The 72,089-nt window shown below is 41.0% G+C and overlaps 2 protein-coding genes across 3 annotated transcripts; both read left to right on the forward strand.

Annotated features, from left to right (window-relative positions):
- The first annotated feature begins 3,560 nt into the window (after positions 1–3,560).
- Positions 3,561–46,914, forward strand: sft2d1 (SFT2 domain containing 1). Of its 2 annotated transcripts, XM_060925456.1 has the most exons (8): positions 3,562–3,725; positions 8,227–8,313; positions 21,058–21,140; positions 31,176–31,257; positions 35,642–35,677; positions 35,803–35,861; positions 42,062–42,091; positions 46,444–46,572. In XM_060925456.1, the coding sequence occupies exons 1-8, from the start codon at positions 3,660–3,662 to the stop codon at positions 46,481–46,483; spliced, it is 483 nt and encodes a 160-aa protein (XP_060781439.1). In that variant the 5' UTR covers positions 3,562–3,659; the 3' UTR covers positions 46,484–46,572. The 2 variants fall into 2 exon arrangements, with proteins under 2 accessions (XP_060781438.1, XP_060781439.1); XM_060925455.1 differs by lacking the exons at positions 35,642–35,677; positions 35,803–35,861 and having other exon boundaries at positions 3,561–3,725; positions 46,444–46,914.
- A 5,589-nt stretch (positions 46,915–52,503) lies between these two features.
- On the forward strand, positions 52,504–53,910 carry prr18 (proline rich 18). The gene has a single exon (XM_060924629.1). The coding sequence runs from the start codon at positions 52,612–52,614 to the stop codon at positions 53,401–53,403; it is 792 nt and encodes a 263-aa protein (XP_060780612.1). The 5' UTR covers positions 52,504–52,611; the 3' UTR covers positions 53,404–53,910.
- The last annotated feature ends 18,179 nt before the right edge of the window (positions 53,911–72,089 follow it).

The raw sequence follows: 72,089 nt of genomic DNA on the forward strand, positions 1-72,089 counted from the left end.
CCTAAACTTGAGCAACTTGTCTCCTCAGTCCCCAGACGTTTACAGACTGTTGTAAAGAGAAAAGGGGATGTCTCACAGTGGTAAACATGGCCTTGTCCCAACTTTTTTGAGATGTGTTGTTGTCATGAAATTTAAAATCACCTAATTTTTCTCTTTAAATGGTACATTTTCTCAGTTTAAACATTTGATATGTCATCTATGTTCTATTCTGAATAAAGTATGGAATTTTGAAACTTCCACATCATTGCATTCCTTTTTTATTTACAATTTGTACTTTGTCCCAACTTTTTTGGAATCAGGGTTGTAAATATGACCTAAAACATCATCAGATTTTCACACAAATCCTAAAAGTAGATAAAGAGAACCCAGTTAAACAAATGAGACAAAAATATTATACTTGGTCATTTATTTACTGAGGAAAATTATATTTGTGAGTGGCAAAAGTATGTGAACCTTTGCTTTCAGTATCTGGTGTGACCCCCTTGTGCAGCAATAACTGCAACTAAACGTTTCCAGTAACTGTTGATCAGTCCTGCACACCGGCTTGGAGGAATTTTAGCCCGTTCCTCCATACAGAACAGCTTCACCTCGGGGATGTTGGTGGGTTTCCTCACATGAACTGCTCGCTTCAGGTCCTTCCACAACATTTCGATTGGATTAAGGTCAGGACTTTGACTTGGCCATTCCAAAACATTAACTTTATTCTTCTTTAACCATTCTTTGGTAGAATGACTTGTGTACTTAGGGTCATTGTCTTGCTGCATGACCCACCTTCTCTTGAGATTCAGCTCATAGACAGATGTCCTGACATTTTCCTTTAGAATTTGCTGGTATAATTCAGAATTCATTGTTCCATCAGTGATGGCAAGCCGTCCTGGCCCAGATGTAGCAAAACAGGCCCAAACCATGATACTACCACCATCACCATATTTCACAGATGGGATAAGGTTCTTATGCTGGAATGCAGTGTTTTCCTTTTTCCAAACATAACGCTTCTCATTTAAACCAAAAAGTTCTATTCTGGTCTCATCTGTCCACAAAACATTTTTCTGGCTTGTCCACGTGAGCTTTAGCAAACTGCAGACGAGCAGCAATGTTCTTTTTGGAGAGGAGTGGTTTTCTCCTTGCAACCCTGCCATGCAGACCGTTGTTGTTCAGTGTTCTCCTGATGGTGGACTCATGAACATTAGCCAATGTGAGAGAGGCCTTCAGTTGCTTAGAAGTTACCCTGGGGTCCTTTGTGACCTCGCCGACTATTACACGCCTTGCTCTTGGAGTGATCTTTGTTGGTCGACCACTCCTGGGGAGGGTAACAATGGTCTTGAATTTCCTCCATTTGTACACAATCTGTCTGACTGTGGATTGGTGGAGTCCAAACTCTTTAGAGATGGTTTTGTAACCTTTTCCAGCCTGATGAGCATCAACAACACTTTTTCTGAGGTCTTCAGAAATCTCCTTTGTTCGTGCCATGATACACTTCCACAAACGTGTTGTGAAGATCAGACTTTGATAGATCCCTGTTCTTTAAATAAAACAGGGTGCCCACTCACACCTGATTGTCATCCCATTGATTGAAAACACCTGACTCTAATTTCACCTTCAAATTAACTGCTAATCCTAGAGGTTCACATACTTTTGCCACTCACAGATATGTAATATTGGATCATTTTCCTCAATAAATAAATGACCAAGTATAATATTTTGTCTCATTTGTTTAACTGGGTTCTCTTTATCTACTTTTAGGACTTGTGTGAAAATCTGATGATATTTTAGGTCATATTTATGCAGAAATATAGAAAATTCTAAAGGGTTCACAAACTTTCAAGCACCACTGTATCTTCACAGCCACACTCCAAAATCTAGTAGAAAGCCTTCTTAGAAGAGATTATTCTAATATCAAAGGGACAGGGACAAAATCTGGAATGAGTGCGGTGATCTGGTTTCCACAAACTTTTGGATATATAGCGTTTAGCTAACCCAGGACTGGCAGTAAATATCAATGGGGAGTTCAGCTGTTTGTGGTACAGTACAGTCACTCTCAAGTGAAGCTTTTCTTTCCTGTTTTCACTCTCAAGATTACACTCCTTTTTTCACAACTGCCACCACAACTTCCTTCAACAAAACTGTCGTCAATATCAAAACACACATTAGGTTTTGGTTTTTAAGTCGAGTCCCTATTCCTTTCTTCATGCTCAAGATTCATGAAATGAAAATACTTTTTCATTAAAAGCCAAATACTAGGGGGTAAATCATATGGCACTTTAATGCAAGCTCTTAAACATCAACATTATATGAGAAGTTTTATATCCATAAATGCAAATGGTCTGAAAGGAAACCCAATATTCACCAGTTTAAGAATGGAAACTTTACTTTTTTGAAACACTCTTTTTAATTTAAATATGTATTATATAGGGGCGGCACGGTGTTGTAGTGGTTAGCGCTGTCACCTCACAGCAAGAAGGTCCAGGTTCGAACCCCGTGGCCGGTGAGGGCCTTTCTGTGCAGAGTTTGTATGTTCTCCCCGTGTCCGCGTGGGTTTCCTCCGGGTGCTCCGGTTTCCCCCACAGTCCAAAGACATGCAGGTTAGGTTAACTGGTGACTCTAAATTGACCGTAGGTGTGAATGTGAGTGTGAATGGTTGTCTGTGTCTATGTGTCAGCCCTGTGATGACCTGGCGACTTGTCCGGGGTGTACCCCGCCTTTCGCCCGTAGTCAGCTGGGATAGGCTCCAGCTTGCCTGCGACCCTGTAGAACAGGATAAAGCGCCTACAGATGATGAGATGAGATGAGATTATATAGGGGCAGCACAGTGGTGTAGTGGTTAGCGCTGTCGCCTCACAGCAAGAAGGTCCGGGTTCGAGCCCCGTGGCCGGCGAGGGCCTTTCTGTGCGGAGTTTGCATGTTCTCCCCGTGTCCGCGTGGGTTTCCTCCGGGTGCTCCGGTTTCCCCCACAGTCCAAAGACATGCAGGTTAGGTTAACTGGTGACTCTAAATTGACCGTAGGTGTGAATGTGAGTGTGAATGGTTGTCTGTGTCTACGGTATGTGTCAGCCCTGTGATGACCTGGCGACTTGTCCAGGGTGTACCCCGCCTTTCACCCGTAGTCAGCTGGGATAGGCTCCAGCTTGCCTGCGACCCTGTAGAAGGATAAAGCGGCTATAGATGATGATGAGATAATGAGATGAGATGTATTATATACACTATTTTTCCCCCAGGGGGCGCTCTTGAACATGACGCTGCTCAAGAGGTCATGTGATAGTGCAAAGCGTCTTACGTCATTGGTCACATGTTTACAACCAACAAAACGCGGCGTAAAAATGATACTTCGAAAAGAAAATATATATTTTTGACACATTAAAAATGATAGTATTAATATATTTTTCCCCCTCAGACATGTGGATTGTTCTTTTACAGATATGTGGAATCAGAAGTACACATTTTGGTCAGCATTGAGGCTGCATTCCAAACGCCTCCCTAATCGATACATATAGTGCACTATAAAGGGTGTAGACGCAGTGTTTTCAACCCAACCTAGGGGGCCTATATAGGGCTTGGTGTGTGATTTGTACTTCGGTTATTGACACACCACAGTTTTGTTATCTCAATGTGTGAAGTTTGAGGAACTGTCAAAACAATAACTCAAACAAAAAGCGTCAGCCATGGACAAGCTTCGGCGAGTTTTAAATGGCCGAGAAGACAACGAGGAGCTTGGACTGACGACGCAGGTAAACTGTCTGCTTGTTTCTGGTAAATGTCTTCCTTAATGGAGGTTTTGTTCGTGGCGTATCGTTTTAAAGAGGCAGTTAATGGTGGCTAAGCTAGTTAGCATTCATCCTGCCAACTATTAATAGTTTTATTTAACTCTGTTCGGATGTTTGAGTTAGTTTAGTTTATTTCGTTGGTTAAATACGAATTAGTGTTTTTATAATACGGATTAGTGTTTTTATAAAACGAATAATTAGTATATTCAGTGGTTATTTTATCGCCGTGTCTCAAATGGCTCCATTTTGAACATATTGTTCACTTGGTAGTGTATAAAATGTTATTACTCCATACCCTATGAGGGACACTTGTGTAGGGAGTGAGGAGTTGTTTAGGATACAGCTCTAAACCTGTACTGTGTAGCCATCATAAAATGCCAGCTGTAACCTTCCTAGCTGTTTTGTGACTCGAGTAAAAGTAAAATAAAAAAAATAATGCATGACAACAGTTTTTGTCTCTTTTAATACTCTCTAAAGTGACTTTGAGTGTTCAGGCACTAAATAAACTGAAAACAATTACAAACATTCTTTTGGGTCACCTTTCAGATTGTGTGTTTTTTTTAATACATTTGTGTTGTAGTTATACTATTAACTTCATAGCTTCTTTTGATATATCTAATTATTAACTATATATTTGTTCCACCAAATGTTACATGCTCTCAGAGGATGTATATTGGAAGGTAAGATATTTGGATTAAGTTTGAAAAATAATCTCCAAAGAACGTGGTGTAAAATATTGACTAACACAACAGGATGTCATTCATTCATTCATTCTCTAAGCTGCTTATCCATTGTGGGATGAAGGGAGAGCTGGAGCCAATCCCAGCTGACTGAGTGAGACGTGGTACATCCTGGATAGGTGGAAAGAAAGAACAACTTTTATTCATCACACGCTTGTGAAATTCCTCTCTGCATTTCACCCATCTGAAGCAGTGAACACACGCGCACACACATACACCCAGAGTAGTAGGCAGCCATGCTAACAGCGCCCACTCAAGGGCAAGACCGTCCCATATTAACCTAACCGCATGTCTTTGGACTGTGGAGGAAACCCATGCAGACACGGGGAGAACATGCAAACTCCACACAGAAAGGCTCCCGCCGGCCGCTGGGCTCGAACCCAGAACCTTCTTGCTGTGAGGCGACCGTGCTAACCACTACACCACCGTGCCACCCCAGGGTTAACACCGAGAGACAGCCATTCACACCCATGAGCAATTTCGAGTGGTCACTTGATCTCCTGTGCATGTGTTTGGACTGTGGGAGGAAACCCATTCGGGCCCAAAGAGAACATGGAAACTCTACGCGGAAAGGCCCTGGGCTGGGGCGGCACGGTGGTGTAGTGGTTAGCACGGTCGCCTCACAGCAAGAAGGTTCTGGGTTCAAACCCGGCGAGGGCCTTTCTGTGTGGAGTTTGCATATGTTCTCCCCGTGTCTGCGTGGGTTTCCTCCACAATTCAAAGGCATGCAGGTTAGGCTAATATGGGACGGCCTTGAGCGAGGTATCTAACTCCCAACTGCTCCCTGGGTGCTGTTAGCATGGCTGCCCACTGCTCTGGGTATGTATGTATGTGTGTGTTCACTGCTTCAGATGGGTTAAATGCAGAGAGGAAATTTCACAAGTGTGTGATGAATAAAGTTGTGCTTTCTTTTTTCTTTCTTTTCGACTGACAGATTCACACCCAGAATCTGCTTCCTGTGTAGAGAGGGTGATGACCACTGCACCACTGTGCTGCTCTACTTTGATGATGTATTTAAAAGAGGGGCGAAAAAGGGGGTTATAAGCACTGCCTGAAAAATACCCGAACTTGCTGATCAGCCTAATGAATGTGGATGATTTGACGTTCATCTGTTCAGAAGCCGAAAGCCATCTTTGCAGCTCGATATCCATTCACTCTAAATGTATGAGCTGAAATTATTATAAAACTCCCCAAGTAAGCGTTCGCTCACTAGGCTTCTTCGAGCAGATGTATAGTTTTGAACAGAATACACAACACCAGTTTTATTGAGGCTCAAGTTTATGTAAGCCAAGAGTGTGCAACATAAACCAAGATATCTGCTACTGATGCCTCATGCATGTTGTCTGTCCATGAGATCAGCACTAATCTAATGAGAACGCAATCAAGGATTTTGGTTTTCTTGAGGTTTTAAACGCACATCCATGAAGCGTGTAGAGATTCTTTCCTCAGGGCGTCTCTAGTTTTTTATGTGACATTTATTTAAAAAAAAAAATCACAAGTTTGTAGAACATTTGGCATGGCGCTTTTTCCACTGGCCATCAGTTCAGTAGCGAAGGTTCCTACTCAAAGCTTGAACCGAGTCCAAACACAGCCACAGGAATATAATTTTTTGTGTGTGTCTTGTCAATATCGTTGCTAATAATAAGCCTTATTAATGCTTTTTTGTAATTAGTATTGCATTTCACTGATCTTGTACCTTTAATTGTTTGCTATGACCCTTCCTTCTCAAGGGACAAGTGATCCTAAACCCTGCAACAAAACACCCTCACAATAACCACAGAGCCACGGTTTATCACTTTAATTTGCCGTCCATCTGTATGTAATGCATCAACAGCAATGCATTGTCATCGTTTCTGGATCCGCTGTGCGATAGTCACACACAAACCAACTACTCTTGCTGTGCATGTTCCTTTACTTATGATGTTCATCGTGTTGGCTTTGCATGGTGTGTTTGTGTCTGCCATTTTAATTTGAATGTGGTGTTAATGCTGCACGATACAAGTTTTGTAGTCCTGTGTCATTGCTGTCGTGTTCCATCACTAACAACTAAGAGCAAAGTGCTGTTAATCTTAAAGTGCCATTCCACCATTGGACGTATTCTTTGGCATAAAATACAATATATTTTATGACAACATGACTAGACAGAGGAATCTTTTAGCTTCAAAATGATATATCAAACATAATTTTTTGACAACGACAAGTATATTAATTTTGCGACCAAAGTCACCTACCCTTTTAATTTCCGCGCGGTAGTGAAACGTGATGTCATCGGCAGGTTCCCCTTCTTGTGTACCACGTCACGTGTGACGTGGCACAGATTATCAGCAATGGCGGATAGAACACGATTGTCAGCTTCGGAAAAGAAGCGAAGGAAAATAGCAAGTGATGCCCAAAGGAGACGGTCGATGGTGAATATCGGCACCGCAATCGACAAGTGGAAATCGCGTTCTATCCGCCATTGCTGATAATCTGTGCCACGTGACGTGGTACACAAGAAGGGGAACCTGCCGATGACATCACGTTTCACTACTGCGCGGAAATTAAAAGGGTAGGTGACTTTGGTCGCAAAATTAATATACTTGTTGTCAAAATTATGTTTGATATCATTTTGAAGCTAAAAGATTTCTCTGTCTAGTCATGTTGTCATAGTATTTTATGCCAAAAAAATACATCCAATGGTGGAATGGCACTTTAAACTAAAAATATGGTTGTTTTTAAAAAAAAAAAAAAAAAAAAAGGCAAAATGCACATCATGGACGAATACTTCTGTTAAAAAAAGCATGTCCATTTTTTTTTTTTAACTACTGAGCAGTGAGAGATGAACATTTTCCTATGTAAAGCTATAAATGCTGATTTTTTTTTTTTTTTCTTGAGAGACTCGTGTTTTATTTGAGGTGACCGAATCAATTAGCTGTCACAGCTGTAGTCGGGTGACCTAATGCTTAAATCCACAGAAGTTAAGCTTATTTTTAATACTGTTTATCAGGGAAGCTTTGGCCAAATGGTTAGAGAAACAGCTTTGGGACCAGAAGGTTGCTGGTTCAGTTCCCTGAACCAGCAAGACTGGCTCAAGTGCCCTTGAGCAAGGCGCCGAACCCCCAACTGCTCCGGCAAGAGTGGTGGTGTACCTTGTCTGATTAGCCAGAGAAAAACTGCTGATGTGATTATCAGTTTGGGCAAGAACCCGGCCATAACTAAATTTTAACGTTGGCACTTTCAGTCTGTTTTGATATTAAGTAGTGTATATTGCAGATAAATTAAACACTGAGGCAAAAAAATATTTTGTAGTGTTCATCATGTCAGATGAAATGGATGGGAATTCAGCTTTCCTGCTGGTACAGTAAAATACCCAGCTGGTCAGGCAAAGCTGTCTGTATCTCGTGCTGTCCTGTGCCTGGTGCGTCTTGAACAACATAACCTTTATTTTTGTGCAAATTAGAAGGTCGTCCACATGGTGCACTAGGGAAAAAAGCTCAAGGTTGTCTGTTCAGTAATTGCAATGTTTATGAACCATCAAAGATCCATCATTGCTTGTGAAACTCTGGGCTTTCGGTTTCATGTTGAGTTGCTGTTGGGAATTGAGCCAAGTCTAAATCAAAAGAGCCTCTTACCAATTCTGTTTTGTTTGTGGTACAAGAACCATACATGCTCGTCTTGATTTAGTCTCAGTCAGCATGTCCTGTAATGAAAGGAACCGTGTGATATCCTGCCATTGTTCTCCTCAGGTCCTGGATGCCTCCACACTGAGTTACAGCACAAGGATCAAATGGTTCATCATATGCTTTGCCTGTGGGATCCTGTGCTCCATACTGGTGAGTAGTTTCCAATAATGAGGGGGGCATAAGGACTGCAGTGAGGGTGAGCACAGTAACAAGGTGGCATAATGACCAAAGATCAAGCCCATTTCTCAAAGCTAAACTGCAAATGAGGCTGAGCCAAACGTGAAACGGGACCGAATGTTTTCTCAAGGCCTGGATCCAGGAACGCAACCAGTTAGTGCTATTTCCTTCAGGAAGTAACTTGATACTGCTGCCTGGTGTGTTTCGTAATCCATATCTTGGCTGTCTGTTTGCGTTCTTCCATGCAACTTCAGACCTGCCAACCTTTTACTCATTCTGAGTAAAACTACACCAAAAGAGACTAATTATTTTTCCTTCAATAAAAAAGCAGACGAGTCAGTTGACCTAAATCTGGAATGACTGACGGTTGCATAGGTGGTTTGAATGCCCTGATATTAACCCCCACACCCTCTGGAAGCCCCGCCCTGTCTCTCTCTACCTCACGTATTGCGGCCAGGGTTCTCATCCCAACTTATCACTTGAAAGATGTGACCTCAATTTTTGTCAGAGGAAACAGAACGTTTTGGGTTCATTAATGTAAAAATAAAACTGATAAATATATATATTGGACTTGTAATTAACTGCATTCATTAGTGATACCACCAAAATATTCATCTCATCTCATTATCTCTAGCTGCTTTATCCTGTTCTACAGGGTCGCAGGCAAGCTGGAGCCTATCCCAGCTGACTACGGGCGAAAGGCGGGGTACACCCTGGACAAGTCGCCAGGTCATCACAGGGCTGCACATGGACACAGACAACCATTCACACTCACATTCACACCTACGCTCAATTTAGAGTCATCAGTTAACCTAACCTGCATGTCTTTGGACTGTGGGGAAAACCTAGTCTGGCTAACGTGACTTCAAAGCTCTGCGAGCATTTGGTCTGGCAAAGATATTAAGCCCAACCGTTTCCCAAAGTGCGTGGTTGACCCGCCTCCCTGAAATGCCTCAGTTTGCTACTGGTCGAAGCCAGAAAAGGCTGTGACGAAGCTTAAACCAATCACATCACTCTTTCCTCTGACGTATGTGACGCGACGGAAACTGCTTGAGTAACGGGAAGAAGATAAATATCTCCAGGGCTGCTCTTTGCTCCGTTTTCAATGAGAACTTCCCGTTGAATGCTTTCAATACAGCATCTACCGCTGTGTCAAAGGCTTGAGCTGCTCCATGTTCGTGATGTGAATGAAGCGCTTCCGGCATAGATTCTGTAAACAATCCATGGCTTCTGGTCGCAGTTCTGCTACGTCAGTGCCTTGAACACGCCTCTACCCAGGGCCGTTGGAGATGCTCAAAGTTGATTGGTTCCCGATTTTTCGGGAGCTTGGAAGAGCTGTAGATAGCTTGCCTGGCCAGACTAAGCTCGCAACAGGCCCTCGTGTTGCATCATGCTTAGGATGGGCGGGCCCAGGCTAGGGGAAACCGGAGCACCCGGAGGAAACCCACGCGGACACTGGGAGAAAATGCAAACTCCACATAGAAAGTCCCTCACCGGCCACGGGGCTCGAACCCGGACCTTCTTGCTGTGAGGCGACAGCGCTAACCACTACACCACCGTGCCGCCCACCACCAAAATATTTTGACCCAAAAATAAATTTTACTTGGGGGGGGGGGGGGAACCGTCGAGTTAGGTTTATAGACTAATCATTTTAATGGTGGTGATAAAATGCAGATGCATTCAAACAGCAAGTTCAAGCTTGTCACAGTAGTGTTCATATACACTGGGTTTTATAGTAACAGCTAGATGCTGGGGGGAATAGTGTTTGTTAAAATGTAGGCACACACATTTATAGAAAAGTTTGTGTGCACACTTCCTGTTCTAGAAAAAAGATGCATATAACAGTTCAGTGACGGCTTGCTCCTCAAAGCGCCTGGTAGTTACCGTAAAATAAATAACATGCACGCTCCAGTTTCTGCTTTGGACCAGTGATTTGTGAAGGTACAATACCGAAGAATGATTTTAACTTTCGAACGTCTGCGTCGACGCCACAGCCCAACGCCACAGCCCAACCCCCCACCCGGAAAAAAACACTTGGATTGTGAGCATGCTGATATGGTGGGGTTTACATTAGACCGTATCAGCGGATCATCAGATTAACGTTTTTAAAACGATTAGCGTGCACATAGCAACACCAATACACGATTCGCGTGCACACAGCAACACCAATACACGGATACGCTCGGCTCCGCAGGCATCCTGCGCTCCAAATCACTCCGCCCTGAACAGCGAGTGCCCTCTGGAGGGTGCGCACTCCGGCCCTGGGCAGCTCACAGAGCGCGCGAGTGTAGTGCACAAGCAGTGATTCGGGACTGAGCCGCTGTGTGTGTGATCCCAGCGCATATCACTTACTACTTGCAAGTGGAAGGATGGCAAGTCTAAAGACAATCATAACTACACAATGGGCAGTATTTGCATCAGTATTTGCAGTATTTTCATACTTTTATACTCTTTAATGAAAGGTGATACAAGGCGGAAGTCCGCGCCGTTTTTCAGCAGCCGCGTCACATGACCAACGCCAGCGAATCAGGAAGGTGGATGTCACAGTGACGTTGTCCAATGACGACGCCAGCTAGAGCTCAGCACAGCGTATCCGCGTATCTCAATGTTTACACAGCACCTGACCAGACACGATCTGGATTGAATACGTGGACCCTGGCGGATTCCCGTTTCCCGGCATTTCCAGGCGGTTTAATGTAAACGGACAGTGCATCCGCGAAGAAAACGAGACAGATACGGTCTAATGTAAATTTGGCCTAAGAGAGCTGGTAGTTCACACCATGTTAACCACCCTGCTGTGTGTACTCAAAGAACATGTAAGACTGTCCATCAGCTCCTGGTTTCCTGTAAGGAAAGTGTATTTACCCATAATTAGGCATGATTTTTTTTTTTCTTTTTTCCTTTATAAAATTCCAGCTACACTCCTGAAGTGTCAGATCTTACTGGTCAGATGGTACTGATGAATTTTATGTATCAGCAAAACTCAGTACAGTGAAACAATTGGTACGTCTGTCAATTGATTTAAATATTTAATCAGGATTAATCACATTATTGTCCATATTTAATTCACGATTAATCACTTTTTTTTTTTAATCTGTTCTAAATGTACCTTAAAGGGATATTTTTCAAGTTTTTACAGAGTGGCCGTGGACAAATATGCTTACTTTATGCAAATGTATGTGGCCAGGTCAGGAAGGATAAGGCTGGACACAGCAAAAATTATTTTCGTGAGCATTTTATTCACCCAGTGCATTTTAAAAAATAAAGCAGCGTTAAAGTGCATATCGCAGGTAAATTCAGGAGCAAGATCAATGTAATTCTCCTATTTTATTAGCCTAGTAAACTAGACCCACCCGCCTAGCGGCCAAAAATATTTTGCCTAGCGAGTGGGTCTAGCCTCGCACCATATAAACAAAAACACCCCGGGCATCAAATCGTGCCCGCCAATCACAACGCAAGGTTTTTGTTTGGATTCTTTGGGCGGGCTTTTGCAGGAGTGACGACAAAGCTGCGCGACGCTGGAGAAAGCACAACAGGAAAGATGGCTACGGCTAGTGAACAGCACGCGTTTGACTCCGCTTTGGAATCAGTTTTAGAAGAATTAGACTTGGAGTTTTCGTTGAAACATGAGCAGGAAGAGGCTCTCCGCTCATTCCTTTTCAAGAAGGACGTTTTCGCTGTTTTGCCGACCGGCTATGGCAAAAGTCTGATCTACCAGCTGGCTCCGCTCGTAGCCAAAAGGATGGGGCTAGTTTGTGCAGTACGAAGAATTAATAAACAGCTTTGAAACATTACTTTTTGATTGTTTCTTATTTTCCCGTTATTTTAAATTTAAGGGAAATTATTTCACCAAACACCACTAAATAAAAACTCTCAAAAACAGTTTAAGCAAACCCTTGAAAAACACTTGGAAAAAAAGAGTGTATGTGGTACAGACTCCAAACTTGTGGTCATTATCTCCAAACTTCTTAATATCTAGAACCTGTTTATTAATTAATACGCATTTTGAAAAATTATTTAATTTCAAGGCCTCCCCCACTGCTTTCTGTCGCTCTGACTACGTCACAGTCACTGTTGCGCTGATTGGTCAGAGCGTTGGCCTATACGCACAGAGACAGTTTGAAAGACCGCGGTTTGTTCCTCCCACCCCCTTTGGAAATGTCTACGGATCGAGGCCAGACTAAATATTCACATTTAGTCTGGCTTGCCAGGCTACTATTTTATATTAAACTTGGGTCAAATATCTAACATTCTGCATTCTCTGCAATTTTTTTACCTTGCGCATTACCAGAAAAATTCAGTTGAAATCAAGCCATTTGAGGCGAATTGGTCCGCCTCTGAAAAAACTTGGCATTTGGATTTCCTGGCAAACATTGATTTTCATGACGTCGCGTGTGGGACGCCTCCTTCTGAATCCTACTTCAGCGCTGGTTTGTTTGAGAAAACGACCTGGTGGTTTTCTGCAAATTTCTCCAACGTTATCACGTAATTATTAAAATGGTTAACAGATGTATCATAGGAGGGTGTAGCAACACCAATCTTGATGGGATTAGTACTCATCATTTCCCAAAAGACCAGACAATGAGAGAGAAATGGGAGCGCTTGGTCTACACAGGCTGTGCACTGAAACCGTGCAAAGCTCGCGCAGCCTGCTGGCGCTTCCGCAGGTAACGTCACGAATCTGGCTCCAGACTCCCTTGGGATTTTTCCAGACGTGTTTTGTTTTATTTTTTTCTGCTGTAGACAGATGGCCTTGTGCAAGATTACCCTTCTGGATGAGTGTGTAAAGGGACATACTTGTCTCGTCTTCTTCCGCTTATCTGGGGCTGGGTCGCGGAGGCAGCAGTCTAAGCATGGAAGCCCAAACTTCCCTTTCCCCAGACACCTCGGCCAGCTCCTCGGGAAGAACACCGAGGCGTTCCCAGGCCAGCCGAGAGACATAGTCCCTCCAGCGTGTCCTGGGTCTTCCCCGGGGCCTCTTCCCAGGGGGACATGCCTGGAACACCTCCCCAGGGAGGCGTCCAGGAGGCATCCGAAAAAGATGCCCGAGCCACCTCAGCTTATTCCTCTCGATGTGGAGGAGCAGTGGCTCTACTCCGAGCTCCTCCCGAGTGACTATGCTTCTCACCCTATCTCTAAGGGAGCGCCCAGCCACCCTGCAAAGGAAACTCATTTCGGCCGCTTGTATCCGCGATCTTGTTCTTTCGGTCATTACCCAAAGCTCATGACCATAGTTCATGGTTCACCACCCACAGAGGTAGCAGTAGGGGATTGGTGCAGTGTGGATTGGGTGGCAGTTGAAGGCAGGGGCCTCGACGACCTGATCCCCGGACACAGCGGCTGGCTGTTAGGACATAAAGGGACATATTTCATATAAAAAAAAAAAAAAATGAAATTGGTCCAGAATATGCACTTTTATAATGTTGAGGGTTTAGCACAATTCAGTGTGAACAAAAGTATTTTCATCTCTTTCTGGACTTGATGTCCAGCCTCAAACGATGCAATAAAATAAACTAAATAAACTTGATGTGGACTCTGGACAACAGTCGTGGTTATCTTTGAAATAAAAAAAACAAACAAACAAACAATAAATGCATTTAAGCCACACAGCTATTAAAGATGTTTTCCAGTAAAATATACAGTACATTCATGAGCAAAAACTGCATTTTATAAACACTTGGATCACTCACAAATTTCTCAGAATAAAACACTCTCGCTCCAGTATGCAGCCTGCACACTCTCTCACCTGGATGTTAACACATCTTTTCTCCCCTCTGGATCATCAAAAGTGTATAAAAATACACACATTTTATGTAAACAGTCAGAATGCAATAATACAAGTTGATTCTGTACATAAGTGCACTTTGTCATGGCTTATGCCGACCAGCTACTCGCTACATAGCTCACTCACGATACGGAACATCCTGATTTCCCAAACTGTGGAGGAGGGGTGCAGAACGTGCATGCGTTAATCGCCTGACAAAAAATTTGTGGCGTTAAAAGGAATTTGCATTAACTTATTATCGTAATTGCCGAGGAGATGCTCCACTTAACCTAAACCTGATAATTGACAAAAATGTATAATTGTTGATATGGTTTATGGAAGGAGTCTCCAGTTTCAGCCTGTTGTAAAGGTACAGTGCTCAGCGTAAATGAGTGCACCCCCTTTGAAAAGTAATATTTTAAACAATCTCAATGAACACAAACGATTTCCAAAATATTGACAAGACAAAGTTGAATATAACATCTGTTTAACTTATAACGTGAAAGTAAGGTTAATAATATAACTTTAGATTACACATTTTTCAGTTTTACTCAAATTAGCGTGGTGCAAAAATGAGTACATCCCACTGAAAGTCTCTGGAGCAAAGCTAAATTGTCAACTACAAATGTCTAATTTAACAAGAAGACAATCACAGATGAGTCTAATTAGTCATTACACAGGTGTCCAGCAGACAGTTGACTATGGAGCACTTGCATGTGACGTCACAGCCGATCCAGATTGTGACCGACGCCATCTTGTTGGTCAAACGCCATATTTCCGCCTTCTACTTCTAGTTCTACTTCTGCTTCTACCTTTTCTTCTGGAAAACCCTACTATATGCAATACTACTACAACGGCTGTGGCTACAAGCTCTCCCTACCTGTGCACGTTTTTGATGTTTTTTGTGTGTATTTTTGCGTGTTGTTCGTCTGTACCGGACTTCAATATCCACTACAACCGTATGGATTTACTGGACATTGGTTTCCAGCAGAAAATGACGGTTTGTAGTGATTTCCATCGCATGCACAACATTCCGGACGAGATAGCGAGACCAGCGGGGTCTCCGTGGATTGTTATCGGAAGCAAAGCGAAGGAGGCGGCGCCGGGAGCGGAAGCAAAAGCGAGGCTGCAGAGCCGGCCTGTTGACTAAGCTCAGAAAACAGCCACTCAAATCTCCACTGCTAAGCCTCTATCTCTCCAACACCAGATCCATGGTAAACAAGACGGACGATTTGGAATTACAGCTGGAATTACCTTATTCTATTCTATAATCGGCTGGTCAGTGCTATACTCAATACTTAAGTGACTTACCCATCCAATGAGGATTATTTTCTTGTTTACAAGATGCCACATCTGAGTCGCTGACAAATCCTGAATTTCTGTAAAGATAACTGTCCAGAGATTTATAAGCACGCAGTGCTTCACCACTGAACAGCGAGGGAAAGTTAATGAGGTAATTATACCCGTCTGGGTATTCCGCTGGCAGTTCAACATCCACTGACACGGTCGTGAAAACTACATCCGGTAAGCCATAAGGGTCACTAATCTGTAGATCGTTTATTTTAGACATGTATCATCTGGTTATCTGTTATTAGAAAAATGAGCCGTGTAGTCCGTCGGTTGAAATTGATCCATTCTTAATTCAGCTGTGTTTTTTACCGACAAGATGGCGGCTGTGTACTTTCCGGTCACATGACTGCAAGATCTCTATAAAAGGGTGTTAAAGAAAACCCCTCCCCATTTCATGCTGTTAGCAATGGCACCACATGGAAGAGACATAACACAAGACCTGAGAAAGAAAATAATTTCTTTCCACCACAAAGGTGAAGGCTACAAGAAGATCAGCAAAGCTTTACTTATCAGTCAGAATACTGTAGCAAAAGTGGCATAAAAATTTAAGAAAGATGGAACTGCAACCATCTCACAGAGGCGTCCAGGTCGTCCACGGAAGTTCACACCTCGACAGGAGCGTCTTCTGATGAGAAGGGTTGAAGAAAATCGGCATGCAAGTTCACTGCAGTTATCTAAAGAAGTAGAAAGCCAAACTGGGGTGACTATTTACCGTGACACGATACGGCGTACACTGCAGAGGAATGGCATGCATGGATGCCGTCCACGAAAGAAGCCTCTCCTAAAGCCCAGGCACAAAAAGCCCGCCTAGAGTTTGCCAGGGCCCACGCTGACAAAGATGAAGACTACTGGGACTCTATACTCTGGAGTGAGGAGACCAAGATAAATGTTTTTGGAACTGATTGCTTCAAAACTGTATGGCGTCGCAAAGGTGAGGAATACAAAGAAAAATGCCTGGTGCCTACAGTGAAACATGGTGGTGGCAGTGTCCTTATGTGGGGCTGCATGAGTGCTGCTGGTGTCGCGGAGCTGCATTTCATTGATGGCATCATGAATTCACAGACGTATTGCTCTATACTGAAAGAGAAGATGCTACCATCACTCCGTGCCCTTGGTCGTCGTGCACTTTTCCAACATGATAATGATCCTAAACACACATCTAAGGCCACTGTTGGATTTCTGAAGAACAGGGTGAAAGTGATTCAGTGGCTAAGTACGTCTCCTGATCTGAACCCAATCGAACACCTATGGGGAATTCTGAAGAGGCAAGTTGAGCATCACTCTCCATCCAGTCACTAAAAGAGGTCATTGTTGAAGAATGGAAAAAGATTGTTGCAAAATGTCACCAACTTGTTCATTCCATGTAGTGCCTCCGATTTTCCGCGATCACGGAAAACAGACGGAAATCGCGGAAATTGGGGTCAGAAATGGAATCTAACAACTCTTCAATGAATAAAAAAACGCTAAATCACACAATACTTCACTGAATCTTTGTTTTATTTGCAGAATGATTAAAAGTTGTAACAGCAAATGCCACCAAAGGTCACCAAACATAATAGACCTGCATGAAAATTGAGCACCTTTGCATTGGGCTGAAGAGAACAGATTTTTATCAAGTAGCTTATTACATAAAAGAAAAATGCCATTTCCAGATTTTGTGTTGTGCAGTTTTTAGCACTGACAATCGCGGTGGCATTCAGGGGCTTCAAAGTTTGGGAGAATAGCAGGGTACAAATAATTTACAGCAGGGTGCAAAATGGTAAAATGTCTGCCAGCGGCAGACATAATGCACGCAAAGCGTTCAGGGATAGCTGGATGGATGGATGCAAGTAAAAATTTTTCATGGGGCAAGATGGTTTGGAACAGACCATCTAAAATTGGGATAACATTTACCCGGGACGGGTATTTGAGGCGGGTCGTCTAGCTTAAGCTTGATTAGCGTTGTTATGCACGCCAGTGTTTCCCACAGAAATTTTGGAGACTATGGGGGCAAGCCATGGGGGAGGCGCGGGGGTTGTTTAAAATTGAGTGATATGTTAAATATTAAGTTATTACTGAAAAGCTATTGATTTAAAAAAAACAGACACTGAGAAATGGTCCTATAAACAACTTTTACCAATATAAAAGATTAGCAGGACTACAAAAATGCAGAAAAATAGGCTTTACTTATCCAAATGCTCCTGTTGGTTCAAAAGTTAAAGTGCATAGAACCTCACAGCACAACATGAAGTTACCTTAAAATATAATATAAATGCCTCAGCTTTCATGTAAGAAAAAAAACTATTAATACTAGTACTGTGTGCAGGCAGTCTCTCCTGAAGACTAAATTAAACAATAATTATAAACTAATAAAATAAATGACTCAGGCTTCATAGAAGAAAAAAAACAATTTGAACAGAATCTCACAGTATGATGCTGAAGCTGCCTAAACAATGGAAAATAAAATACCATTTTGGCAAAAACGTTGGCATCCATTAATTTCTTGTATTAAGTAAAAAAAAAAAAATGTTGCCAGATACTGCTGACGTTTTACAGCCCAAAATATGTTCAAAACCCGCCAAAATGCACTTAAAACCGCCCAAATTGGGCGGGAAACCTCCCAATCTGGCAACACAGGCGGCAGTAATGGCTGCACTCATGTTGAGGATGTAAACACAGTTGACGCGGCAACGGACATACATGACATAGTGGATGTAATTTACGTTCACAACTTTTTTTTTTTGCTGTCAGAAATATTTAATATTAAATTTTGTGACTCGACTGACAATAGCCGGCAGCATAACAAGCCATAGCCGGCGATTTGCCGCCGGTGACCGGCTACTTTTGAGACCGCTGGGTATTGAAGCATTTATAACCATGGGTGTTCATTTAATGTAGGCTATTTGCTTTCACATTTGGACTCCCCTTTCTTGGGGAAAAAAGTTTGTGAGCAGTTGCTTTCCCTCACTTCTTTTCTTGTCTCTTTCCCCTCTCTTTTCGTTTCTGAAAACCGGATTTTGTTTTCTTGTGCGTCATCTTCCATAGCACAGAGAGCCTACAATGCGCAGTGCTGCTTCAGCAGAATGAACGCTACGTTAAATGCGCCTAGTTAAAAAGCCGGGTGAAAGCGGACTAAGCCATTTCGTGCAAAGGGTGGGGGGACCTGTCCCCAGACACTATATGTAAGCTCGGACACACAATTCAATCCATTAATCAAACGACTTATTTACCCGAAACTTTACATTTACGTTAGTTAGCAACATATATTGTGATCTTTAAATTGTATTGATATTTAAAGGAAAATAAAATTACAGACTCCTCAAGGGCCCTTCCCCCCACTTGGGGCCCTGGTAACTCAGTCCCCCTTTCCCCCCCCCACTACGACGCCCCTGCATGAAAGAGTGGTGTTTCAGGAACTGAGACGCGTTGGCATAGCTCCCTCAGTGGAAAAACACCTGTGCAAGGTTTTCTAAGGTGCATTAAGATATTAGACTGTGTACAGAAAGTTTAAAGCTTTTATATGAAGTTGTACTACAGCAGGCCAGTAAAGCAGGATTACAGGGATAGATGCACAAGGACAACAAACATGCAGATGCCTCGCAACACCAGTTACCTGAAACGTAAAATTTCATGCATTTATTACTTACGTAATTCAGAATCAGAATTCTTATTTTATCTGTTGAAAATCTAAAAATGCCAATTTAGTTGTCATTTGAGCATGTAACTGAAACAAATTGTCTGAAACGGAATTTAATGTTTTTTGAAACGGAAAATAGGAGGCTCTATCCATGCCTAGAAAACTGGGTGCTGCCATTAAAAATCATGGAGGCCATACAAAGTACTAGATGTAGTAGTTTTTGTTGTGGGGTGTACTCATTTTTGCACCACCCTAATTTGAGTAAAACTGAAAAATGTGTAATCGAAGTTATTATTAACCTTACTTTCACGTTCTAAGTTAAACAGATGTTATATTCAACTTTGTCTTGTCAACATTTTGGAAATTGTTTGTGTTCATTGAGATATTGTTTAAAATGTTACTTTTCAAAGGGGGTGCACTCATTTACGCTGAGCGAGGACGCGTTATCCTAATGGGCTTCATGGGCAGCTGCCCAGGGCCTCGGCCACTAGGGGGCCTCGGAGGTAGCGAGATCGGAAAATATGAAACGATATTTTCAGAAGTTTTGATCATATTGATAAAACTTTTGATGCATCTCGCCACCCGTAAGGTAGCCCACCTTGTCCCGTCGCATAAATCACCCATCATTGTCAATATGATCACTGTCCACCATGTCTTCACACGCTGCGCCAGCTTGAGTTCAATGATTTAATTAATGACTTCGCTTTCCAGAAAAGTAGGAAAGTGCCCTTGTAAGTTGACCCATGGCTGTCAAACTGAACGCGCAAAGCTGTGTGCCACTGCTGTTTGGGACATGCGTGTGTGAAAGGATGAAATGTTTCACATAGCCTAACATTTTGAGGTTTATTTCTGAGAAGCAAGATATTTTTCTTTCTTTTGTTTTCACAAGTTAAAAGTCGCCTGGATTCCCAAATGAAAACGAACGGTTATATACCAAATGAATGTTCTTGTTCTGAATACTAAAGAAACTGTTGTAGGCCTAGGTTATGTTCTTGACATGTTGTTCATTGACTCACTCATTCAAAGGCTTCTTGAGGCTAAACTTTAGTTAACCAGACTTGTTAACCATGATGTCTGATGGATTTTTTTCACCATGCAATTGCCTATTTCACCATTGCTTTTTCTCGATTAAATAGGCGTTGATGGATATAAAGTTTTATCGTTCAGTAGTATTTCTAATTGTGCCACTGTCATTATTTAAGTTTCTGTGTCTAGTTAGGTGGTGTTTACATTAGACCGTATCGTTTTCGTTGCGGATGCACTGTCCGTGCACATTAAAACGCCAGGAAACGACTCCACAGGCGGAACAATTTGAATCCGCCAGGGCCCACGTATTCAACCCAGTACGTATCTGATCCGGTGCTGTGTAAACATTGAGGAACGAGGATACGCAGTGCTGAGCTCTAGCTGACGTCATCATTGGACAACGTCACTGTGACATCCACCTTCCTGATTCACTGGTGTCATGTGACACGACAATGACATGTCATTGGTCATGTGACACGACTGCTGAAAAACGGCGCAGACTTCACTTCCTGCTATTTGTGTGTGTACGCGAATCGTTTTAAAAACGTTAATCTGATGATCCGCTGATTCGAAATAATGTAAACAGGTCCTCAGACAGGCACGTCCGAGGGAGTGAATTTGCTGAGCGCAGTTGACAACAGGCGGGGGTGGGACCTTGGGGGGGTGTCTGCCCAGGGCCTCGGCAAGGGTTAACGCGGCCCTGACGCTGAGCACTGTACATATGTTCAGAGCAGTGTAAACGCTGCCTTGTGCAGGATAGCAGTACGCCTCTGTGAAAAATAAAACTAAAACGCCACTAAGTGTCAGGATTTAACCAATATCCGGATCAATTCAGTACATTACTGCCTTTATTCCAGTGATGAATAACATCAGTGATTTTAATTGGTTGGTTTTATTTTTACACTGTTGTGCAGGTTCTCAGTGTTTTATTTTATAACACAATTTTTTTTTGGATTAACAGGGTACTGCACTACTCTTCCTGCCCAAAGGGATGCAGCTGTTTGCAGTATTTTACACATTAGGAAACCTTGCAGCTCTGGCTAGGTAAGATGCATCTTAAAAACATGATGGGCTCATGCTTAACTTCCCTCTTCTAATCACCACCACAAGATGGTGCTACATACTGTAGCATCAGCAGATTTCACCACACACACACTATTTGTAGACATGAGGCTTGCCCCAGAGTGGCCGTCTTGGCAGTTACTGATCGAGGCTTTAATCATTAATGCACAGCCTTTACGTGACCAATCCCACGTGCTTTTGTCTGTCAGTTCAATGGCGGTCTGTTGATTATCCACTTGGTGTTTCACTGTTGTGCAAACGTCCCAAAATATGCCAAGTTTCTCTCCATGGAAACACTGTCCTGTAATGCAAGTGACGCCGTAGTATGTGATCTCTGCCCTCAAACACCTGCATTTCTTTATAAGGCCTGTAGTAGTCCATATTCAGACTTTTGTCACCCATGTGTCGAAATGTGTCCTAAATAAAACGGCCAGCACGATTCGCCCAAATCCATGTCTTTTCTTTGGTCGCGTGTTCTCGAGTAATTCTATGTAGACCGAATATACTCCTTAGTTTTAGCCTTGCACTACAGATTTACGCAATGTATTAAATTAATGCGGTGTTGGTGTCCTTTCACAAGAAATCAGCAAGAAGAATCACCCACCCACATGTACGCAGAGCGAGCCAGTGTCCCCTTGATTGCGTGACAATCGAGAGCTTGCATGCATGGAACACAATGTTTTTGTGTTGCCAGGAGATCTGGGTCATTAGTTCGGTTCAGCATGAATAGTCAGGTCTGTCTGGTTTTCTCAAGTCGCCACAGGATCATCGCTCAAACCCGGCGGGAATATCAGGGTTATCCTCTGTGAGGGAGCTTGTTTGGTTCCGGTATCTTTTGCCACCTTGCTCTTTACGAGCAGTCATAAAAAGAGACGTTAAACAAAGTCTGACTGCCCCCATTTAAAACAGATACGATCCCAATCGAGTTTTAGTCCTTCAGCTCCTCTGAATTCTTTTGAAGGCACGAGTGCTGAGAATTCAAACAGTGTGTCTTCTGTCGTATTCCCGTACACCACTGCTTATATATGTGGCCCGAGCAGCACCAGGCTGCTGTGACAGCACTTCATATCAGTCATCAGTTATGCAGGAACCAGGAAGAGGCCAAATCATTAACTGGAGTCGAGAATGTACAAAAATGGCCCAGAATTTCCCTGGCATCCATCTTCACTGCCCCGTGGTTGTTGTCAGAACTCTGTCTTGGGGGCGGGGGATTGTACTAAACTGTATTTATCCACAGTGTTGCGGTACGTTTTGCATCTCCAGTATTTTATTAATCTTGGCTGAATATAGTGTCAGCTTAAAGTGATTTTAAGCTACATAATTGGACCTTTTTAATTGTTTTTAGAGCTTTAAAGGAACACTATATGAAGCTTTCATTATAGACCTAAAAACTAAAATTACTTGTCTCTATTTTGATTTGAGTCATTTTGACTATGCTTGTAGTTTATGGTATAGTGGACTTATAAAAAGATCTCAATCCAGATTACAAGTGGCTCAGAATAGGGTTATTGGATTCATGTTGGGCGGCACGGTGGTGTAGTGGTTAGCGCTGTCGCCTCACAGCAAGAAGGTCCAGGTTCAAGCCCCGTGGCCGGCGAGGGCCTTTCTGTGCGGAGTTTGCATGTTCTCCCCGTGTCCACGTGGGTTTCCTCCGGGTGCTCCGGTTTCCCCCACAGTCCAAAGACATGCAGGTTAGGTTAACTGGTGGCTCTAAATTGAGCGTAGGTGTGAATGTGAGTGTGAATGGTTGTCTGTGTCTATGTGTCAGCCCTGTGATGACCTGGCGACTTGTCCAGGGTGTACCCCGCCTTTCGCCCGTAGTCAGCTGGGATAGGCTCCAGCTTGCCTGCGACCCTGTAGAACAGGATAAAGCGGCTAGAGATAATGAGATGAGATGAGATTAATGTTGAACCTCCTTCCATATAGTCATATTGATGTTGAAGAGTTTGGGGAAGTTAATGTTACCTGTTAATTATCGAGTCAGACAATTGAAGTTGAACCACGTGTATGATGTTTACGTCAATAACGCCCCCGAATATATGAAGGCTAATTTCCAGTTGTCTTCAGTTCAGTGTACCAGAAATAGTTTTGGCTGTTTTACTATCCATCATGTTGGTTCTTTTAGTAAAGACAGAGGTTTATTTATTTATTTATTTTTTATAATACTGGTGCTAAGTTTTATGGAATGAGATTTACCGGTTTCTCTCAGATTGTTGGGGACGAAAGATTCTTTTAAGAAAGTTGTTAAAGAATTCTTTGTCACAAATTTTAATCAATTTATGTATTAGCCTTATTTGTTAATTTTTTTTGTTAATCACTTGCTATGCCTACTTGTTTTTTTTGTTTTTGTTTTTTTTTAAGTGCATATCACGGGTAAATTCAGGAGCAAGATCAATGTAATTCTCTTATTTTATATTAAACTTTGGTCAAATATCTGTCACATTTTGTGCAATTTATTTTTTATTTATTTATTTTTAAACCTTGTGCAATACCAGAAAAATTTAGTTGAAATCAAGCCATTTGAGGTGAATTGGTCCGCCTCTGAAAAAACTTGGTGTTTGGATTTCCCGGCAAACATTGATTTTCGTGACATCATGCGCGGGACGCCTCCTTCTGAATCCTACGTCAGCGCTGGTTTGTTTGAGAAAACGACCTGGTAGTTTTCTGCAAATTTCTTCAACGTTATCACGTAATTATTAAAATGGTTAACAGATGTATCGTAGGAGGGTGTAGCAACACCAATCTTGATGGGATTAGTACTCATCGTTTCCCAAAAGACCGGACAATGAGAGAGAAATGGGAGCGCTTCGTGGGAGGCACCCGGAAAAAGCCGAGGACCAAAGCAGAGCCGAGAAAAAGACCAAAAAAATCGGCGATTCACAAGTCGACTGTTGCCAGGGTAAGAAATAAGAGAGACTATACTCTAAATTGGGTGTTCCTGTGTTTGTGTGGTACACGGATAATGTTATATGTTGACACACACAAAAGTAAACAACACGAAAGTGCTGGGCGATGATAAACTTACTTCACATGTATCAAGGGATCTGTGTGTCAGGGCTTGAGATCTTGGGAGCTGTCAGACACATTAAATGTACATACAACCCTGCTTAGCTGATTCCATGTGTGTAGCTTATGAAATCTTTCTCCTACAGTAGCCAGTACTCTTCTAAATGAATAAATATATAAATACATAATAGTAATTAGAAAAAATATGATTTATGTAACAGTAGATAGATGAGCATTGATACATGAAGCCATGGGTTTAGAAGCTCAGGCGCCAATTCCATACTTCAGTGCAAAATCGTCAGCTGCTAAACTTGGTCTACACAGGCTGTGCACTGAAACCGTGCAAACTCTCGCAGCCTGCTGGCGCTTCCGCAGGTGACGTCATGAATCTGGCTCCAGACTCACTTGGGATTTTTCCAGACGCGTTTTGTTGTTTTTTTTCTGCTGTAGACAGATGGCCTTGTGCAAAATTACCCTTCTGGATGAGCGTGTAAAGGGACATACTTTCATATATAAAAAAAAAAACAACAACATGAAATTGGTCCAGGATATGCACTTTAAATCCTGAGGACCACAATGGAAATAAGTTTTATGCTTTATTGTGCTATCCTCAGCAATGCCTATTTTATGTGTTTTATGTACATGTACTTTTATTGCCAAATAAAATCAATTTCCATGAAGAAAGATGCATATTACAGGTACCAAAGATTCCTTCAGGGTACTACCCTAGAATCACGGTATAGTTTATTACCTTTTTCACTGAAAGTGTAGGCATAAGATAAGCCATTTATATTTAGAGTTGGATTTACATTTTAGTCATTTGGTAAATGCCTTTATCCAACGTGATTAACAATCAAGGCAGTATATTGCTGGGTTCCACATGTCACATCCGCCTCATTCGTTATTCAGAACTTTAGCTGGTGGTCTACCAAAGCTCAGTTGACAAAGTGCTTGTACGGAGAAGGTGCATTGCTCGCATGAAAAAATGCCTTACACTTGCATTGTTTTAGGTTGCTCGAATCGATCAAACCATGAAACTGATAAGTTTCTTCAGGGTTCCCTGTGAACTAATAAAAAAAAAAAAAAGGGTGAACGAACACAGGAGTTCACAAAAAGACGTCCAGAAAGGTGGCTTTTGAACCTCTCGCTGAAATCGAAGTGAGTCGAGTCGAAGCATGCTCGAGTTTGCAGTGATTACTTGGTGAAAGGTTTGTATCTCTCTCAGCTACGTCCTTAGTGCTTTCCAAATACTGCGCTTTTCTTGCTATGTGTCGTTATTTGACGATGCTGCTTTTTTTTTTTTTTTTTTTTTTTTAAAGTTACGAAGCGCTAAAGTCCCCAGCTGTTTTTGTTTCCTCCTCACAAAGTCCATATGCATGAAGGTCACGACAAAATTCTTCCCCAGCCGTACGGTTACAATGCGCCGTGATCACTTCTCCGTCTTGTTTAACTAAGATCCAGGTCTTTAAAGGGGTTTCTGATGATCTTTGTGAATGATTTACCTGAGAGATAAGAGCCAACACAAGTGAGAATCAAGCCAACTGTCTGTTTACACTTTAACTTGCAGCATTTTGTTGTAAAGACGCGAACGAAAAGCTTTAAAATGCTTGTACGGGCAAAAACAATACAGGATTCATTGGGCAGCGACTTGATAGCGAGGTCCTTTACCCAGCCACGTACAAAACAGTCATAAGCCTCCATACTCTTCCACGCTTTCATCTGTTTGGCGGTGTAGAAGGACGTCTGCAACAGGGCAATTCCATGTAAATGTCAACCTCACCATGCAAAAATAAAGCAACATGTAATACATCAAAACCACTCCCAGAGATATCACCTAGGCCTGTATTTTACAGATGTGAATAAGTTGAACCAATTTGTAAACAACCTAATGTGTCACTGTCAGTCTTTCTTTCTTATAATGTAAAACCCAAGCTAAAATCAACTTTGATCATGTACAATTCTATATTATTGCCACAAGCCACAGAAATGTATGCTAAAATCCACAAAACAACAAAACAATAACCATCCTAAATATTATTTAAGAACTTTGATAGTTTTAGCTGATATTTAGAGAGTTTTTCAAAGGGTTATGGTGGTTAAATTGCTGATTTTCTAAACATATGCCATGTCTATTTCAGACGTGTCACATCCATAACGGAATTTCGTCACATCCATAACGCTGACTTTTCCTTCCGAAACTCTGCATGAAATACAAAATATTTTAAACAAAGATTTTTTAATATTCACCTTGGACCCCTCTATCAAATGGATCTCTCCATTTCGACATTAGGTTTACAATTTCACAGAGTTTGATAAAAATGTACAGTTACCCAAGAAAAGTGATACTTTTTCTGTCACATCCATAACGCATCTTTTATTGGCATTTTCTGGCATGCCCTAGATGTACTATGGGAATTGTTCTTGTTCTATCACTTCTCCAGTATGGTACAGCCTTAAAATATGCAACACCTGTTTAAATACTGGGAGACAATAAAACATGCACTGGGTCATTTGTTGCCATTTTGAGTTCAAGTGTCACGTCCATAACGCTGGAATTGCTCAACACCAGATAGTTCGAGATGTCGGGGAACTCGACTGAAGGGTAGTTTTCGAGATCGTATGACGCAACCTTCTTTCCCAGACTGTAGGGTGCATCAGTTGCCCCCTAAAGATGAAAAGTTCCTCCGATCATGATGCATTTTTGTTTTTATGTTCCTTCTGGTAAGAATACACACTGGGTGAAATATTTTGACAAAATTCAAAAGTTTAATGGTGGCACCAGGAGCTCAAAGTTATGGAAAAAGCTGCTATTTTATGACAAAATTTCAATCACTTTTCATGAAACATTATGGCACCTTATAGAGTATACCAAATATCTTAGATACACATTTTTAGTCCATATTCTAAATATATTATCAAGCACAGTTTGAGTTTTAGCTGTTCATTGAATCATTGTTCAACTACTTTTAAACAATACAAATGTATTATGAATCACATTAATGCTTCTCAATCCCTTGCAAAGGTTCTTAACATGATCTTTGGCTCACAAGAAATCAATATTTGAATTGAAAATTGACAACATAACCATAGAAAGAGTTTATGAAAAAATTTCTGGGTGTGATTTGATCATAAAATCTGTTGGAAACCACATATTAATCATGTTAAAGCAAAAATAGCAAAGATTACTGCAATTTTGGGGAAATCAAGACACATTCTGGACTAGAAATCACTGCATACTCTGTATAATGCACTCATACTTCCATATCTGAGCTACTGTGTGGAGATATGGGGTAATACCTACAAATCTAACCTGCAGCCGTTATGCACGTTACAAAAAGGAGCAATAAGAATCGTCAATAATACGGGATATCTTGAGCATACAAACGCATTATTCGTAAAAGCACGCACTCTGAAATTCACAGATCTGAATTCACAAGACTGCACAAATTCTGTATAAAGCAAGACATAACCTTCTTCCGGGTGAGGTACAAAATATGTTTATGGAATGGCAGGGTGGGTATAACCTGAGAGGGGAAATGAATTTTAAGAGAGTAAATGTTAGAACAGCTATGAAAAGTATGTGCATAACAGTCTGTGGGGTGCAATTGTGGAATGGTCTGGATAATGAACTCAAAAATAGCACCAACATAAAACCTGTTTAAAAAATTATATAAAAACATGTTACTAAAAATATGAGAATGAGGACAGGCAGACTATATAGGTGATGATGAAATTGAGAGTAAGTCTGTGACTGGTCTTGTATTTTGTATATAGTTATAGGTAGGTGTATATGTATGTACTGTATAGATGTATTATATGTGTGTATATATGCATAACAAGTATCTGTATATATGATTTTGATTTGGCCGATATTATACCATGTCGGTATGTCTTGGTATGGGTGTTTTTGTTTTTTTTTTTTGTTTTTTTTTTTTGTTGCTTTTGTTTTCTTTTGTGTGTATATATAGTTTATTATGGTGGAAAGTGACATTTTGATTAGTGGTGGTATAGAGGGTTAGGATTGGATAAGTTATTACTTCTTCCTATTCCTTTCTGAACATTGTTATTGTCTTGTGGCTACGCTATTCTGTTTGTTTATGACGATGTTTTGATTATTGCATTTTTTTTATTTAATTTTTTTTTTTATTTTTAGATCTTCTTTATTGTTCAGAATAATCAATCAATAAATGGAGTCCAACATTGTGATTCAAACCTTACACAAAAACATAAAGTAAGCGGTTTTTGGCAAAAAAATGAACCTCATGGTGCCACCATTAGACTTTTGAATATGGTCAAAAAATTTTACAGGATGTCTTTATTGGTGAAAAGGAACACCCAAACAAAAATGCATCAGATTTTATGAAAGTGAGGGCAACTGATGCACCCTACTGTAGGGGTCGATTCCATTGCGCATAGCAATCTTCTGAGTATATCTAAAGCCAGCAGTGGCTTCTAGATTAGGAGCGTACTCTGATAACTTATCGCTAGTTGTTTGCACTACAGCAGCTGTTTAGACCACCAGCTATTTCACTTCTTGTAAAACTGCTAAGAAAAGTCACGTGACTGAAACCCAGCAATAGTCTGTTTGGTGTCTCGGTGTGTTCACCATGTCAGATCTCCCAATCCTCAGCTTCCCTCCCCATTTTGTGTAGGAGTGCTGCATTTTAACATCACTGAAAAATACACCAAAATAATTTTTTCCTCCTCCAATAAAAGAGGGAGATGAGGCAGTTGACATGAATTTGGAATGATTTGTCAGTTGTATAGGTATTTTTCTGCATGGAGTGTTTTTGAACTTTCTCATATAACTGACACCATCTAAAAGCCCCGCCCCCTGCTTCCAGTCTTGCATTAGTAATCTTTCAACAATTTCTCTCACATCAACTCACTTTTCTCACTTGAAGTTACTATGGCGGGAGGAATGAGGGAAAATCCAGCCTTTTAACTGAAATTTTGTCATTGAAAAAAAACCAAACCCTTTTTACTAATCTTTACAAGGTGCCAATAATTGTTGGGCACTATATATAATGTACATATATCAATAAAATTTCTCACACGGCCAAGAAGATAAATGCATTATGTACACTGGGCATTTTCACTGAACAGTAATTGGCATTTTTTTTTTTTTTTTTTAAATGTCTTGCTGTGCACATTAGGGTGCATCAGTCGCCCTCACTTTCATAAAATCTGATGCATGTTTGTTTGGGTGTTCCTTTTCACCAATAAAGACATCCTGTAAATTTTTTGACCATATTCAAAAGTCTGATGGTGGCACCATGAGGTTCATTTTTTTGCCAAAAAACGCTTATTTTATGTTTTCGCATAAGGTTTGAATCACAATGTTGGACTCCATTTATTGATTTCTTGTGAGCCAGAGATCATGTTAAGAACCTTTGCAAGGGATTGAGAAGCATTAATGTGATTCATAATACATTTGTATTGTTTAAAAGTAGTTGAACAATGATTCAATGAACAGCTAAAACTCAAACTGTGCTTGATAATATATTTAGAATATGTACTAAAAATGTGTATCTAAGATATTTGGTATACTCTATAAGGTGCCATAATGTTTCATGAAAAGTGATCGAAATTTTGTCATAAAAGTCATAAAATAGCAGCTTTTTCCATAACTTTGAGCTCCTGGTGCCACTATTAAACTTTTGAATTTTGTCAAAATATTTCACTGTGTGTTTTCTTACCAAAAGGAACATAAAAACAAAAATGCATCATGATCGGAGGAACTTTTCATTTTTAGGGGGCAACTGATGCACCCTAGGCGGCACGGTGGTGTAGTGGTTAGCGTTGTCGCCTCACAGCAAGAAGGTCCGAGTTCGAGCCCCGTGGCCGGCGAGGGCCTTTCTGTGTGGAGTTTGCATGTTCTCCCCGTGTCCGCGTGGGTTTCCTCCGGGTGCTCCGGTTTCCCCCACAGTCTAAAGACATGCAGGTTAGGTTAACTGGTGACTCTAAATTGACTGTAGGTGTGAATGTGAGTGTGAATGGTTGTCTGTGTCTATGTGTCAGCCCTGTGATGACCTGGCGACTTGTCCAGGGTGTACCCCGCCTTTCGCCCGTAGTCAGCTGGGATAGGCTCCAGCTTGCCTGCGATCCTGTAGAACAGGATAAAGCGGCTACAGATAATGAGATGAGATGATGCACCCTAGTGCACATGTTTGTTTCACATGAGCAGTTTTTGTTCGTGAAGGAACAGTGCTCTTAATCTCGTCTTCTCGGAGGTCAACAATGACGTCTTCTGTCTGGTGGCATAGACATTTGCTCCTTAGTGCGACGCATGTGACATGACTCCTGCTCATGCATTAGGTCTTCACTAATCTAATATATGCTTCAGTTAGTCTGCTTGAGTAACACACTTTGGAGATCCTCAGGGGACTAGTCTCATACTGTTCCTGGTCACGTCAGGAAAGAGGAAGGGAGAAGAAGAAATCTCAGTGACGCTAATATTGATTTAAAATTCCCGGTGCGGTTTACCTTCGTCACCCATAAAAATCAAATGCATTGTGGGTTCAGGCCTTTTTTTTTTTTTTTTTTTTTAAATTCATGTCTGATATTTACAAAATGTAATAAATTTTGCAAGTTCTAAATGTTTAACTGACCTCATATCGATGGGTCTTAAAGGAAAACCCTGTGTAAATAAAGTGGAAAAACCTGAGTGCAGATGCATGACACAATTAAGCAGTAACATCCTGCTATACTCTGTCTTACGAATGAACAGTTTTTGGACTGGTGTGTTAGACGGCGCTCTCCATCATCGTCAGTACACCAGCTGAAGGAATATCTTTGGTAGAATAGTACTCCCCCCACCAGTACACAGACTTTTGAAGCTGTTCTGCTGGCTCGTGGTGGTCCAGCAGCTTACTTTGTTGGTATTTCCTTTTGTCACATGTCTGTTTCAATACATGATCTCATTTATATATTACCGTGCCATCAGCTCTCCTTTTTCTGTCTTGAGAAGCTTGTATTTAACACTAGACCTGTATAATCTGCTTCCTCCAGCACCTGTTTCCTGATGGGCCCAGTGAAACAGCTGAAGCGCATGTTTGAGCCGACCAGACTCATAGCCACCTGTGTCATGCTGGTAAGGTTCAAGCTGTTAACTGACAAGTGTGTGTCCTAACTGCACTGCTGACCTGTTTTTCTCGCTTACGTCTCTGGATTTGGCTTTAGTTTGCCTGGAAAGCATTAACATCTGTTGCACAGTGACCCAGAAAAGTTTCACAGCACTGTGTGTTTATATTTCTGTGCTCAAACTATCTTGTATACACATTTAAACAACCCTGCTTGTCGATGTGATCGTAAATACCTTATATACTGGTAATTGTTACTTTTAGAAGTTTCTTGAATATCTCTACACCTTCACTATTGATAAATGCCGACAGCTATGGAGTGGAGATTTGCGTCCAATACAGAATAACTGGTTAACTGCTAAAAATGTCATTTGCATTTGTCACAAGAAGATACACGTGAGATTTCTGATTCAGATACTTGATTTACACTACCGTTCAAAAGTTTGGGGTCACCCAGACAATTTTGTGTTTTCCATGAAAAGTCACACTTTTATTTACCACCATAAGTTGTAAAATGAATAGAAAATATAGTCAAGACACATTTTTCTGGCCATTTTGAGCATTTAATCGACCCCACAAATGTGATGCTCCAGAAACTCAGGCCCTGTCCACACGGCAACGGATTCAGGTGACTCCGATACAATTGCTTATCGTTTAGGCCTGGCGTCCACACGGCACCGGCGTTTTGGGTGCACAAAACGCAGTCTTTTTGAGAACGGGTTCCAGAGTGGAAAGATCTGGCAACGTTGCCGTTGCGAAGTCATCTGGATGAGTAGAACGGATTTGTTTACGATGACGTCACAACCACATGACTGTGAGTGCTTCACGCTGGGTAGAAGTGTAACGAATTTGATGCGAGTTGTCAACAAATCCTATAACTTGGTTCATGAAACGCGCTTACAAAATATTTTCACTGTGAATATTTATTGTGTAATGGTGCAAAGTGAGAGAGAGAGAGAGAGAGAGAGAGACTCTGCCCTTAGGGCAGAGTCAATCCCGCCAGCAAAAATAGGGGGAAAAAAAAGGAGCGATCTCACCTCTTCAGATGTTGGTTTAAGTCCTACAATACATTCCTCAAAAAGGGCGTAGAAGAGCAAATTAATCCATCAACGTGTATCATTCAATTTATTCCGGACCATTAAAGACGCTGCCTTCCGCGTAGAATCATACGTCATCCTCGTCGCCATATTGGATAGGTCAAAGCGGAGAATAAAGATTCATGTGCTGCGTTTAACTGTACCAACAGGTTACCGTCCAAATGAGATCATATGGGATTACCTTTCACAGGTGAGAAACAACAAATTAATCCATCAACGTGCATCATTCAATTTATTCCGGACCATTAAAGACGCCGCCTTCCGCGTAGAATCATGTCATCCTCGCCGCCATTTTGGAGAGGTCAAAGCGGAGAATAAAGATTAGCTGCGTTTAACTGTACCAACAGGTTTGCCGTCCAAACGAGATCACATGGGATTACCTTTCACAGGTGAGACTGGAAAAATACTTTTCATTGTATTTAGTCATTATAATGTAATTTTACAAACAGATTTTCCTGACTTTGTGGCTAATATGAAGTCTCGCGCATAATAGTTTATGCGCATGCGTCCTTACTACTTCTATTGTTCTGGTGTCTCCGAAGGGACCGTCTTACAGCGCCCCTAGAGGTGTGGCATGTGTATTGCATCGTTTTCAGCAAGCGTTGCGTTGCCATATGTACCTGATATTTTACTGATTGTTGCCCATTTGGACGCGATATATTTTTAAATAACATCTTGTTGCTGTTGTCGTGTGGATGTAGCCTCAATCTGCTCAAAGGAAGGTCAGTTTTATAGCTTCTCTAAAGAGCTAAACTGTTTTCAGCTGTACTAACATGATTGTACAAGGGTTTTCTAATCATCCATTAGCCTTCTGAGGCAATGAGCAAACACATTGTACCATTAGAACACTGGAGTGAGAGTTGCTGGAAATGGGCCTCTATACACCTATGGAGATATTGCACCAAAAACCAGACATTTGCAGCTAGAATAGTCATTTACCACATTAGCAATGTATAGAGTGGATTTCTGATTAGTTTAAAGTGATCTTCATTGAAAAGAACAGTGCTTTTCTTTCAAAAATAAGGACATTTCAAAGTGACCCCAAACTTTTGAACGGTAGGGTGCATGTTGTCATATTCTGAGGTGGTTTTTTTTTTTTTTTTTTTTGTGACGTTAAAAATGACTCGCTTGGTTCTAAAATCTGACTGGCTGAACCTTGTTCAGTGCTGTTGTGAAATTCTTGATGGATGTATATCTGTGACTGATTTTTAAAAATACTTGAATTTTTTACTAATGTGCCAAGTTCTGTCCAAAGCAGAAGAAATGTTTATTGTGGATGTTATTTACAGTGAATGTAGTTATGGATTTTTCTCTGGATTTTTTTTTTTTCCCTCCCCATATTGTATTGGTCACTGTTTTATAAAACCTTTAAGCCGTGAACCAAGTGATGATAAATCAACATGGCTGCTCTCAGCATCAACAGTAAACAAAGTAGCAGTTCTTGCCTTTTTAAATGGGTTTTGAGGTACAATGTACAATTATTTGCTTTAGATCATACACATTTTGTTAAATCTATATTACTGACTATACGTATAGGTCAGTTTTGCAGAGCGAAATGTATATTGGCTGTGATTTTTGTTGTTAATGAAAGATGAACATTGAGGCTTCCCTTTTTGTTTGAGGGTCCCCCCCCCCCAACCTCCTAGCCTAAATGCATGGAAAATGAAACACAATTGCCAGATACTGCTGAAGTTTTCCAGCCCAAAATATGTTCAAAACCCACCAAAATGCACTTGAAACCGCCCAACTGGGCGGGAAACCTCCCAATCTGGCAACACTGCCAGTATTCCGGAGGGGGTCTACTAGTAGCTATGCCGGATCCAAAGACAGTCCTCCTGTCAGAACATGTTATGAAATGACATAAGATAAAAGTACGTAGAGCTATAGATTCTACATGATGTTCATAAACGTAATCATAAAGTCGGCATATCATCAGTCATGTATTTGCTTGTGAAAGCTTGCGGCTTTCATGTAACTGTCGCCTAGCAACAAGAGGCAAAGGGTAAAGAGGGTAGGCTATCATAGATTCTATTCGGAAGAGATCAACACAATTCTAGACTCCCAGAAGAGGAAGAGCTAGCACTAGAGAGTTCACCGGCGTTTTCATGCGCCATTTCCATTGAGTAGAACCAGAGTAGAACAGCCAGTGAACCGCAGCGTGTTCTTCCGCTGACGTCACAACATGGCCGCGAGCCACGGACCCAGTTTTCTTGCGCTGTGCAATTAAAAGTTGGATATTTGCGTAACAACAGCTTCTTTTCACGTAATTATAACAGAAATCTAACGTTTGCCATGTTGTATAGTTTATTTAAGAAATTGCATAGTCATGTTCGTGTCATCAGCCCGTTAATGTGATTCATAATACATTTGTATTGTTTAAAACTAGTTGAACAGCTAAAACTCAAACTGTGCTTGATAATATATTTAGAATATGTACTAAAAATGTGTATCCAAGATATTTGGTATACTCTATAAGGTGCCATAATGTTTCATGAAAAGTGATCGAAATTTTGTCATAAAAGTCATAAAATAGCAGCTTTTTCCATAAGTTTGAGCTCCTGGTGCCACCATTAAACTTTTGAATTTTGTCAAAATATTTCACCCGGTGTGTTTTCTTACCAAAAGGAACATAAAAACAAAAATGCATCATGATCGGAGGAACTTTTCATTTTTAGGGGGCAACTGATGCACCCTATTACGTATGAGTCTTTTGAAACTGCACTCATTTTCAAATGTATGCTGATCAATATTCACTGAACATCTCCTGCCTCACAAACCCACAGTCACTCAGACCCTTGCCAACTTTTTAGCATTTTTCAAAATTATGCAGTGGGTTGAGTTGGGCTTAGAGTTGGGCATGAATTTGCACTTTTAATATGCCATATAAATCAAAGCTGTTTTCATGAAGTCAGTGTACTAATCTTAACTAACTTCACGAGCTAGTTTGTGGGTAAAATTCTTCCATGTACCAGGTCCTTGTGTATTCTGGGACATGACCAATCCAAGGCCATGGAGCTTATATAGTCACAAAACAAAGTGAGCTTAGACATTTTAATACCCCCTAAATTAAGTCTGATCAAAGAGAGACGACTTCTTTTTTTCCTCAGTTACTTAATTTGACCGAAACGCATATCCGCCCATTATTCAAGAAGTATTAACCTTTTTTCACATTTGAGTTCAAGGATAACTTATAGATGTTTGCTGTTACGCTGGGGGTTTTTTTTTTTTTTTGGTTCCATTAAGCATGACATGATTTTTATTTATTTTTGTTTTTTCCCCTTCCCCTCTTCCTCTCCAGCTTTGCCTTGTCCTGACCTTATGTGCAGTCTTTTGGGTAAGCAGCTTTGTATAATATGTTGGTTTAACAACAGTGTTGACTTGTGCTAGAACTCATGACTGTAATTAACACATTGCAAACTGTAAAACACTCTCTGAATAGTTTTCCCTTTTTCCTCATAGTGGCATAAAAAGGGGCTGGCTGTCATCTTCTGCATTTTACAGTTCTTAGCTATGACATGGTAAGTAGGATGGTATTAATGGTTGTCCAATTCCAAACCTTTGACTTGTTTTATAATTTTTTTTTTTTTAAACTAAAAATTAATGAAGGGCTTCTACAGAAACATGAAAATGTATTTAAGTAGCTACCATTCCCCCCCGTACATAGAAATGTGTTAACTTGCACATTCCATCCTAAGGGGTAGATTGAGATTATTACTTTAAGAAAACTGAACCATAACACAGTAACGTTCTATATAACACTACAGCATTTACAAATGTATGTCAGCTGAGCCTTAACTATCCCTTTAGGGAGTAAAGTCACATTCAGGCACAGCGTACCCTGCGACTGGAAATCAGCCTGGCACTGACTTCCTTTTCTGCTGGACCACTGCCATCTGTGAGCTCCTGTGGCTAACTGTGCCTGATTTGGCTTTAATTAAGCCAGGCAGGTTGCTATTAACTGCATGCTGTTCATACAGGCAACAAGAAATCAAGCAAACAGAATTAAAAATATCCAAGGTGAGGAACAGGATGGGTGGCAGAGCAAACAACAAAACTACACCTAAATAACGGATTAGATTCATGCTATATATTGTAAAGCAAAATATGCAGCAAAAAGCACTTTAATTTTTGCTTTTATAACATGGTCAGCAGTGATGCAAGTGCACAATCCTCTTCAGAATGATTGGCACCCTGGGTAGAGATGGGTTTTAAAAAATAAAGGTTATGAAAAATGCTTCGTTGGCTTAATCCTACACAAAAAATGAAAAAGGTTGGAGAAATCTAAGGTTTTATTCTAAAGAATAAAAAAAATTTTAGTCTTAAAGTTCACCAGAAGAACTCTCACCGGCATATCGGAGCCTAATCTAGGACGTGTAATACGCGGTTTTTATCTGTCTGTCGCACATCCACTTTTTGGGCACGAGAGTGATATCGCGTATCTTCATTTTGTCGCGCATTTATAAGTAGAGAGCGTGTAGTCGCGTTTTACTGAATCTTGTGCGTATCAATTTGTCAGCACCAGCTAGTAAGCACTGCGGTAAATATAGTGTTGTTTACACACCAATCGCAAAATATCGGAAAGGACCAAAGTATTCCGAATGGTTTATTTAGCAGGTAAAACAGTTTTGTGAACTATTATATCATTGGTCACTGAACCGGAAGACAGTGTATCTCAACCAATCGTGTGAAGTGTTTTAAAAATACCCAAAAGCACATGGCATACCGTTCTGTCTCATCCAAACATAACAATAAGTTTGTGTACAAATATGATCTTAGAGTAATTATATGACAGTGTGAAGACATACCGAGTCATTTGATTCTGATTGATAATGGGTTTTGAAGTTTGAATTTAATATTTTCCTAATGCCAATATACAATTAGTTTGATAATGTTTGGTATTATGTAAGTTTTATTTAAAAATATTATGAAATGTATTTAATCTGTTGTGTAATTGTAGGTACTGTAAGATTGTAAATGATAGAGATTATATACTTTTTAGGAAGTCTGAATTTTGAGATTATCTCCAGGCATTTATGTCAAAATCTAGTTTAAACATGGGTAGATTGTTTGTTTAATGTTTTTCACTTCCATGAAAGGTGGTCTGAACAAAACAAATATGATAGCATTTTTAAATATTTGATAGTGATTTTATTTTATTCAGAAAGTCAGATTTTTCATCTTATTATGAATTAATAGTGGGAAGACTACATGGATTTTAGACTTAACTATATCAAATGATGCAATATTAACCTAGTCATATTTGATATGCAATATTATACTACTGGTGGTCAAATTGGTAAAAATAGGCTAGTCACATGATTCATAGTAAAACAGTAACCTAGTCATATAACAGAAAACTCGTCATATTTGTAAGGTTTTGCAGTATATAATTCTTCATATAGTTTTTGATCTAAAATCTTTACATTTTTAAAGTTCAGATCTGATCATAATGTTTGTGCAATACTATAAACTGCGGATAAGTGTTTGCTGATATGGTTTTCATATCACTGTATTAAAGGATATGTATAGTGCCATAATTGATATTATATAGATTAACAACTGATATGAATGTTTGTTACATGTATTTAGTTTTATTCATAAAACTGTTCTGTTTATAGATGTACTCTTGAAAATATCTACCAATGTATTACTTATTTTTCTGTCCCCACGAACTGGAACAAATGAGGGATATTTTTACCCATGTTAATATTTTCTGTCCTCTGTTTCTACAACTAGTGAGGGATCTGTCCCCTATTTTCAAATTCCTAGATTAGGCTCTGCATATAAATATGATGTGACAGAACGGCCAAGTTCCCTTAGTCGTTCAACATGACAATTAGAAAAATGCACAAATGAAACGAGAGTGTTTGTTTTTAAATGCTGTAAATCAGGAAATGGCTATTTTACAAAAAAAAAATAATACCTCCAGTGCATGCTTGAAAATGGCCCAGTCTGCTGAGAAGGATATAGTTAAGAGGTTTAAAAGAACTGGAGTTGTGATGAACCTGCATGGAGAAGTTCAGAGTAAAGAGGATGGTTAAAGAGGCAGAAGATTCTCCAAGGTTTCCAGTTTGAAGAGGATGGTAGTATTTTGGGGTCTCCAAATCTACAGCTAGACTATATATATATATATATATATATATATATATATATATATATATATATATATATATATATATATAATCTCATTATCTCTAGCCGCTTTATCCTTCTACAGGGTCGCAGGCAAGCTGGAGCCTATCCCAGCTGACTACGGGCGAAAGGCGGGGTACACCCTGGACAAGTCGCCAGGTCATCACAGGGCTGACACATAGACACACAACCATTCACATTCACACCTACAGTCAATTTAGAGTCACCAGTTAACCTAACCTGCATGTCTTTGGACTGTGGAGGAAACCGGAGCACCCGGAGGAAACCCACGCGGACACGGGGAGAACATGCAAGCTCCACACAGAAAGGCCCTCGCCGGCCACGGGGCTCGAACCCAGGACCTTCTTGCTGTGAGGCGACAGCGCTAACCACTACACCACCGTGCCGCCCATATATATATATATATATATATATATATATATATATATATATATATAAAAAATTTTTTTAAATTCCTTGTTATTATGGGTGCCACTAGTTCTTAAAACAAATCATTCAATACATGTTTGAAGGCATGTGTTCACTGGCTAACTGCACTGTTGTCGGTTTATTTGTAGGGCTCATGTAGGTAAGAATCTTTCTGCACAGTCGACAGGGCTAATGATTGTCCTCTTTGTCCATACAGAGCTTTCCTTTTGCCGTTATTAATTTGGAGGCTAATAAACTGTCCTTAGCTAAGCTTCTGTTAGGCTGGGGAATACCGTAAAGCTAATCTCTTTTGGCTTGTGCTAGATACGGTCACACTACAGATTTTGGAACACAAGAGACAAATGACTAACTTTATTTGCGTTCCTCACCCTCGGCATGCGTGTATGGGGGCTTTTTTTTTTTTTTTTATATGCGTCACTGGCCCAGACTTTATTGCCAGTGTAATTGTCATCACTGACTATACGTTCTCTTCCTCCACATCCTGAGTCATATCGGGCTAGTAGACAAGTGCCATCACCTTGGCAACTGCTCGCTGTGTACACGCACACGTACGTTTGTGCCAACACGAACCTCACACTTGCACAGAGATGTGCCGTTTCTAATATTGAGCATTCCTTAGCATAGCAGGGTACGAGCCTTAAGCCTGCTCATGTGTACCAGTGAAATTCCTTACATACCTGGATGGCACAGTCTGTTAATGTACTATCTAGCATGTACTGAAATAATGTCACTTGAACAATTGTCACTGTTTAACCAGTTCATAGTCCTTAGTCATAGTCTCTGTTGAAAGATTGTGTGCTTTTTTTTTTTAATTAATTTTATCGTAGTTGTAAACCTAATTGGCTTGTCAATTCAAAATGAAATGTAAAACTAAACAAAAGCAAACAAGTGTATATAATGTTAACTTGACTATAACTGCAGTTTTGGTACAACCAGGAAGTGCTGTGAAATATGATGTGTGGGGTTTCAAATCTCTACTGGCTTGTATGAATTCATACAGTGTTATTAATTTGTATTTGAGCCTAATTTTTCAAATGCTTTGAAGATTCAGTCCGTGCTGTGATCGTAAATGTGTCCTTGGGTATAATCGTTTTCATTCTAGAAGCTGTCTCTGGTTGCAAAAACATTTTGAAGCCCTGCGTTAGGGTGCATCAGTTGCCCCCTAAAAATGAAAAGTTCCTCCAATCATGATGCATTTTTGTTTTTATGTTCCTTTTGGTAAGAAAACACACTGGGTGAAATATTTTGACAAAATTCAAAAGTTTAATGGTGGCACCAGGAGCTCAAAGTTATGGAAAAAGCTGCTATTTTATGACTTTTATGACAAAATTTCAATCACTTTTCATGAAACATTATGGCACCTTATAGAGTATACCAAATATCTTAGATACACATTTTTAGTACATATTCTAAATATATTATCAAGCACAGTTTGAGTTTTAGCTGTTCACTGAATCATTGTTCAACTACTTTTAAACAATACAAATGTATTATGAATCACATTAATGCTTCTCAATCCCTTGCAAAGGTTCTTAACATGATCTCTGGCTCACAAGAAATCAATAAATGGAGTCCAACATTGTGATTCAAACCTTATGCGAAAACGTACGCTACGTTCACACTGCAAGGCTTAATGCTCAATTCCGATTTTTTTGTGAAATCCGATTTTTTTTGTGAGGTCGTTCACATTAACAAATATATGCGACTTGTATGTGATCCTCAGTATGAACGAAAAGCGACCTAAAAGTGTTCCGCATGCGCATTGCAGGATATGACGATGTCACACGCAGTGAGCATGGCCAGTGTTTACGGAAGTAAAACCGCCCGGTTGCGGTATGACTCATCCAATCTAGCTTGAATAGCTGCATCCCCCCAAATGGAAATCAGCTCCGTAACCTCTGCATCCTTCCATTGAGAAGATTCAGAACCTTCACAGCCCGAAGCGTCCCTCGCATTGATGTCATGCGCAGGGGCGCAGATACGTTTTTTTGAACTGGGAGGGACAAAAAACTGGGGGGGGACAAAGCTGCCAGCAAACCAACCCCAACCCCGATATGCCTGTCAAACTTGTTGTTGGTAACCATAGCAACCAAGCTCGAGCTCGCAACCTGTGCAGTCTGCGCAGCTCAACCAACCGAATATCAGTCTTTGTTTTGTTTTATGTGAGTTGTTGCAACTATGTATACACTGCTGTGCACCTCAATAAACCGAATGGTAATTAGTCTTTTGATTTTTCCGTGAGGTTTGCCTTATGCAAAGAAAGACAGCATAGACCTTTTTTCCTCCCTATAAATGGGGGGGGGGGGGGGGGGGGGGACTGAAAGAGGTGAATTTAAATCTGGGTGGGATGAGTCCCACCCTCTATCTGCGCCCGTGGTCATGCGCCATGTTGTTGTAACTTTTTTTGAGAGACCCGCCGCCTACTTCAGCGCAGAATAGTGACGTTTGTGGCTTGTTGATGACGTGTAAGTCGGATGAATGCGACCTGGCGGTTCAGACTGAAGTCGCATATGAAAAGATCGGATAGGAATTGGAATTAGGACCACATATCCAAACGGCCTGGGTCGGATTTGAAAAAATCAGATCTGTGTCGTTCATATTGTCAATAAAAGATCGGATACAGGTCACATATGGGCGAAAAGATCGGATTTGAGTCACTTCAGCCTGCAGTGTGAACGTAGCCATAAAGTAAGCGTTTTTTGGCAAAAAATGAACCTCATGGTGCCACCATTAGACTTTTGAACATGGTCAAAAAATTTTACAGGATGTCTTTGAAAAGGAACACCCAAACAAAAATGCATCAGATTTTATGAAAGTAAGGGCAACTGATGCACCCTACCCTGCATATTAGGCCCACTGTGATGGTTTTTGACCCGCCTTGTTTTCTGTATACGTGAATTAAGCCTATTACCTGAAGTCTTCCCGTTTTATTTGAAAGCCTTCCATAGATTATGCACCACTAAGCACTGTGGTGTCTTATTAATGTAATTTGTTTCTTTATCAGTTCTCTCGATCGGTTTATTTGTGCCGGAGTTATAGTGAGTAGGAAAGCAGTGTGTTGTAAACCTTTTTTCCCTTAATGCTAAAGTGAAGAAAATGTATCAACCTACATCTTGTGTGTTTTTGTTTTTTTTAGGTACAGCATCTCATACATTCCTTTTGCTCGGTAAGACAAAACAATTCTCATTTCTATGTGTGTGCTTTGGTTTCTAGGGATCTTTTCACCGAAAATAGAATTCATTTTTATTATATAAATGTTCTGCTTTATCATCAGTCTGTAGTTTTCAAAATGCTAAGACAAGTGGCAGCTCAGGTTTGAGAATTCCCCTTATGTCTCTTAGCACAGTGGGGTTTGTTTGTTTGTTTGTTTGTTTTGTTCTTAAATGTTTAATTCTACACACACGTACTTCAGCCGCCTTCTTATTCTGCGTTTGCCAGGTAGGTCTGTTGTGCAATATGTGACGCTTGGCACATGAGATCAGTATTTAATTCCAACCAAGACTGAAGAATTCCTCCAAATGCCAATATGTAACCTCTCCTGCTCAAGTTGGGTGGTTTATTTTGTCTGGGTAACTGAATGAAAGCATGTTATTTACTATTTACCCACGGCTGTGCTGCTGTCCCTGACCATATGGCACTAATCCTCTCCTGGAGCAAGATGGGGTGTCTACACCATGCACATGGCTCCGGTTTGGTCTGCTCCCCCCCCCCCCCCCCCCCCACATGTCCTCTTTCTGCTCCTTACTTGACCCCCATAAGGCTGTTTGTTTAATTCCTTAACCTAGAAGTCAAAAAGACAGCTTGGCTATTCTGGGATCTCATCCAGCTCCAGATATTCCCTGCTTCTCTATTTTAAACTCTGCCTGAGACGTTACATTAGATTACATTAAACAATTGGCTCTCTTATGTTCAGCGTGTGGCCATTTATTCACTTTGCTGTAAAGTTAGGAGACGGAAACCGTTAGAATCTCCCATGATTTCAGAGGAGACTTGAGGATTTTTATGAAATGAAGAATTTAAGTCTCCAATTTTTAGTTGTTGATTGTTTTCAGAGTAATAAGGCTTGTAAGTTGGAGTAATTTTACTTTTTGTTAATTCTGGGAATAATTAAAACTGGTTAAAATTCTTCACATGTCAATGGGGTGGCGTGTAGGGTTTTGTTCCCCCCCGTAGCAGTGATGCGTATCTCTGTCAGAGTTAATGGGTAATCCCAAAGTGGAGGTGACTTAAACCATAAGGGGGGAGGGGGAGGTTGTTTGTTATTAAAATTTTGATCCTGCTCGCAAATTTAGTTCTTGGCTTTATTTCCACAATCGTAGCCCAAATTAGACCACTGTGACCCTCACCAGGAAGTTTATAAAGGGTGAATGAACACAAACTGGAAATGTATCCTTCACATCCATGTTAATAATGGTCTTTCTTTGTTTCCCAAGCTTCCTATCTGACCACTTGGCTGCATGAAACTAAACCTTTTAGCTCGCATGACTCTTTCATTGCATCTTGCAGCATCCCAGTCCTGATGCACACTACTACTTCTCGTCTCAAGATGCCATGTGAAACTTTCTGACAAGCTTTCTAAAAATAATGATCATGGATAGTGCACCTCCGGTTCATATCCATATTTGTTTAGAACACATTATCTGTTCAACCTGAAACGTCTTCATATCTGGTTACATATCTATTGTGTAGGGAGACAAGACCAAGAAAACTCACCAATTGGTTAGAACTTTAGGAGACAGGAAGGGCTTATGCTGGTTATTAATCAGCATGTCAACCAACTGTGGCCTAAAGGTCAAAGAAGCAGCCTTGGGCCCAAAGGGTCGCTGGTTTGGTTCGGTTCCCTGGACCAGCAGGAAAATCTATGGCTGAAGTACCCTTGAGTAAGGCACCTAACCCCCAAGTGCTCCCCAGGTCTATACATAGTTTTCACTGACGTCACGGCATTCCGGGGAACGCCCTCCAGCCGCCATCTTGTGGGGCAAACAAAACGGACCATCGCTATTACCAGCTACGTTATCTCGGACGAATTTATGAAGTTATATAGTCAGTTTTCTAAAATAAAGATCAATGTCGGCAAAATCAAGCAAACGGAAGTATATGGATACATTGGACGACATCTCGCGACAACGGTATGCAGCCAAACTGGCCTTGATTGGGGGAATTGACCCCTACGAAGTGGACAAAGATGCATTTTCAAGTGACTATGCAGGGCTGTCATCCATATCGTACCCTGATATTGTGAACTATTTCGTGAATAGTAAAAGTGCTGGGTCCGTGAAGTCCACCATATAAAAACAAGTGACCGTCGTGTCCTAATTACAGCCAAGGTATGTAAACATTGGAATTTTAGAGCTCTCAACACTGCATATAAATGTGTGTATAATATCGAGTTGATTTAAATCGGAATTGATTTAAATCGGAAATCTGCGCACATTTGCGCGAAGCTGCGCAAATGTACGCAGCTTTCCGATTCACTTTTTCTCATCCTTATACTTCCTATGTTTCATGGACTGTAACGGATTTGCAATTGATTGTTTATTTAAACAACTTATAAAATGATCGGAGCAGACTTTGCTGTGTTTGGAAGGCTGATAATCCTTGCGATTGATTCTCGCAAGCCATAGATTTCTCCTTTGTATGCTGAGTTTCTTTGTTTGCTCGCCTTCGTGCTCCCGTACAGTGGGAATTCCATAAAAGCTCCACTTGACATCATCATCTGACCTATTACGACAGCCGTGAATACAACAGGTGTGCACCATTGCTAGCTTTAAATAGCCTGCTTGGGTTCTTTTGAAGACTTTGTACTCGCGCGTTACAATGTGTGCTCAGTCACCCGTACGGTAAGCTTGACCCGCAAGATGGCCGCCACTAGGGAATCCCCGACTCTGTGACGTCATGTGAAAACTATCCATTGGACATCACTCTGGATAAGAGCGTCTGCTAAATGCCTGTAATATAATGTGAATGTGATTTCCAATGGGTGGACAATTTCGTGAGTGGGGGAATATTTAAAAAAAAAAGCTAGGCCTTCTAAAAGGTCAGGATATGTTAATGGATTTCAAGCTATTTTGCTAACTGAATTCATACAAATGTGAATTTTGCTTCCAGCCAATCCCCACTATGTATTCAAAGAGTAAACAGTGAGCTAAGATGTCGGTCAGCAAACTTAACTAGCCATTACTCTTGGTGTATATTCATTAAAAGAGGGGGGGTTTTTTTGTTTTGTTTTTTTTTTAATCCAAGTACTGCAGAGAGAAAGTGCAGTAGATTTGTCTGTTTCTTGTATTAGTGTATGGTCACGTGGCAAGTTTTACCTAACCTGATTGAACAGCGTGATGTTTCTAAAGTATTATTAGCTGTGTGGTTGAGTCAGCATCCTCTTTTTATTCTTCAGGCTCTTGCGCTTGAAGAGTGATGCCCATGCTGTGATGTATTCTTAGCAGCACAGGCCTAGATTTAAACTGCACACCATCTATCAGTAGATCAATATGTGTGAGCCAGACATCTGTGAAATGCCGGAGTATGAATGAGCGTCTGGAAGAGAGGGTGGCTGGTTTGTCTGATGATAAGTTTAGTTTGTTCTCAGCATAGTGTTCCTGTGCTGCCCTCCTCCAACAACAAAACGCGCACTTCCTAAACCATGGCCAGTGCAAAGCCTTCCAGTTAAGACCCTTTTTTCATTGGCTTGATATTGGATTAGCCAGACGCTGGAGCTGCATGATGGCTTAGTGAGTCAGTGCTGTTTGGAACTGATTTCTTAATGGCTAGTGCTTCCTGTCAACCCCACCGTCTCGTCATTGTAATGGTAGCGTCATTGCTTGCTCCATGGCATGTCGTTTATTTATTTTTCCTATCATCCTGATATTATATGCCTCCAATGAGGTTTTTACTTCCCAAGCACTAAACTAGTTGTCTAACTAGAGGGTTGATAAGAGTAGTGAGTTTGATGTGGGGGTGCAGGAGGAGTGTTTGAACATTCATTTCAAAGGTATGAGGGGGCTGGAGTTTCCAAGAGCCCCTCCTCCTTCGTCTTCCTTTTAACCTTGACAGCTCTTCACACCTCTTCCCGGATGTAGAGCTGTGATAGTCTGCATAGCAACACGTTGAGAGAGGGAGAGACTGAAAGAAGAGGTGGGGGGAGATGAGAATAAGGAGGCGCCATGACCTCGTTCTGCAGTTGCCATAGTGACCGTATGGGTTACATCATCTCTCAGCCGTGTACCTGATGTCAAGAGAGGCACGTCAATCCTTTCCCGCCAAAAAAGACAAAATAAGTAACCGATCCGCCCATCCGCAGCCAAGAATAAAGCTAGTCCAACACGCACACACCTGTGAGATGGAGGGCTTCAATGAAAAACAACTCGAGCAGCAGATTTTCATTTTCTCCCATGGCTAAATGCAGTGATGCATACTGTGGTTAATCTGTGGGTTTTTGAATATTGCACCACCTTGAAATTCAAAGGTCACTTTCAGACTACTACAAGTAATGCTTTTTTTTTTTTTTTTGTCTTCCTGCAGGGACGCAGTCATAAAGTGCTTCACTTCCTGTTTGAGCTAAAGCTGCTTTTCTCAGCAATCCATGTAATACCCACCCAAAATATGCATCGTAAATATGTAAAATATTTTATTGCCAAGATTCTTTCTTCATTTGTGCTCATTTAAGCTATAAGCATTATACTTGGAAATGTATCCGACATTTTGGATTATATGTAAAAGAAATATACGTCAGTGACTTTTTTTTTTTCTATTTTTGCAGCATTTGTATGTGTATTCTGGGTGAATGAAAGGTATGCGCCCAAAATGAACAAATGAATGTGTTGTGATGAGAGACTGCTGTTCGAAGTGCCAACACTGTGCCTTATTTCTGTCTTAATTTGTACATTAAATGCAACAGTTTGTGTATTTTACACATTTTTTTTTTTTTTTAAACCATTCAACAGAGTAAACTGCCAACACTGCACTTCTTGTAATAAACGCAATTATTCTCCATCTTGTTGATGTCTTGAATATTTTTCCCCTCATACATTGTTCCATAATGGTGCCTCACAGCTCGGGTTACTGTCCGTGTGGGTTTTCTCTGGGTTCTCCTGTTTCCTCACAGCTCCCAAAAGGTGGGAGGAATATGCCAAAAGGTGTCCACACTAAATTGCCCCATGTCAGACCTGGGCATTTTACGGCCCGCGGGCCGCATCCGGCCCTTTGGTTCATTCTGACCGGCCCGCGTAAGGTTAATTAGAAATTACAAAATAAACGTATTTTCTAATTTTACCTCATGCATGGACTGAATGTGCATTGCTTTTATTTTGAAGTTGTGTTCAACAAAAACACAATGCGCACAACATGAAATCCCACGAAACCTAATCCCGCGATAACTACTTCCGTAATTTGTCCAGACCAACCACAGACTTGTACGTCATCCTTCAAACGGTCTAGCCAATCACATAGCGTGACGTCACCAGCAGGCGCCTGAGCCGATCTGTAGATCTGATACCTACACTGAATTGACACGGCATCATTATTATAATATAATGTATCTTGCTTGATATGTGGAGTAGAAAGACAATATTGTGATGTCTTTGTGTTTTGGGGTGAATGTGACTGAAAAAAAAAATGGTACAAACGTTCACGTTTTGTTAACCATTGTTTTGGGAAGTTTGATTGAATAAATGACCTTTTTTTTTTTTTTATAAGGCAACCTCGTTTTTTCCATACTCTTACCAGCTTGTAAAAACAATGTTATTTACTGCTTTATATAAAGAAATACAATTAATATTATGCAGAATTTAGTTCAACCTTTTGGTCCGGCCCTCCACAAAATTTTCTGTTTCTCATGTGGCCCCATGGAAAAAAATAATTGCCCACCCCTGCTCTATGTGGTTGGGGGAAGGTGTTGAGATCGAAGATCTACGTGAGTGAGGCAGATTATTCCACGTGTATGACGGGATGATCTGATTCTGGATCTTGGTTCACACTGCATCAGCTGTCACTCACTCTGCACCATTCCATATACAAAGGAGATTAGCTAATATACTTTTATACAGCATGGCCTGTGGTGGGTGGGGGGGGTGTTTGTTTTTCCCTTTCTTCCCCCCCCCCTTTCAGATTAAATATCCTCTCTCTCCCCTCCCTATACCTAATTTATAACATTTGTCCTCCACTATTCTCTCAGAATGTAACCTAATAACCCAATGCAGCTTGCTATGGGGTTGTCTTTTAACTTGCTTAGGCTGATGCTCTGAGGCTGCACAGCTGTGGTTGCCATGGTGATGATGTGTAGCGGGTCCGTATCGAGCGACCCTCCTCCACCAGCACATCCTGCGCAACGTGGTAAGATGATGGGATGCAGCATTCAACTGTTGGTGGGATTTTTCTTTCCGTCTTCCGTTCATGCTTTTAGAAAAATTTAAGTAGCTTTTACAGGTTGGTAAAGATTCCAGTGCATCTTAAAGACCTGAATACAATGCAGTCTGTGATTTTTAGTATTCCACATAATTATATACCTGTGTATCTTATTTAACACACAAGCAGTCTGCTTTTGGCTTCCATGACATCAATATTTCTGACTAATATAATTACAAATAAACAATTTTGTTAACATGAGTTGCTAAGATATAACATTTCAAGAACAACAACAAAAGGGTCTATACCTTTTAACCCTTTCTGTATCTGCGTGACTGTTTACGGTCAGTTATTACATCTATGATGTGCCTGACCTGAAGGTGTGTGTGTGTGTTCCCTGTTGTTAAACAACACTCCTGCATGTTTAATGCTTTAACACTAGTCCACAATTGGTCATTGATTGGGGGGGGGGGAGTCCTTTACAACTAGAGAAAATGATTAGGGAGTATAAATAATGGTTTGGGTAGCACAGTGGTGTAGTGGTTAGCGCTGTCGCCTCACAGCAAGAAGGTCCAGGTTCGAGCCCCGTGGCCGGCGAGGGCCTTTCTGTGCGGAGTTTGCATGTTCTCCCCGTGTCCACGTGGGTTTCCTCCGGGTGCTCCGGTTTCCCCCACAGTCCAAAGACATGCAGGTTAGGTTAACTGGTGACTCTAAATTGACCGTAGGTGTGAATGTGAGTGTGAATGGTTGTCTGTGTCTATGTGTCAGCCCTGTGATGACCTGGCGACTTGTCCAGGGTGTACCCCGCCTTTCGCCCGTAGTCAGCTGGGATAGGCTCCAGCTTGCCTGCAACCCTGTAGGACAGGATAGAGCGGCTACGGATAATGGATGGATGGAAATAACGGTTTGTTTGTCAGGAAAAGACTGGATGGTATGAATTCCTTATGGATATGCACCAAGTCTTGCTTTTAAACCTGTAAATGCATATAAATTTTTTTACTTTGTTCTTAGTGGCATTGGGGAATTGAGGCTGTTCCTATGAAAGAAAAAATAAAAATTAAATCAAAAGAGGTCCAAGTTAGTAGGAGCATGCACGCACTGATGGGCAAAATGCTTAACGGACAAAGGTTTAGTCTGAAGTTTAAATTTTCTTGTTCATGAGGACATTACAATGTTGGACTACTAAAGTAGAAATTTGGCCCATTTTCTACTCCTAACGCATTGTGAGGGTTTTCATAATTATGACTTGCTATTGTGTAATGACTTGGTATCTTATAATGGCTTACTAAGTTATTGATGTACTAAGTATGAGCTAGTAAGTCATAATGACCATCTCTTAATGACTTACGAAGTTAGTACGAGATTTTTTTTTTTTTTTTTTTGCGGTCTGGTTTCCATCAAATCGTGCACTCTGATTGGCAGTCCGGAATCCTACAATTCGGACCCCAATTACAGACCTTTAGCGACTTGCTCGTTCACAACAACAACAAAAAAAAACATGGTAGCATTTTTTTTTTGTCAACATTTATTTTCGTATTTCTCAGTATAATAGCATTCATTTGACAGCATGGACAGCGAAAGAGTTTTGCTACCCTGATGACAAAATAAAAGAAAACATTTCAGGAGAAAGCCGAGTCGCAGATTTGTTTTAAATATGGTTTACCTTTCGGGTGCTCTCATTTTCTGTTAGAATTTGGTAAAGGAAAAAAATATTATTTACCAGCTTAAGGTCGGTCTGTATCGTGAAATACCGTGACTGAGGTCTGGGCCTCGGTCAGTATTTTCAAGACCTCGGTCACGGTATTTCACAATACGGACCTCCCAGCTGGTAAATAACACGTATGTCCTCATTATGGCGGCACGCTGGTGTAGTGGTTAGCACTGTCACCTTGCAGCAAGAAGATCCTGGGTTTGAGCCCGGTGGCCGGCGAAGGCCTTTTATCTGTGGAGTTTGCATGTTGTCCGCGTGGTTTCCCTCACAGTCCAAAGCCATGCAGGTTAGGCTAATTAGTGGCTCTAAATTGACCGTAGGTGTGAATGTGAGCGTGAATGGTTGTCTATGTGTCGGCCCTGCGATGACCTGGAGACTTGTCCAGGGTGTACCCCGCCTCTCACCCATAGTCAGCTGGGATAGGCTCCAGCTTGCCTGCGACCCTGTAGAACAGGATAAGCAGCTACAGATGGAGGGTCCTCGTCATGACTTGGTATCTCATAATAATGAGTCATACTTTTGACAAGGTTATTGTTACATAACAGGACGACCTACAGCATACACGAGCAGTTAGGGGTGAGGTGCCTTGCTCAAGGGCATTTCTGCTGATCCAGGGAATCAAACCGGCAGGTCACAAAGCGACTTCTCATAATTGAGATAATGAGATACAGGACTCTTTCAAGTGGTGGAAATGGGGTTCCATATAATAACGTGGATAATGCTTGGTAGGCTTTAAAAAAATAAATATAAATAAATAAACATCTTTTTCAGGCACGCGCCTTAGGGTGCATCAGTTGCCCCCTAAAGATGAAAAGTTCCTCCGATCATGATGCATTTTTGCTTTTATGTTCCTTTTGGTAAGAAAACACACTGGGTGAAATATTTTTGACAAATTCAAAAGTTTAATGGTGGCACCAGGAGCTCAAAGTTATGGAAAAAGCTGCTATTTTATGACTTTTGACAATTTCGATCACTTTTCATGAAACATTATGGCACCTTATAGAGTATACCAAATATCTTAGATACACATTTTTATTACATATTCTAAATATATTATCAAGCACAGTTTGAGTTTTAGCTGTTCATTGAATCATTGTTCAACTACTTTTAAACAATACAAATGTATTATGAATCACATTAATGCTTCTCAATCCCTTGCAAAGGTTCTTAACATGATCTCTGGCTCACAAGAAATCAATAAATGGAGTCCAACATTGTGATTCAAACCTTACGCGAAAACATAAAATAAGCGTTTTTTGGCAAAAAAAAAAAAAAAAATGAACCTCATGGTGCCACCATTAGACTTTTGAATATGGTCAAAAAATTTTACAGGATGTCTTTATTGGTGAAAAGGAACACCCAAACAAAAATGCATCAGCATACATGTCAACCTATACGGAATGTCCATACACTCTAAAAAATAATGGGGCCAGTACCGGTTCTTCAGGGTGATGCCATAGAAGAACCTTTTTCAGGGCTTCAAAGAACCGTTCATGCAACAGTTCTTTAAAGAACCATTTAAACCATTTGTTTGAGCAGTGAAGACAGATTTGTGTAAGCATATAGCCTGGGCCTGCCCATCCTAAGTGTGACGCAACACGAGGGCCTGTTGCGAGCTTTGAAGTCGCGTTAGCCAGACTAGTAAACATAGCCTATGTGCATTGACCAGCAAATGATAAGAGAATGCCAGGCTCTGAAGAACCATTTCCAATGTGAAGAACCTTTCGCAGAATGTAATGGTTCATCACAGAGTTTTGACTCTCCATGGAACCATCCAGAGATTTGAAGAACCACTGAAGCACCTTTATTTTTTAGAGTGTATTCGCTCAGGTGGAAATACGCGTTTCAAACAAAATGTTACTTCCCGGTTGGCGGGATTCTCGCAATGCAGTGTGCGCATGATCAAAAGTGGAACGAAGTCGTGTTATCTTGTGGTAGCGAGACTTCGTTCCACTTTTGATCATGCGCACACCGCATTGCGAGAATCCCACCAACCGGGAAGTAACATTTTGTTTGAAACGCGTATTTCCACCTGAGTGACTTTCAATAGCGACTGAAAAGATTCTGAATGGGCACTCCGGCAAGATCAGCACAGACACTTGCTGTGACATGCAGCTTAGTGAGGTATTGGTGCAGATTGCTAAAAAAAAAAGCTGTCATGGAGTACAATTCAGAACATTAGAGTGACATTGTGTTTTTGTCAAACACTGGAGCTTTGTATTCATTCTGAAGGTTTATTGTTATTAATATTGAATAAAAAGTAACTTGGATATATCATTCAAATTTTAGATAAATTATTTTAATTTGCATCTTATAAGGATTTTATAGGGGAAATACGGATTTTGGAGGTTGGTTATACAGGTTTGATTAACCAAAGGTTGACATGTATGCATCAGATTTTATGAAAGTGAGGGCAACTGATGCACCCTAACGTGCCTGGCTGTTGCCACGCCCCCAGTGCCTGGAACTATAAAAGCCAAAGGAACCCTCCTCCTCCTGGCAGTGAAGCTCAGTCTGGTGTAGGAGATACCCAGGACTGGGTACAGCAAATGGCTGGGTCCAGTGATTTGATGAACTGAGTGTTTGTTTTATTTTTGTACAATTACGCACTGCTGGGCCTTAACGCAGCCGATAAGATGCCTTTTCCACCTATAAACCTTCACTCTCGGATATCATCACCAGGCAAAGATCTGTTCGGGAAGAAGAAAAGCAGCACGAGTGTGGTTCCTCCTCAGTCTTTACTCGATCCTAAATCGCGCGAGGAGAAGGAAACCGAAAAGGACAAACTGTCCACGTCCTGGCCTAGTGCTAACCTCAGACAGCTGGGACGCAAACCTCAGCAGCAGCAGCACTACTCCAGCAGATTTCCTACAGACTGTTCAGTTCCCAACCTGGATGTCGAGGATGTGAAGAGCTCATGGCTCCACTCGAGCAAACCTCTGGGAGGTTCGTGTGAAAGCGTGCCGCGCTCCAGCTCCGGAGAATCCGCGGCCCGGCGCGCCAAAGACGAGCTGGAACAGGAGGTGCACTTCTCCCTCAGCCTCACCCCCGAGGCCATCCTCGTCATCCAGAAACGCAACCTCGAAAAACAGATGCTGGCTAAGCAGCAGAAGTGCTGTGGTTCGACGGACACCAGGCACCGCCGGGCTCTCGCGTCCACCAAGAGGGCGCAGCAGCAGGGCGCATCGAACAAAACCACGGGCCCTGGGGCCAAGCTGGACAGCTCGACCGACATCAGCGCCATCCTGAAGATCTCCCTGCTCAACGAGCAGCACAAGTATGACGACGTCGAGTATGAGGAAGAGGATGGAGACGTGGACGAGACGGTGATGCGGAAATGTAAAGAGTGGCTCAAAGGCGTCGAGAGCGCAGCCGCATTCAGCAAAGTGGACAAACTCTCTGCGCTCCCGCATCTCAAGAGCTGCTGATCACTGTGAAAAACCGCAACAATATAGATCGCTTCTCCTTGTTCATATGGCACTGTGCGTTTGTTTTGTCTCCCGGTTTCTTTCACATGGACAGCGATGTCGCATGCGGCCCTTTGGTCCCTTTTTTTTTTTTTTTTTCCTCCTCCAGTCGGCACTCAGGTTGCGTCTAAATGTAGCTCTGTTCAAATCCCACTCGGATAAACCAATGTCCATCAGTGAAGCTTGGGCATCAACGCTTACCATATGCATAATCAAAGCCACAGGTGTCGTGCTCTTTTCTTTTTTTTTTGTTCCCCCCCCCCTTTCCCTGACATGGACATGCCTGTGTGGTTTGGAACGCATCCCAACACCGAGGCTTGCCAATGGCGCGCACGACGCTTTCCTTCCTTTGTGCCAGAAATCAAAGACAATGTGACAAACTTTACCATGCAGAATTCACAGGTGTGTGTAAATGGGTTTGACAAAACCAGCTTTGTACAGTATTTATTTAAAAACCATTAGAGGTTGTGTTTGTGTACTAGCCTGGATCCCTTTTTTTTAAATGAAATAAAGTGTATTAAATCCAGTTCTGCATCTACACTGACTTATTAATTTTAACACCGAAGGGAATTTTGATTTTACGTACTACTACTTCAAAGTTAATGCCAATTTCAGATTGGTCCATGAGAGCCACATGATCTTCATAAATATGCTCTTTTCCATGCATTCTGGATGCAGATTAGATCAAATAGAGGCCTAAGTTTGTAGGAGCGTGCGTTAGGGTGCATCAGTTGCCCCCTAAAAATGAAAAGTTCCTCCGATCATGATGCATTTTTGTTTTTATGTTCCTTTTGGTAAGAAAACACACCGGGTGAAATATTTTGACAAAATTCAAAAGTTTAATGGTGGCACCAGGAGCTCAAAGTTATGGAAAAAGCTGCTATTTTATGACACAATTTCCATCACTTTTCATGAAACATTATGGCACCTTATAGAGTATACCAAATATCTTAGATACACATTTTTAGTACATATTCTAAATATATCATCAAGCACAGTTTGAGTTTTAGCTGTTCATTGAATCATTGTTCAACTACTTTTAAACAATACAAATGTATTATGAATCACATTAATGCTTCTCAATCCCTTGCAAAGGTTCTTAACATGATCTCTGGCTCACAAGAAATTAATAAATGGAGTTCAACATTGTGATTCAAACCTTACGCGAAAACATAAGCGTTTTTTTGGCAAAAAATGAACCTCATGGTGCCACCATTAGACTTTTGAATATGGTCAAAAAATTTTACAGGATGTCTTTATTGGTGAAAAGGAACACCCAAACAAAAATGCATCAGATTTTATGAAAGTGAGGGCAACTGATGCACCCTAGTGTGCGTGCATACTCAAGGTCACTGATGGACAAAATGCTTAATGGACAAGTCTGAAGTTTAAAATGTTCTTATTCGTTAGGACACACTTTTTTCCGTGCACTCTGGATGTGTATGTGTATTCTCAAGGCTTTGGAAGGTACATGCTAAACCCTAAATCATACATTGCTATAGTCTGCACTACCATTTTTAAAGTCTGCCATTTTATTTTAATACGTATAAGTAACATCTCAGGACAGTATACTGTAGGCTACTTCTTTTGTTGTAGTTTGAATTTGAAATCCTTCTAAAATTCCCAAGTCTTGGTTTCAGGAGAAATTCTGCGTCTGCACTGACTAACACACACACACAACAATAGCGTGCAATTATCTCAGTGACTGAACGTTTCTATTGTGTGTTCTTGTTTGATGGGGTCCAACCACGAAGCCTGTTCTCACATTTCCAGATCTCACATTTCTGGTTAGTTGGTTGTTCTGAACACAGGCTGAAAGGTTTGACACACATTTTTGTTCATTTGAATGTTTTCTTGCAGACTTTAGTTACTTGTAGGCTACAAAGGTGGTGTAGTGGTTAGCACTGTCGCCTCACAGCAAGAAGGTTCCGGGTTTGAATCCAACGGCTTTGGTGTTGTTCGCATGTTGTCCCCGTGTCTGTGTGGGTTTCCTCCCACAGTTCAAAGACATGCAGATTAGGTAAAAATACCCAGCCACTGGGTTTGAACAAGCCAGTGCTTACTTGGTACCGGTCGCAAGCATGGATAGCTTGGGGAGGGTTGTCTCATGTCAGGAAGGGGTTGAAAATTAATTGGGGCTTTGCCCTGTATTCTTCCCTGGTCACTATGTGATCTATGTGACAAATTAAAATCTGTTAACAGCTAGTGAGGGCTAATAATCATTGACAAATCTATCATAAGTGGATATTAAACTTTTTTTTTTTTAAAGGCATTTAGCATAGGTTTAGATCATGAACAATATTTGAACGTACCCAGTATTATCTTGTCTGTTGATTGGAGCCTTAACCTCCTAAGGCCCAAGCTGTTTTTTTTTTTGTTTGTTTTTTTTTACATGCATTTTTTATTTCTCTTTGCTATTTGGGCTTATTAGAACCTGATTAGAATAAAAACTAAGCATCATCTTTTGATAAGATGTACTTTTAGAGAAAAAGTATGTCCACATATGTGGATTCTTGTTCCGAATTTCCATAAAGTGCTGTCCACGCATGTGACCGCTAAGCCCTAGGAGGTTAAATCTTTCTATTCCTGAACTTTTTTTTTTCTTGAGACACTTGTATGAATGAACAACAGTAACCGATGGACTGAAGCAAGTACGAGTATAATTAACAAAATGAAATAAAGATTAGAAACTGGGCAAATTCAAAACAGGCTTTAAGTTTTGTGACCTGACCTCTCTATAGCAACGTGTTCTCAAACACACACACAACACAAACTCCTGAGCAGCATGTCCAGGCTTTTCAATCAGCAAGACGAACAGATCTGAGGTACAATTTTTTATTTATATATATATATATATATATATATATATATATATATATATATATATATATATATATATATATATCAATACCTGCTACAGGTTTTGTCGTTCTTTTAAAGTGGTGGATTATATATTGTTTATTTGTTTTGTACTACTGCTTTACAATGTGGCCTATTGTTTGGGAATCTTTGCATTAGGCATATTGAATAAGGGTGTGTTTTATACATGTTTACTCTCTTCTGAGAATGATTTTCAGATGATTTGCAATTTGATTTAAAAGCTATTCATTTACCATGACGGTACATTGATCTGTGATGATCACATGACACTGAAGACCCAAGATATTTATCACACTAGCTGTTTCCCGTCCATTCTGGATTCCTACATGTATTCTGAAGGCTTGGGAAAGGTATGTGGATTTCTGTTCAAGCAAACAATTTCTTAAAGCATACATTTCTATAGTCTCCACAGAATACCAGAGTCGTTTTCATTTTAATGAAATTTAAGCAATATTATCGGTTCACGGTGTTTTTCAAAATTGTGAAGTATCCGGAGTAATTTTTTTTACAGCTTTCTATTTAATATTATGTAAACATGGTCCAAAAGACAATCATTAAGTCCAGTCTGTGTTCAGAAGCAAGTTGTAACTGCTGTTATAGTCAGTCTTTAAGCATGTCACATGACATGTCAGTGAGGTAATCAATCACTCCAACCCTTCTTTCTTCAGCTCTAAATCCTGATAATGTATTACTGAGTGGATAGAACGAACGTTTTTATGCACTTTTGCAGAATTTTTACAATATGGTCAATGCTAATGATTTTGGAAATCGAGCTGCAAACCCTGGCACAGCAGGTAGAGTTTGCATCGTACAGCTTCACTGTCCTGGGGTTCAGTTCTCCTCAGGGTTCCCAGGATACGCTCCGGATCCACCGTGACCCTAATCAGGATAAAGAAGTTACTGAAGATGAATGAATACCCCTCTCAAACGTGTAGCTGCACAGCCAGATCAGAAGATTTAACATTAAATGGAAAAGAATAAGTAAACTATAAAGTATTTGGCAGTGTTTAATATTAAGTACCAAAAACTATCCTATTTACAATAGACATAATACTACAGTACATACAGGACAGAGGTGCAGTCTGAAACACACTTTAACTGCAATGCCAGTTAAAGTACTTACCGATTAATATGGAGTAGAATTTAAAAATATAAATTGACATTATAATTTGATCATAACCCAAAGAATTACAGCATAACATTTTATCAAGTTTCTCAACTGGGTGTCTCGGAGATCCCAAACAGAAGAAGAGGAGTAGGCACAAGTGTTTGGAAGGGATTTGGGGATGAAGAAAAACAAAAGGATTGAAGTTATGGTCACCAAAGAAAGTTTTGAGAGCGTGCATGCGCGCACGCACCCAGAGTAGTGGGCAGCTATGCTACAGCACCTAAGGAGCAGTTGGGGGTTACCGTAGGTACCTTGCTCAAGGGCACTTCAGCTATGATGTATTGGAGGGAGTGGAAAGTGCTGTTCATTCACTCAACTCCGCTCATGTTTTTCCTGCTGATCCCAGGAATCGACCCAGTGACCCTTTGGACCCAAGGCTGCTTCTCTAACCTTCAGGCCATGGCTGCCTCCATGTTCATGGACACAAATGATGAGGCCTGATGTAATGACACTAGGCAATAATAGTAAATGCCTATATAAGCATATCATTTAAGATGCATCAGGTCAAGAACTGGGCGGCACGGTGGTGTAGTGATTAGCACTGTCGCCTCACAGCAAGAAGGTTCTGGGTTCAAGCCCAGCGGCTGATGAGGGCCTTTCACTAATTACAACCCCGATTCCAAAAAAGTTGGGACAAAGTACAAATTGTAAATAAAAATGGAATGCAATGATGTGGAAGTTTCAAAATTCCATATTTTATTCAGAATAGAACATAGATGACATATCAAATGTTTAAACTGAGAAAATTTATCATTTAAAGAGAAAAACTAGGTGATTTTTTTTAAATTTCATGACAACACATCTCAAAAAAGTTGGGGCAAGGCCATGTTTACCACTGTGAGACATCCCCTGAGGAGACAAGTTGCTCAAGTTTAGGGATAGGAACGTTAACCCATTCTTGTCTAATGTAGGATTCTAGTTGTTTTCTATGGGTGAAAGATCTGGACTGCAGGCTGGCCAGTTCAGTACCCGGACCCTTCTTCTACGCAGCCATGATGCTGTAATTGATGCAGTATGTGGTTTGGCATTGTCATGTTGGAAAATGCAAGGTCTTCCCTGAAAGAGACGTCGTCTGGATGGGAGCATATGTTGCTCTAGAACCTGGATATACCTTTCAGCATTGATGGTGTCTTTCCAGATGTGTAAGCTGCCCATGCCACACGCACTAATGCAACCCCATACCATCAGAGATGCAGGCTTCTGAACTGAGCGCTGATGATAACTTGGGTCGTCCTTCTCCTCTTTAGTCCGAATGACACGGCGTCCCTGATTTCCATAAAGAACTTCAAATTTTGATTCGTCTGACCACAGAACAGTTTTCCACTTTGCCACAGTCCATTTTAAATGAGCCTTGGCCCAGAGAAGACGTCTGCGCTTCTGGATCACGTTTAGATACGGCTTCTTCTTTGAACTATAGAGTTTTAGCTGGCAACGGCGGATGACACGGTGAATTGTGTTCACAGATAATGTTCTCTGGAAATATTTCTGAGCCCATTTTGTGATTTCCAATACAGAAGCATGCCTGTATGTGATGCAGTGCCGTCTAAGGGCCCGAAGATCACGGGCACCCAGTATGGTTTTCCGGCCTTGACCCTTACGCACAGAGATTCTTCCAGATTCTCTGAATCTTTTGATGATATTATGCACTGTAGATGATATGTTCAAACTCTTTGCAATTTTACACTGTCGAACTCCTTTCTGATATTGCTCCACTATTTGTCGGTGTAGAATTAGGGGGATTGGTGATCCTCTTCCCACCTTTACTTCTGAGAGCTGCTGCCACTCCAAGATGCTCTTTTTATACCCAGTCATGTTAATGACCTATTGCCAATTGACCTAATGAGTTGCAATTTGGTCCTCCAGCTGTTCCTTTTTTGTACCTTTAACTTTTCCAGCCTCTTATTGCCCCTGTCCCAACTTTTTTGAGATGTGTTGCTGTCATGAAATTTCAAATGAGCCAATATTTGGCATGAAATTTAAAAATGTCTCACTTTCGACATTTGATATGTTGTCTGTTCTATTGTGAATACAATATCAGTTTTTTAAATTTGTAAATTATTGCATTCCGGTTTTATTTACAATTTGTACTTTGTCCCAACTTTTTTGGAATCGGGGTTGTACATTTAGTGTGAGCCTGCTGTAGCTTCAGTTTCCTGTTCTTGGCTGACAGGAGTGAAACACAATGTGGTCTTCTGCTGTTAGAGCCTATCCACCTCAAGGTTTTTGTTCATTTTGTGATGCTTTTCTGCTCACCACGGTTGTAAAGAGTGGTTATTCGAGTTAACAAATTCCTAACCGTTCCTGTCTGCTTGAATCAGTCTAATGGTCTCCTCTGAACCCTGGTGAAAAAAAATGTACTTTATTGTATTTAAAGTATATTCATATTTTCAATAGTATATTGAAAATGTACTTACACAAATTGTACTTTTTGTAAATATATAAAAAGTATACTAACATCAGGCTTTCACACTAACACTTTTAACACACTTTAAAATAATTATACTATATTACACTTTATAGAAATATATTATACTAAAATATACTTTAAGTGAAAGTTGTGTGTAATTTCTAAAGTGTACTAATTTTTAAGGTACTTATAATACAAAGTACTAATTAAGCATATATTAGTACATATAAAGTCATATACTTAAAGTATACAAAATATACTTTAAGTTGTTCCACTTTAGCACATAAAAGTACATTAAATACACTTCAAGTTGCACTTTTCTACAATTTAATTACAATTAAAATATATTTAGTACAAAATTAGTTGTTCCAAAATAGCATGCCTCAAGTTAACTAATCATAAACACACTTGAATTATATTGATGATTAGTGTGGCTTCAAGTACACAAGTATGCTAAATTTTAGTACACTTGGCACATTTATTTTTCACCTGGGAAGTCTCTCATTACCAAGACATTTTCTGCTTGAAGCAGAAACAGTCCCTGGAGGTTATTTTCTCCACAATTGTATATAAACCCGAGACACTGTTGCATGTGGAAATCCCAGGAGATCAGCAAACCAGCATGTCTGGCACAAACAACCCTGCCATGCACAAAGCTGCTGAAAGTTGGGGTTTGATGTGGGCGGCATGGGGGTGTAGTAGTTAGCACTGTTGCCTCACAGCAAGAAGGTTCTGGGTTCAAGCCCAGCGGCCGATGAGGGCCTTTCTGTGTGGAGTTTGCATGTTCTCCCCGTGTCTGCGTGGGTTTCCTCCACAGCCCAAAGACATGCAGGTTAAGTGGTAGCTCTAAATTGATCATAGGTGTGAATGTGAATGGCAACTTGTCTAGGGTGTACCCTGCCTCTCGCCCATAGTCAGCTGGGATAGGCTCCAGCTTGCCTGCGACCCTGCACAGAATAAGTGATTATGGATAATGGATGGATGGAGATCAAGAACTTGGTTTGCAAAAAGTGATGTATTCAAAAACAAAGCAATACACTCGCCTACTTTTATCAGGAACACCTCATTCAATTATCCAATCATGTGGCATCAACATGATGTCTAAAATCATGCAGCTTCACCAAATCTGAAGTTGAAAACTTAAAAAAATGAAATAAATAAAGATTTTTCAATTACATTTAATGTGAGCCTGCTGTAGCTTCAGTTTCCTGTTCTTGGCTGACAGGAGTGAAACACAATGTGGTCTTCTGCTGTTAGAGCCTATCCACCTCAAGGTTTTTGTTCATTTTGTGATGCTTTTCTGCTCACCACGGTTGTAAAGAGTGGTTATTTGAGTTAACAAATTCCTAACCGTTCCTGTCTGCTTGAATCAGTCTAATGGTTGAAAGTTTCAGTCAAAGCTGCTGAAAGTTGGGGTTTGATGTGGGTGGCATGGGGGTGTAGTGGTTAGCACTGTTGCCTCACAGCAAGAAGGTTCTGGGTTCAAGCCCAGTAGCTGACGGGGGCCTTTCTGTGTGGAGTTTGCATGTTCTCCCCATGTCTGCCTGGGTTTCCTCCGGGTGCTCCAGTTTCACAGTCCAAAGACATTCAGGTTAGGTTCAGTGGTGGCTTTAAATTGACCAGATGTGTGAATGGTTTGGTCGGTTGTCTTTGTATGTCAGCCCTGTAATGATCTGGCGACTTGTCCAGGGTGTACGCTGCCTCTCGCCCATAGTCAGGTGGGATAGGCTCCAGCTTGCCTGCGACCCTGCACAGGATAAGTGGCTATGGATGATGGACGGATGGGTTTGATGTGAACGTTGACTGAAGTTCTTGCACTGTATCTGCATGCTTTTGTGGATTTGTATTAATGCACAATTCGACAGAAATGTCAACAATCTCATGGTATGATGTACAGTAAGAGGCGTGTCTGCGCTTAACTCCTCCCAGTGTTTGGGACACTATGCACGCTTGTAAGAAACTGTTGTGTAACTGTTCCTCTGTGTTCCTTCATAATTGCTGTATTGTTCCTGTCTGTCTGCACAATCAGTGTACACATTTTCCCTGCTGCAGCAATTTGTTGTATGCTTGAGCATTTGACAGGGCTGCTCTGTGTGGGGTGGCGGCTGCAGAGAGTAAAGGGTCTGTTCATTCGGCTTTCTGTTCATCATCACTTGAGCTTTCCAAGCTCTGATCTTTTTACGCAAGAACTCAAAACAAGAAAGTACAAAGACTGCTACGATGGTCACCTAGGTTACAACTGTCAACACTGTTTCCTCTTTTACCCTTCGAACACCCTGACCTCCATCTTTTCATGCTTAAGCTGCCCCATTCTGTGCTTTTATTGTGCTAATCCTCCAACGTTTTCTTCAGTCTCGTGTACTTTTTCATTGCCCCGGTTTCATATTCTCTTTTTGCTGGGTTGTGGGGGATGCATACAGGATCAGTGGTTTTGGAAAGCTTCTGTTCCTGGTGGGAGTAGAATCATGGTAAATGTATTCAGGCAGATAGATGGTACCATCATCACATTGTCTTACAGTTTCTCTCCTTTATCTTGTCTGATACCCCCAACACATACTCACCACTGGCCCCTTTCTTATAGATATCTTGCACTGATGTCACATTTAGGGTACGTTAGCAACCGTTGCTACCCTTGTCCTGGAGGACAAGCGAACTTTTGTTTACATACTGAAGACAAGCAATATTGAAGATGTCAGACGTCTGTAGTTTGAAGAAAATGGCTAAAAAAATCTTTAATACCGGATTACTTGGATAATCCAAGTCAGAAAGAAACCAAGGATGGATATACGTGGAAATTAGAGTTCATCAGTGGTTATGATCCATACAAAATTCCTCGAAACTACTGGAGTGACAATATAGATTTGTGGCCTCGAGTTACCTACATAGATGTTGGAATGTACCTTCTCACTGCGTTTTCTGTTTTAATTTTTTGAAAAAAAAAACTTGGCGTTTGCTGAAAGAGAAGAGCAGGGAGGATTTGGAATCAAGCGGCTGTGGTTTGTTTACACCCGATACTAAAACTTGTAGCGTCCTAGAAACCATCGCAAAGACGTACAAAAAGACCAGAAATTCCTACATACCCAAGCAAAAATGATACAGGATTTATCTTGTAGTGTCCTGATTCCCAGATCTTTCACCCAGCCACATATAAAAAGTTGTTCACTTCCATCTGTTTGTCTGTGTAGAATGATGTCTGCAGCACCAGGTAGTTTGACATGTGCGGGAACTCAATGGATGGATCATTTTCCAACTTGTAGGAAAAATCCTTCTTTGTTCGCGTGTAATCCCATTGCAAAGAGCAACTTTCTGAAGGTATCTTGACACTTTATTGGCCTTTAAACTGCAAAAATAGTCAGGCATAAATGCAGCCAAATTGGTTTGCCTGTCCACCATTTCAATCACCAGAAGTAAACTTGCAAGCAAAAGTCATACAACCTACATTCTATTCCAGGTTAACCACTCACAAAGAATGACCAAAAAACCTTTAACTCTGTGGATTGTCAGTGAAAAAAATGCAAGATCATTGCCGCGCACTCTGACTGTATGGCAGGCCTTGGAGAATGGAGAAAGCTGCTCTCACATGGCACCACCTTTGTGGGCTCGAAGCTGGAGTGAAACAAAGGGATTCGCTGACACTGACAGATAAAAAGGCATACTAAGTTCTTCCTACTGCTGTGAAAAAAAAAAATCTCCTACTCCTGGATCAGAGATATTTCCTTTCTAAAGAAACACCCAAGTCAAGTTCCTAAGCCACAATCAGAAGTTCAAGACAAAGTTTCAAGGAGACGGTAATACCTTTTATCTTTTTCTCTATTTGAATGATTGGAACAGCCAAAAACGGCACAAAAATAAACCATATTTAAAACCGATTGAGCCTTGCTTACAGGAAAGACGGTGTCAGGCTGTCTCCTAGGAGAAATTATCACATGATGTGTGACATCACGTGCGAGGGTATAAGGTTGGAGCAAGAAAAGGTTCCTCCAAATGTTTTTAACCTGTTGCTCATAGAATTCAGTTTATTTTTCCAAGCTCACCAAACTGAAAGAAAAGTTGTAGATATAGGTACCTATGATGTGCTAACCATGTAAGTGATTAGCATGGTCGCCTCACAGCAAGAAGGTTCTGGGTTCAAGCCTAGTGGCCGGCAGGGGCCTTTCTGTGTGGAGTTTGCATGTTCTCCCCAGATCATTGGGGTTTCCTCTGGGTGCTCCGGTTTTCCCCACAGTCCAAAGACATGCGGTTAGGTTAATATGGGACGGCCTTGGGCTGAGGTGCCTTTTGAGCGAGGCACCGAATTCCCAACTGCTCCCCGGGCGCTGTTGGTATGGCTGCCCATTGCTCATGTGTGTGTGTTCACTGCTTCAGATGGGTTAAATGCAGAGAGGAATTTCACAAGCATGTGATGAATAAAGTTGTTGTTGTTGTTCTACCTCTGAAATTATATGGAACCTTTTGCAACTTCACTAAAAAAAAAAAAAAAGTTTATAGTTGAAATAGTCACTAGTGCAGGTCATGGGATTTGACCCTTTTAGTAGAATTGTCCATACATATTCTGTCTGAATAAGCTAATGTTGTTAATTCATGGCAAAAACGTGTCCTTGGAAACCTGAGAAGAAAGTGTTGGGTGTCTAAGCACTTTTTTTTTTTGAAAGAATCAAAATTGTTTTCGGTGGTGCAGAGTCCCAGCAATTGGTACAAATGTGTAGACAACTGGCCTTGGCAAATGTGACTCGCTATTCAGAAACTTGTAAAGGGTGAATTGGAAAGTAGCCTCAACTTAAAAGGTTGCTATGAGAACCAACCAGTAAATCCCCCCCAAACTAAATAAACAATTAGCAAAATGGTCCTCTGTGTTTTTGTCCTTGACGAATACAATGAACTGTAGAAAAGGTTTTCCTGGAAAGCTGAACAGAAATAGCAGTGAAGAGAAGAACATGTACCAAACCACAGACTGTCTCGCACTTCTCTTCAGAAGTTGTAGAAGAGGGAAATGGTGTGTATGAGGGCACAATGTCCAGACAATTTGAGGGTTATTACTGGCTTGTTCAGAGCAAATCAAAGCAATTTCTAAATAATGGTTACAGTGTCAGGATGAAGGAAAGTCAGATGCCTTTTAACAGGCTCATGTTTTTCTCGCCAAAAGGCAGTGTCTGTGGCCAAAGTCGTGACGCAGATGTAGAAGCTGAGAGGAGAGTTCAGTGCCCTGTGTCTGCGGCTGAGCTCCAAACAAAGAGAGGTCTTCTTGACCAGGTATCTTTATAACCAGCATCAGTCAAATATCCTGCGAAAATCTATGTGTAATCCTAAAAAAAATCCATCATTTCTGAGTTTGGAAAATGTGACTGGAAATCTGGAACCGAGTGACCGAGTGAATGGTTTGTCATGAATCTGACACCTCAAGCCAATTATCTTTTCTTGTGGACTTCTAAAAGTTGCCATTGTTTCACTGAGGTCAAATTGCAGGACAATTAGAGTGACTGATGGATAGTAAAGTCGTTCTCCCTCAGAACAAAGATCCCAGGTAACACTAACTCTTCATTCAGGATGGATTCGAGCGAGCCTTATACCGTACCATTAGTGAGAAACAAGCATGCTTTGTTTAATTTACTGTTGCATAATTCTAACTAGTAGTTATTTCTAAGGTAAGGATTTTATAAGCAATAGGAAATAAGAAAAAACAGGTTATGAATGACACCCATGTCTATCTGTCTGTCTGACTCAGGCTTCTTTACTATGCAAGCGGAAATTTACCCTTCCTGATATCTGGTGCAAGAATACAATGGTCAAGCAGTTTAAGTGTGATTTAGGCTACATCCACACGGCAACGAGATTTTTTTTTTTAAAAATATCGCGTCCACGTGGGCAACGGATCAGTACGCAACGCTTGCTGAAAACGATGCAATACACATGCCACACCTCTACGTGCGCTGTAAGACGGTCCCATTGGAGACACCAGAACAATAGAAGTAGACGCATGCGCATAACCCCTTCTTCTGTAGCATCAGCCACAAAGTTTTGATTATTAATCAGTAGCGTAAAACGAAAGACGCGGAAAGAGGAATGAATGGGGGTAGATGGAAGCCGGTACACCAACATTCTGATATCCTCCAGAATTCTTTAATGGTCCGGAATAAATTGAATGTTACACGTTGATGGATTACTTTGTTCTTCTACGCCCTTTTTGAGGAATGTATTGTCGGACTTAAACCAACGTCTGAAGAGGTGAGATCGCTCCTTTTTTTTTTTTTTCCTATTTTTGCTGGCGGGATTGTTTTTGTTTTTGGAAAGCACACGGGCGGTGCGCGGTTTGGTTATACTCAGTACTTCCACAGTGTTTGGACTAAAGACTCTGCCCTAAGGGCTATTCTCTCACTCTCTCACTTTGCACCACGGGCGATTGCTCTAAGACAACGAGGGAGGCTCAGCCTCCTCTAAAAATGACGAACATCGAATCATAGAAATATATGTGCTCAACCCAACTACAGTGCGAAATCATTCCGTTATAACTTTCCCCAGTTCGCCTAATGTGTGCGTGAGTTTTTCCCCCTTGTGACAACGCGATGCAGCCCAGACTCAGTGCACTTCAATGGCATTGGGAGCTATGCGCTTTCAATCTCAAAAGACAAGACGATTATTGGACAAATACTGCGAAAACGCCCGCCCACGGAGTCCCACAGACTCCCAGCCTCAGTGGACTTCAATGGCATTTGGGAGCTATGCGCTTTTCAATCTCAAAATGCAAGACGATTATTGGACAAATACTGTGAAAATGCCCACCTACGGACTCCGAGCCTCACATGGGAGGGACATGACAGTTTCCGCGAGGAGACTGGTGATTGGTGAAAGCGGCCAGATATTTTCTTTGATTGACAGCTCGTTTCAACTATAGACAGGCAGCGGTGAATCTCAGTTCAGTCCCATGTGGAATCGGAAGTGCTGTGGTGTATTGTAAGAGTTCAGCTTACATTTCGATTTCATTCATTACATACGGTTTCTACCAGCTTTTTTAGTTTGTATATATTTTCATTGTAAATAAAGTGTAAATATAGTGTTGTCAAGTTTGCTTTCTTAGTTCCAGAAATTTCGTTTATTTGAGTGACTGAACTTGAGGGGGCTAGTCAGCTAGCAAGAAAGCTGCGCACGGATGCCAAGCATTGCTGATTTAATTTTGGCGAAGCCATTTGCCAGTCTTCCTTTCGAGGAAAAAATTAAAATTAAAGAGCAGGGTAGACCAACGCCTCAAATTGACTTGGTGAAAAAGGTAGGGAATAATACTCGTTCCTTTCAGCTCTCCTGGTACGAGAAAGTGAATTGGCTAACAGCAAGTGACCCACATCAACAACAGTAAATAGGCTACTTTAGTAATATGTCATGGATGGACCAAAAATATAGAATCTATTTAAAATGTTTATGCTGAGTATATTATATTGGAATATATATTTCTCTGGATATGAATTAAACACGGCTACAATTTGGAAAACATTTTTAAACAAAAACACAGCCGAGAACATTTCACACTACAGACCTGGATTAAAAGTGAAGGGTTATCAAAATTGTCAATAAAACATTTCTCAGTCAAAATAAGTAAAATATAGGGAAAGTGTCATTGAATGCTGAGGTTCCTGACAAAGAGCTGCTTTCAATAATGATCACTTTTTAAACAACATGCCACAATTTTAAAATATAAAATGTTAAAATATACCCCCCCCCAACACCACCATCATGTATATTGGACAGTAGGCTAATGGGCCAAAAGAACCTGTTATTTCACAGTTTGTGACCCTGCCAACAATCAGCCAGATCAGAGGCAAGAGTATGGGCAAAACTGATGTGTTTTTTCTTTTTTCTTTTAAAATCTGGAAATATCATAACCGACCAGCCTCCCCTGTTTGAAAGACTACCAGCCGCCACTGCTTTGCACCATTACACAATAAATATTCACAGTGAAAATATTTTGTAAGCGCGTTTCATGAACCAAGTTATAGGATTTGTTGACAACTCGCATCGAGTTCGTTACACTTCTACCCGGCGTGAAGCACTGACAGTCATGTGGTTGTGACGTCATCGTAAACAAATCCGTTCTACTCATCCAGACGACTTTGCAACGGGGCCGTTGCCAGATTTTTCCACTCTGGAACCCGTTCTCAAAAGATTTCGTTTTGGGGCACCCAAAACGCCGGTGCCGTGTAGACGCCAGGCCGAAACGATAAACAACTTTATCAGATTCACCTGAATCCGTTGCCGTGTGGACAGGGCCTTATATTACAGCCATGTGCTTTTGAGAGATTACTGAAATAACTACATTATGAATGCACACATTTCGCAGGATTACAAATGATCACACTGCATCTTTTTAAGAAACCAATGATTAAAATCTACAGAAATTAAATACATTTGTATATGTATCCTTAACTTGCAAGTGACGTCAAAGCAAAATAGAAACCCGGAATGTTGGTGGATATACAAATGCGGGGTCAAGCGACATTCCGTACAAAACATAGTTACGCGTGCGCAACTCTGTTTTTCCATTGCTTTAAGCGTTCTTTTAGCTATGCCGTATCTTTGTGCTGTATATGATTGTGGCCACAACAGTACTCGTGACTGTGGCATGTTCCGATTTTTTACATTTCCGTCTGTGATTCGGAAAGAGGGCAAGGAAACTCTGAGGCTTAGTACGGAGAGGAGACAACGGGATCAGGACGCTTCGTCCAATGACCATTTCGTCCAATAGTTAAGACATTCCATCCAAAGCCTTTTTCATATATACTATCAATTATTTTATATTTCAGGTATTCCGGTGTTTGCGAATGAAAGCCCCGCGAGAGCACAGCTCCACGCCTAAAGATTTAACAAGATCCAACCAGCTTTAAAAATTAATAACTTGGCCAACGGAGCTCACAGTGAAGCCAAATTTGACAGGCACCTCCCTCTAAACCTCCCCCTTTGAAAGTGCATGGTCTCGGGTTAGTAGGACCACACTTCGGCCCAGGATTCGCAAACGAAGCCCCTGTGAGAGCGCTGCTAGGTGCCTGAAGATTTAATATGATCCATACTATGGCACTCATTTGCTTTACTAAAATGTGTGTTGCTTCGGTCAAATTCCATTGAGAATTCCTCCTTTTTTTCAAACAAACAAATACCTGAAATATAAAATAACTGATAGTGCATATGAAAAAGGCTTTGGACGAAATGTTTTGGATCGTACTCGATATGGTCAGTAGAAGCGTCTTGTCTTCAGAAAAGCCTGACCTTTTTAAAATATGGGTCAAAACCACACACATCTATCTTCACTCGACTGTTCAAATCGTGGTAATGCTGAGAAAATTCAGTGTTGCTTACAGACGCACTTTCAGCGGCTGCCATCCTAGTTGCTTTGTATATCCACCATCATGGCGGACGCTCAGGACGTAGCACATCATTTTGATCACATGGTTGCAAGTCATCTATAGGAGCAACACTTTCAACAATCGGATTTCTCCGTTAGTGAATTTTCCAGTGAAGTTCCACATCACATTTAATATGAAATTCACTGGAGAAAGTAGTGAAGACGGCAAACACGGGACTCAAAGTTCCAGAGCACAGCTAGTGAACTACACAATGACAAGCACCATTGCAGGTGTTGACAGAAGTATGAGCATGAAAGTTAAACCTTTGGAACTGTGTGTGGTTAAAGGGGCCGGCTAACCCTTCCCAGAATCCAATTCGTTGTTTACATATGGGCCACTGCGTTTTGAAAGGTTCAAATCGTGGTAATGCTGAGAAAATTCAGCATTGTTTACAGACGCGTTTTCAGCAGCTGCCATCCTAGTTGCTTTGTATATCCACCATCATGGCGGACGCTCGTGACGTAGCACATTTTGATCACGTGGCTGCAAGTCATCTATACTGTACGTACATGGAGCATGTAGTAAGCATATCACAACTGTCCTTAGACAGTATATGAACATGTATAGGCTAAAACACATCATCAGTGGCATTTATTTCTTTGTCAGGCTCGTGTGTTTGCCTTGATCAGTATTCAATTGGTATCTTAATCTTGAAGGCACAATCACACCATGTCTCATGTTTGTCGTTTTATGCATCATGATGATGGACTGTACTCGTTAATTTCCCTTAAAGCTATTATACTAAACACACAAGTGGAAACACATGAAATTGCATTGTATTTTTAAAAACATCTCTCACACACACACACACACACACACACACACACACACACACACAACCAGAAATCTCATCTCATTAACTCTAGCCGCTTTATCCTGTTCTACAGGGTCGCAGGCAAGCTGGAGCCTATCCCAGCTGACTACAGGCGAAAGGCGGGGTACACCCTGGACAAGTCGCCAGGTCATCACAGGGCTGACACATAGACACAGACAACCATTCACACTCACATTCACACCTACGGTCAATTTAGAGTCACCAGTTAACCTAACCTGCATGTCTTTGGACTGTGGGGGAAACCGGAGCACCCGGAGGAAACCCACGCGGACACGGGGAGAACATGCAAACTCCGCACAGGAAGGCCCTCGCCGGCCACGGGGCTCGAACCCGGACCTTCTTGCTGTGAGGCGACAGCGCTAACCACTACACCACCGTGCTGCCCCAACCAGAAATCTCACTTTCTAAATGACTTGCATTCATGACCATTTACATCTTTATAGTGTCCTTGATTAAATACAGAAAATTATATTCCAACAAACTGTTGCAAAGTAATTGTCTTTACAGTGAGAACATTTTAATTCTAACATCATCTAAAGATTGAGTTTTTGTTGTTTTGTTTTAAGACTAGACTATTTTTTGTTTGTTTTATTAAGCATGCAAATAAGCACATTGAAATGAAGCACACATGCAAACAAAAACAGGAATATGGCGCAGTAAATTTTTGTATCAAATATTTTTAACTGTATTTCATTTGACAAGGAATAGAAATCAAGCAGAAAGTTTAATTATTTTAAAAAAAATATTGCACCTTTTTTAATCAAAGCGTTATCAGCAATCTATAGTGTTACAAGGCGCCATCTAGTGGCGCTTGCGTGTAAGTGCTGTTTCAGATGGAAAGGAAATATTCTGACGAGCAAGAAGCCAAATTCACTTCAGCCTTGTAATTTGAGACGTTTCTTGATTAAAAATTCGAAAATGCAGGCCGTTTTAGATGAAGAAAATGGTTTCATTTGTGCATCCACAATGTGATTTACTACAGTCTGAAACTCGTTTGTGTTTGTCCACCAGCGCCATCTAGAGGGCATCTTTTCCCAAAGACACACTGAACGACTGAGACAGAAAAGGACCAAAGACAACGACTAGAGATGGATGAAACGGCACAACTTGGCTAATTTAAAAACTGCAAACAAACACAATGGATAGGTTTGCTTTATATATGCATGCAGTATTACAGCTTTATTATTCCCACAGAACAGTTACAGCATATCACCACTAGGTGGCAGCAGTTCGGAGTCAGGACGCCTAATGCAATAACTGTGTTAATGAGTGGAACTGTTCAGGAAGTCCATCTCGTTGGTTGATTCCCCCACCCACCAGTTGTGCGAAAAATTTATTTTATGATCAAACTATGAGTTGAGTATTGTGTTTCACATATTTAAAAAAAAAAATCATGGTCTGATTTTAAAGTGGCTAGCCGACCATTCTCAGAAGCCTCTGAGCTAAGTAGCGAGTCACCATTTTCGATGCCATCCATATTCCACTGTTGCATTTGGGGGAGAAAAAACTGCAACAGTGTGATGACATCCTAAGCTATGGATCATAAATTGAATATATTTTATCAAAATGGGTACGTTTTAAATTATTTTTGACTGATCCATTCTGGGCGGCAGGGTGGTGTAGTGGTTAGCGCTGTCACCTCACAGCAAGAAGGTCCGGGTTCGAGCCCCGTGGCCAGCGAGGGCCTTTCTGTGTGGAGTTTGCATGTTCTCCCCGTGTCCGCGTGGGTTTCCTCTGGGTGCTCCGGTTTCCCCCACAGTCCAAAGACATGCAGGTTAGGTTAACTGGTGACTCTAAATTGACCGTAGGTGTGAATGGTTGTCTGTGTCTGTGTCAGCCCTGTGATGACCTGGCGAATTGTCCAGGATGTACCCCGCCTTTCGCCCGTAGTCAGCTGGGATAGGCTCCAGCTTGCTTGCGACCCTGTAGAACAGGATAAAGCGGCTAGAGATAATGAGATGAGATGATCCA

The sequence above is a fragment of the Neoarius graeffei genome, chromosome 7 (genome assembly GCF_027579695.1).
Source record: "Neoarius graeffei isolate fNeoGra1 chromosome 7, fNeoGra1.pri, whole genome shotgun sequence".
In the NCBI taxonomy this organism is placed as follows: domain Eukaryota; kingdom Metazoa; phylum Chordata; class Actinopteri; order Siluriformes; family Ariidae; genus Neoarius; species Neoarius graeffei.

Bases quoted from the DNA above. Each gene is read 5' to 3' on its own strand.
- prr18 (XM_060924629.1), top strand. From the start codon at position 52,612: ATGCCTTTTCCACCTATAAACCTTCACTCTCGGATATCATCACCAGGC.
- sft2d1 (XM_060925455.1), top strand. From the start codon at position 3,660: ATGGACAAGCTTCGGCGAGTTTTAAATGGCCGAGAAGACAACGAGGAG. The intron at 21,141-31,175 runs GTAAGATGCATC...TGCTTCCTCCAG, and splicing joins AACCTTGCAGCTCTGGCTAG to CACCTGTTTCCTGATGGGCC. The intron at 42,092-46,443 runs GTAAGACAAAAC...GTCTTCCTGCAG, and splicing joins TCATACATTCCTTTTGCTCG to GGACGCAGTCATAAAGTGCT.